Raw genomic sequence first — 70,099 nt, 5'->3', positions numbered from 1 at the left:
GGCAATGCCAATTGACGATTTTGAAGCACGAATTTTTTCAAGAACATGACAATTCACTTTAAAGAATCAGATATTTAGATTGAATGTAAATGTCAGCTTAAATATGCAAATTACTGAGTAAAACTAACCGTACAGATAATCTATCAAAAGAATACAAGCAAGAAGTATCTGATCTGTGATCGGTAAAAATTACAAGTGTGGAATGTCTGTCCGAAAGGAAGCGACCAGGAGCTGCAGTAACAACAATGACGAACTTGCTGCATGTTTAACAGGGAGGAACATCGAACTCCGGAAAATCACCACTCAATAAAGACTCCAACTCCAAGTCATCTAACATGTCATCCTGCGATGCCGATTCATTGCCAAGCGGCAGATGCTTCGCAGACGCTGGCGTTCATCTTCAACTCTTCCGCAACACGATTCTCGGCTTTCTCGACCTCGATCTGACGCTGGAGATCGAAAATATTCGTCATAATTACTTCAGATTCTTCATCACAGCAGCGAGTAGTACCAGAGATGCTCCCCGTCGATCCTCCAAGATAGGCGTCAACAACGGCATCAACGGAGGGCTGGCCGAAGGTGAAAATCTTTCCGCCGGGTGAAAACGCGAAGATGGCCACCTGAGCACCGGTCAGAACGGAAAGCTCTGCTACCTTCTTGAACAAACCCTTGCGTCGCTTCAAGAATGTCACCTGCCTGCGATCCTTCTCCTGGATCTCCTTTCTTGAACAAACCCTTGCGTCGCTTCAAGAATGTCACCTGCCTGCTATCCTTCTCCTGGATCTCCTTTATCTCCGTCCTTCTCTTCCCCATCCTTCACTCTTTAGTTTCCCGCGGTCGCACTAGGCAGTTCTTCTGATGCACTGCGTTTGGTCCTCTTAAATAGAAGCGCAATGCGAAAGCGCGCGGAGCTTTCCTATCTTAATCTTGAACCCGCCTCGGATCCGATACCCAGAGCCCGATCCGGATGTCCGACCCGATTAATAAAATTCCTGCGTTAAGGAATATATTGCTTTGAAAAGTATAACTAAGTTTTTTAAAAAAGAGATTCTTCACGTCTCTCTAGAAAATTTAAACGGAAAGTAAATATAAATAAAAAATAGAAAAAAACAATTTAATATATTAAATAAAAAATCAAATCAGAAAACATGGAATAAAAAATTTAAATAATAAAATACTTAACTTAGAAAAATAAAAATTTAGCAAAGAAAATTTTAGAAAAAAAAACTAATTATTAAAACTAAAAGTCAATAAAAATAATTTTAAACATAAAATTAATTTTAGTCGTGTAAGATTTTGACCTCCACATTTTATTAGTTGGTAAAAAGGTTTCCTAAGTTGGCTAGTCATTTTGGGATAGGCTTTGGACCCAACTTCACAAAATATAACTAACATAAATTAGAAAATTAAATAATAAAAATATATAAAGTAAATAATTTAATCTAGTAATTCCATTTTATAACCATGAGCCTAGAGTTCGACACTTCAAGATCCTGCTTAGTCTCTATGTCTTTGAGGCACACATCCAGCCACTGCAATACAACCACAGTGTTCAGTCCATGGTTCAAGGCAAAAATCTCTAGTCAGAGTAGCAAGAAGTCTCTGCCCATCATCGACCAAACCCATGTGATCACATTAGAATTCTATGAAAGAATGGACACACAAAGACCCAAGTACAAAAAATAAAAAATTAGCAATAAAATGATTGATCGATGAATCATGTGTAATGGCTATTTTTTGGTAAGGATGTGACTTATTGATCCATATCTTCCTTGTGGGTTTTAAGTTGATCAATTAATTTGCATAGTATGATCGATCAATCAAAAATTACTGCTGACAGTATATAACAAGTATGATCAATCAATGTACATGGTATGATTGATCATGCTTTATGTCCCTGATTGACAAAGTTCCGTATGATCAACCAGTCACTGAATTTAATCGATCAATCAACATGAAAATGTTTTGCCTGGACAATATTGATTGATCAATCCAAATGGGTTGATCGATCATGTTTTATAACACATATTGGGCATGTTTTGAATGATCGATCACTCAACTTTGATTGATCGGTTATGCTTTATTTTTTTGGCCTATTTTATTTTGGTTCACCAATCATTGGCAAATGTTGATAGATCGTTTCAGTGCTAGTTCACTATATAGATTTTTAAAGCGTGAGATTTTTATCATAACTGATAGTAACATGTTGAAATATATGTATGCATTTGTAAAAACATGTTTGAATACAAAATATGTCCTAAAGCTTCAAATTTGCATTGTACCTCAAGTTTTGGAAGAAATGAAACTACTCTCTTACATAGACTGAGTTTTTTTTTTCTTAACTCAATAATTTTTGAACTATAGTATTCAATTTTTCTTCTTTTTCTTTTGAGGGTGCTTCTTCAAGAGTTCTTTGACATTCCATGGAACTTGAGGTATTTGAAAAGCTTGTGAAAATTCAATGCTTTAGACCTTGAATTTGGTCTCTCTTTAAGAAAATGTATATGAAATATTAAATTTATAATTGTTAGTTCAATTAAGTTTTGTTATCATCAAAATCAAGAAGGGAGTTAATACTCGATCAACAGGGATCAGGGTGGTTACCATCAGATCAAGTATAAGGGTAACTTTGTCTTGGAAAAAAAATCCAAATTGTTCCTCCCCAAGGATTTTCTCTTGCCATCTCTTCTTCCTCCAACTACTTTTGTGTTGCTTCTACACCAAACTTTTTCTATATTTTGTGCTCACTCACTCACTCACAAAACTCTTTCTCTCTCTCTCTCTCTCTCTCTCTCTCTCTCTCTCTCTCTCTCTCTCTCTCTCTCTCTCTCTCTCTCTCTCTCTCATTTTCCCAATTTTCGATGAGTTTGAGGGTTTTTGGAAGCTAAACACACTAGATTTGCATAGTCGAGTTTAAGGATTCTTGGAGGCTAAACTCACTAGATTTGCATAGTCAGAGAGACCTTGGACATCATGGGTGCTAAGGAAGAGGACCGCCAAGGTGCTAAGGAAGAGCACCACAACAATCAATTTCTCAACCATTCTTCCTCTTTCCTTTCAAGTTTGAAAAAGATTCATAACCTAAGCTTAAACTGAGGTATTCCTCATATGTTAAGTATCAAGTATTAACTTATTAATCAACAGAGTTTAGGTCATGGTCTATTGTTATATATTTATCACTCTAGTGGTATTATGTGAAGACTAATATCCTTGATTAAATTAATTTTTTTATATTTACATATTTTTTAAACCAACACGGTGATGCTTTAGACCTAGTTAAGAAACCATTCATCTGAAAAACCATTAAGCTTGATGATAAATTAAAAACAGCTACAACCATTAACAAAGGAGGGAGGACTTCAAACCCCCTCCCAAGGATTTAAAGGGTCCATTTGGTATTATTTTAAAAAAATGAACTTATAATGACCAATAACATCACGTTTATAAAACCTTGTTCCACTCCAACTGTTAGAAAGTTTTGTGAAGATAATTGTGCATTTTTTGAATTTCACTCTTCTTTTTTTCTATGTAAAGGATTCCCACACCAAGAAAATCCTTCTCCAAGGCCATACTAAAGATGGCATGTATGCCTTTCCATGTTTCAGCTTTCCAATGGTACATTTGGCTAGGTTATCCGTCCATGCAAGTCGTTCATAAAATAGTTTCTCAAGTCAGTCTTCCTATTAAATCATCATCTCCACTTGGTCTATGCTCCTCCCGTTGCAAACCCAAAATCCACCAACTTCCTTATGGTCAGTCTTCATCACGATTAGAAACTCCTCTTTAGCATATGTATTCAGACGTATGGGGCCTGCACCAATGTTATCCCATGGTGGTTTTAGATTTTATCTTTGCTTTGTAGATGACTACAGTTGATTTACTTGGATTTTTCCATTAAAGTGTAAATCCGATGTAGTCACAATCTTTCTTTCCTTTAAAAGTAATGTAGAACTTTTTTTTAATACAAAAATTCGAGCACTACAATCTGATTGGGGTGGAGAATTTAGAGCTCTTAATAATGTGTTGCAATCCTTTGGTATTTCCCATAGAATTTCCTATCTATATGCACATCACAAAATGGTTTGGTGGAAAGAAAGCATCGTCATATTGTCGAGACCGGACTTCCACTCCTTGCACATTCCTCAATACCTCATTCATATTGGTCAGATGCCTTTGTCACAGCTGTTTTTCTAATTAATAGACTTCCAACTCCAGTTTTAAGTAATAAGTCACCTTTTGAAGTTCTATTTCATCAAAAGCCAGATTACATGTTTCTAAAGATGTTTGGGTATCAATGTTGGCCTAATCTTCGGCCATATAATAAACACGATCTCTTTCGTGTGTATTTCTTGGTTATAGCTCCTCTCATCATGGTTATCTTTGTTTTCATGTTCCCACTATCAGAATGTATGTTTCCAGGGACGTATTATTTGATGAAAACACGTTCCCCTTCTCTGTGTCCTCCACAAACCCGTCCACTCAAAATCAGTCCACTCCATTGCACATATTTTTACCATTTCCTTGCCTGTTGCCAACTCAAGTCTACATACAATTAATTCTTCACCTCACGGCCTAGGCCCAATTAATTCTTTCCCTTCTACTCATATCCCTCCCACCTTATCAGCCTTAGAAACAAGCCCATTATCCGAAGCTCTATCCTTCGAATCCAGTCATCCCTCTGCTTGTCCTAGGGCACAAACTCACTCATCTTCTCCAGCCATGTCTCTACGCATCGAGCAACCATTTCCAAACACTCACCCCATGCAAACCAGAGTCAAATCAAATACAACCTGTCCCAAAATACGAACGAACGACACCATTTCTTGGCCTCTACCTCGAGCTCATGTGACCATCATCCTAGATGAACCAAAATCTGTCACCGAAACTTCAAAATTTTTAGAATGGAGTCACGCAATGCAGCTTGAATTCGATGCCCTCATGTCCACCAACAGATGGTCCTTGGTTGCCCCTGCTTCAAATCAGAAACTTGTTGGTTGTAGATGGATATTCAAAACCAAGCTCCTGTCAAATGATTCTATTGAAAGGAGAAAAGCCAGACTGATAGCCAAGGGCTACAATCAACTTGAAGGCTTGAATTACAACGAAACCTTCAGTCATGTGGTGAAACCCACTTCAATCAGGTTAGTTCTATCAATTGCAACTTTTTCTCGCTAGCCGATACAACAATTAAACGTCCAAAATGCAGTTTTTCATGGGACACTTGATGAACAAGTCTTTATGACTCAGCCACCTGGGTTTGTACACCCTCAATTTCCTCATTATGTCGGCAAGCTCAACAAAGCTTTATATGGCCTTAAACAGGATCCACGAGCTTGGTATGCACGATTGAGTTTTCGGTTACTTGAATTGGGCTTTATTGTTTCCAAATCTGATTCGTCGTTGTTTATCTATCACCATAACTCTATGATTGTATATTTTTTGGTATATGTGGATGATATAGTGTTTACTGGCTCTAATTCGGATGTTCTAAAACACATCATTTCAGTTTTAAGTACTGATTTTCCTCTTAAAGACCTGGGGTCTTTACATTATTTTTTGGGAATTGAATATAATCGTACCAGCACTGGACTGAAGTTATCTCAAAATAAATACATTTCGGAATTACTCAAAAGGACAAACATGTTGAATATCAAGCATGCCGGCAGTCCTATGTCCCCTTCCACCAAGTTATCTGCCTTCGATTCAACCTCTGTAGAAAACCCTTTTTTTTATAGAAGTATTGTGGGAAGCTTGCAGTACTTATTGTTTACAAGGCCAGATCTTGCATTCTCTGTCAATCGTGTGCATCAATTTATGCATGCTCCATGTTTATCTCATTGGCAAAGTGCTAAAAAAATTTTACGGTATCTAAAACACACATTGGACTATGGTCTCTGGATTACACCTTCTCCCATTTCTTCTCTTTCTTTGGCTACTTACATGGATGCAGACTAGGTTGGCTGTCTAGACGACAGAAAAGCAACTAGTGGCTATTGTGTTTTTTCACGGCAAGAACTTGGTTTAATAGAGTTCAAAGAATCAATCAACCATATCTAGATCAAGTATGAAGGAGGAATATAAGGTACTAGCTCATGCTACTTATGAATTATTGTGGCTACAATCACTCCTCTCTGAGTTACGAATATTTTTAACTCCACCCCCTACTCTTTACTGTGACAATTTTGGGGCCACTTACCTCTCCATGAATCCAGTAATGCACTCCCGTACCAAACATGTTGACATTGACTATCACTTTTTTCGGGATTGTATTCAAGCAAAAGCACTTCAAGTTTCACTTCTATCAAGCAAAAATCAACTTGCTGATATATTTACAAAACCATTGTCCACTACCAAATTTTCAACATTGAGATCGAGCATCACTATTCTTCCAGATATGCTTGGTTCGCAGGGGCGTATCGACAATACAAAGAAAGGCTCCTCATCTGCACATACAAAGGATGTGCCAAGCCTGAATCTTCTAGAATAAAATCTGTTGTATACGTGTCACTTTATTACTTGTAATTCTTACATATTGTTACAGAGAATATTCTCACTTGATGTATATAAATACCCACTCTTTATACAATACAAATCACAGAAAGAAAGAAACATTTCTTTACAATTCTACACAAAGAGACCCTAACCATCAAACAGTGCCCATTCAGACCCCCTTTTGTTAATGATTCAGTCTCCCTACAACCAGACACTTCAAGAGGGCCTGAGAAGGCTAGAGGAATTTGGCTGTCATGGCCCTACCTCCCCATACCAGGCCAGTGGGACCAAGATTTCCAAAGAGCTCCTGCCAGAGTAACTAATTTATCAAACCTTCCGACAAGGGTCATTAAAAATAATAACAATAAAAATAATCAATTAGACAAACACTAACCGTGCATCCAATTTTGGCCACTGCTAAGCCATTTGCAAATGTTACAGGCCCTAGAGACAAGTAAAATTAAACAGCTTCAGTATTATAGCTAAAGAAATGAAAGATAGCACAACAAAAAAATCAAGTAAAATAGATCTAGACCAAGTGCAACAGAAGTATCTCTGCATTTGGTGAGAGGCCTAGCATCTGGACGTAAAGACTCAAGAAGATAGCGTTCGTAAAAGCGAAGTAAGAAGAGACGCCTATAAGCATCAACCTCCATCTCCCCGGCTAACCCCCCTTCAGCGGAAGGGGTCTCCATCTCCGTTCTCCCTAACACAACAAGACTCAAGGATCATTACCTTCAGCACCAGACAAACACCGGAAGCTTTCTGAGCACTCCCTCTTGAATTATGCTGATTGCTGAAGGCTGCAACATAGTAAACCCAGCTATTCCATTAACTCAGACAACATCAGATAGGTTGGTCAAAATCTCTAAAATCGTTGGTGCTAATTAGTAACAAAGCTAACGAGTAATACTATTGGTTGATTACTTAGAAGACAACTCACAGACTCTCAAGGACGTGTATAGCATCACGTTTATAAAACCTTGTTCCACTCCAACTGGACACCCTTTTTGTTAATGTAAATATGTATATGTAAAGGGGCATACTTGTCTTTTTCTTTGGTCCAAGAGCATACTTGTAAATTCTGGTCCAAGGGCATACTTGTAAATTCGGTCTTCCTCTTCCTTTTTGAATAGGGTTTCTAAAACCCGACAGATTTTGTAAAATTGTTGTGAGTGTTTTGAATATACAGAAAAACCTCTCTGAAATCAGGGAGATTTACATGGTATCAGAGCGGGAAATCGAGCGATTTCGCTTCGATTTTTCAGTCTAAGGTGTTTTGGTTGCTCTCGCACTCGAAATTTTTTATTTTGCTCGGTTTGTGCTCGTTCTGTTCGTCTGATGCTTTCGCACCGGTCATCTGCTCCTCGCCCGGTGATCCCTGGTGCTTAAAGACGTCTCGCCGCCCCGAACAAGCTTTGTCGTGGGTTGAATCCTCGTTTCGGCGCCCTCAAATATTTGCAGCTTGTTTGCTCTGTCTCGTCGACCTCTGGTATTCACCTGTGCAATTTCTGTCCGTGGAAGGCATTACGGACTCGTGGAATTTTTAAAAATTCCTGTAGTAGGTTTAACATTGAAATTGGTTGATTTTGGTGTCTTAGAGTGGGTTTCGGACATACCTCTATTGGTGGTTGCTTGAAGTCCTAATAATATTATTTTTTGAGAAACTGTGATATAGATTTGTGTTTGTGAGGGAAATTGATTATAGTGGCTGGGCTAAGAGCTCGTTTCAGTTTGGAATTACCTATCTATGGATTCAATTAGTCAGGATATGAAGGTCATTTCTGTCCGATTAAATGGGAGTAATTACTCACTCTAGAAGTTTGTGATGCGAAATTTTCTAGTTGGAAAAGACCTACGAGATTACATTGATGGAAGTATTACTGCTCCAAAACCTACATCCATTGACTTCATCAAAGAAAATAAGAAGTGGTTGACTGATAATGCAAAGATTATCACTTGGATCAACAACTCAGTGGATCAGTCTATCAGTTTGCAACTGTTGAAGTATGAGACTGCAAAAGAAATATGGGACTATTTGGAAACTCTGTATGAACAGACAAACTTTGCCAAAAGGTATCAAATTGAGACAGAACTTCGGTCTGCTAAGCAAGGTGATCGTACAATTCAAGAATTCTACTCGTTTATGACACCTCTGTGGGATCAACTATATATGATGGATCCACCCTCCTTTCGGAAGCTCCCTGAATATACCCGAGCATGTGATGATCGCAAGCTTACCGACTTTCTTATGGCTCTTCGCAATGATTTTGAACTGATACGAGGATCTATGATCCACAGTGTCTGCAGCTGTATCTGAATTGTTGGTTGAAGAAACACGATTGAGGTCTTTAGGTGGGATTTCTTCCAGTAAGACATCATCACCAGATATGTCACACGTACTGGTCTCTGGAACACACTCTCATACTCAGTCATCAGGGGGCATACTTGGTTCTGGAACACACTTTCATACTCATCAGTCATCAGGGAAGCCAAAAGTGCTAGTTCCACAAGATGAATGTTCCTACTGTCATGGTAAAGGTCATTGGAAACACCAGTGTCCCTCACTGCAAAGCAACAATAAAACTCAAGGCAATTTCAAACCTTCACAACATCATGCCTCTAGTCGTCACAATCAAGGCCATTTCAAATCTGCACCACATCATGCTTTCAGTCGTCCACCTCCGCATAGAGGTTTTCGTCCATCTGCTACCATTGGATCTTTGGATTGTTCAGATGCCTCTTCTGCCCCAGCTCCCACCAGCAGTGATTCTACGTCTGATCTCTCATCATTAGCTTCCGAGCTCACTCGCATTCTTGGCAAGTCGTCTGCTCTCAGTATTCAATTTGCATCTCATACAGGTATGTCTTGTTTGGCTGGCTCCGGTGACACTCATAAATGGATCTTAGATTCTGGAGCCACACACCATATGACACCCCACTTGTCTCTTTTACATGATTGTGTTAAGCCTTCTCACCCAGTTAACATCCAAGCAGCTAATGGCTCTCTCATGCCACTAGCCTCGGTTGGAACTGTCACTCACCCTACTTGGTCTTTATCTAATGTTTTCTATGTTCCCCATCTAGCTGTTAACCTTCTTTCAATTAGCAAACTTACTGATTTGGGTCTCACCATTACCTTTGCTTCTAATCATTGTCTTATACAGGATCGCCAGTCCGGGAGGCGGATTGGGATAGGCCATAGAGAAGGTGGTCTTTACTTGCTTGATGATTTGAAATTACCAGTATCTCTACAGGTGTCTAGTTTTTCAGTTCAATCCATGTTGCAAGATTTACTTTCTGTAGATAACTCTTTTTACTTATGGCATACTCGTTTAGGACATGTCTCTGTTCCTCGTTTACAGTTTATGATCAAACACAATATGTTAGATTCTATTATTAAATCTTCCCCTCTTCGTGATTGTGTTGGTTGTAATCTTGGCAAACAATGTCATTTACCCTTTACATTGAGTCACTCAGTTATTTCCTCTCCCTTTGATCTTGTTCACTCTGATGTTTGGGGACCCACACCTGTATCCACAAAAGGTGGGGCTCGCTATTATGCATTGCTTGTCGATGATTTTACTCGTTTCTCTTGGATATTTCTTATGCATCGAAAATCAAACTTCTATTCTACTTATGTTCAATTTTGTGCTATGGTGCGAACCCATTTTTCCACTCACATAAAAAAATTTATCTCTGATTCGGGTAGTGAATATATGTCATCTTTATTGAATGATTTTCTGAAGTCTGAGGGCACTATTTATCAGTTGTCTTGTCTTTATACACCTCAATAGAATGGTGTTGCAGAACGTAAACATCGTCATCTTATTGAAACTGCTCGCTCTTTACTGCTCCATGCCTCTGTCACCTCTGAATTTTGGGGGGAAGCCCTTCATACTGCCACTTATTTGATTAATCGAATTCCGTCATTTTTTTCTGGCAGTATCTCTCCTTTTGAATGGTTGTATGGTATCGTCCTACCTATGATCACTTGCGAGTCTTTGGTTGTGCCTGCTTTGTTTTATTACCCCCTTCTTGTCGCACTAAATTGTCTGCCACATCTGCATTGTGTGTGTTTCTAGGTTATGGTTTTGGTCAAAAAGGATACCGATGTTATCATCCTGAGTCTGGTAGACTTTTTGTTTATCACAATGTTAAGTTTTTGGAACAGTTCTGTTACTTTCGGATTCCGTTGTCTACTCCTGGTTTGCATGATACAGAATTGTTACACATTGATCCATTTGTGCCTGATGAGCCCCATGATGACCAGTTACTCATTCACCATCCGTCCACTGACTCACCCCTCCCTCCGGAGGTCTCCTCTACTATGCCTTCACAACAGTCACATGCAGGTACTGACTTACCTTCTCCTATGACGCCTCTCCCTCTCGACTCTCTAGACTCTGGTGATCCGCATCTTGCCACCCCTCGCGTTTCCACTTGTGTTTGTCGTCCCCCTCAGAGGTATGGTCCCTCTTCCTATGTGCTCTCTTCCCCCTATCTAACCTTTCTGTCTAAGATTCATTCTTTTGCTGAGCCTAAGTCATACAAGGAAGTTGTATCCGATGCAAATTGGCGTCAAGCTATTAATGATGAGCTCACCGCCTTGCACCAAACAGGTACCTGGGAGTTGGTTCAACTTCCTCCCGGTAAGCATGCTATTGGTTGTAAATGGATTTTCAAAATCAAAACTCAATCTGATGGTGCACTTGAGCGCTACAAAGCTCGGTTAGTTGCAAAAGGATTTTCCCAAACAGAAGGACTTGATTATGATGAGACTTTTGCTCCAGTTGCTCAAATGAAGACCATTCGCACCTTGATTTCTATTGCAGCGGTTCAAAAATGGCATCTTCATCAAATGGATGTTAAAAATGTCTTTTTAAATGGTGATTTGACCGAGGAGGTATATATGCGGCCACCACCAGGTCTTCCTCATCCTGCTAGTTATGTTTGTCGCCTTCGACGGGCTTTATATGCTCTCAAACAAGCTCCCCGTGTTTGGTTTGTGAAGTTCAGTTCCTCTTTGTTCCGCCTTGGCTTTGTTGTTTCCAACTATGATTCTGCCATGTTCATTCGTAAAACTGTTGTGGGGCATATTGTGGTCCTTCTATATGTTGATGATATGATTGTGACTGGTGATGATGAAGCTGACATTGCAGACCTTAAACGAAAACTTCACTCTCTCTTTGAAATGAAGGATCTTGGGTATTTACGGTATTTTTTGGGTATTGAGGTTGCCTATTCTCTTGAAGGTTATATTTTGTCTCAATCCAAATACATCTCTGAAGTGATCAGTCGAGCAGGATTGACAGATGATCGAATTGTGGATTCTCCTATTGAACTCAATCATCGCCTTAGCCCTACAGATGGTGACTTGTTGTCAGATGTTACTCGATACAGAGAGGTAGTTGGGTCCCTAGTTTACTTGACAGTAACCCATCGTGATATTACCTATGTTGTTCATGTGGTTAGTCAGTTTGCTTCCGCCCCTCGTACTACTCATTGGACAGCAGTTCTCCGTATCTTACGCTACTAACGTGGCACTGTGCATCATGGCTTACTTTTGTCTTCCACCTCTGATTTGGTTCTCTCTGGTTATTCTGATGCTGATTGGGCTGGTGATCCGACAGATCGCAAATCTACTACTGGGTATTGTATCTTCCTTGGGAATTCTTTGGTGGCTTGGAAAAGTAAGAAACAATCTGTTGTTTCTCGTTCTTCTGCCGAGGCAGAATATCAGGCTATGGCCACCACTGCTGCTGAGTTAATTTGTTTTCGCCGCTTACTTGAAGAACTTGGTTTTCCTCAACTGTCTGCTACCCCTATGTTTTGTGATAATCAAAGTGCCATTCAGATTGCCAAGAATCTGGTTTTTCATGAGCGTACGAAACATATTGAGATTGATTGTCACTTTATGCGGTATCACTACTTACAAGGCTCTCTCACCTTGCCCCATGTTTCCTCCACATTTCAACTTGCGGACGTCTTCACCAAATCGTATCCAGCTCCTCGTTTTCATCATCTCATAGGCAAACTTATGTTACTTGCCCTTTCAAGTTTGAGGGGGGGGGGGGGGGGGGGGGGGGGTGTTAATGTAAATATGTATATGTAAAGTGGCATACTTGTCTTTTTCTTTGGTCCAAGGGCATACTTGTCTTTTTCTTTGGTCCAAGGGCATACTTGTAAATTCGGTCTTCCTCTTCCTTTTCGAATAGGGTTTCTAAATCCCGACGGATTCCGTAAAATTGCTGTGAGAGTTTTGAATATATAGAAAAGCCTCTCTGAAATAAGGGAGATTTACACTTTTCACCTTTAAGCAAGTGACCTGGTCGAATTTAACACCACTAATTGGTCGAATTTAACATCATTACTTGATAAGAAAGACAGAGCAGAGAAGCAACTAAACAAAATCTCGCGTCCGACTTGATAAGAAAGACAGAGCAGAGAAGCAACTAAACAAAATCTCGCGTCCGAATCTGTTTCGACTGGAGATTTCCTGGTCGTTAGCTGGACAAGAGGGTTTCCGGTGTGAACGGAAAGAGAAAAGTAATTAACCCACGGAAAGGATTCAGGTTTTGAAAGAAGGACAGCCAATCAAATCTCTAAAAAATAAAATCTCTGCCTATCAAATCTCCCAGTATCTCTTTTTCACTTACCGTTTTTCGATTGAAGATTACTGATCTGGGACGAAGCAAAGGTTAGAAACAGACAATTCCCACCCGCCGACTCTGAGCATAATTTTGATGACGGAGTTGTTTCCGGCAATGCCAATTGACGATTTGGAAGCACAAAATTTTTCAAGAACATGAAATTTCACTTTAAAGAATCAGATATTTATATTGAATGTAAAGCAGCTTAAATATGCAAATAACTGAGTAAAACTAACCGTACAGATAATCCATCAAAAGAATACAAGCAAGAAGTATCTGATCTGTGATCGGTAAAAATTACAAGTGTGGAATGTCTGTCCGAAAGGAAGCGACCAGGAGCTGCAGTAACAACAATTGCGAACTTGCTGCCTGTTTAACAAGGAGGAACATCGAACTACGGAAAATCTCCACTCAATAAAGACTCCAACTCCAAGTCATCAAACATGTCATCCTGGGATGCCGATTTGTTGACAAGCGGCAGATGCTTCGCAGACGCTGGCGTTCATCTTCAACTCTTCCACAATACGATTCTTGGATTTCTCGACATCGATCTGACGCTGGAGATCGCAAACCTTCGTCATAATTACTTCAGCTTCTTCATCAGAGCAGCGATTAGTACCGGAGATGCTCCCCGTCGATCCTCCAAGATAGGCGTCAACAACGGCATCAACGGGGCCGAAGGTGAAAATCTTTCCGCCGGGTGAAAACGCGAACATGGCCACCTGAGCACCGGTCAGAACAGAAAGCTCTGCTGCCTTCTTGAACAAACCCTTGCTTCGCTTCGAGAATGTCACCTCCCTGCGATCCTTCTCCTGGATCTCCTTTATCTCCGTCTTTCTCTTCCCCATCCTTCACTCTTTTAGTTTCCCACGGTCGGACTTGGCAGTTCTTCTGGTGCAGTGCGTTGGGTCCTCTTAAATAGAAGCGCAATGCGAAAGCGCGCGGTGCTTTCCTATCTTAATCTCGAACCCACCTCGGATCCGATACCCAGAGCCCAATCCGGATGTCCGACCCGATTAATAAGTTTTATCTCCTGGCGTAAGGAATACACTGCTTTGAAAAGTATAACTAAGTTTTTTTTTAAAAGAGATTCCCCCCTTTTTACCAAATTAAGCTAAATCATCACTTTGATTGGCTATAACTCCGTTCTCTTTATTGTAATTATGTTGTCCAAATCAAGGAGAGGTGAAGATGATTTTCATTTGAAGTGAAGTATGAAGTAGAGGAGTTTTTTTTATAAAACTGTTTTTCTTGCAAACTTCGGTTGCAACTTGGAAACTAAGTGATTGGCATGAGAGGCACAAGAAGCTAGTGAGCTGGTTGAAGAGAGTTATTGTGCATCGGGTTTCATGGAGTTAGGTCTGTCTATGTTCATGGCTTGAGGCTTCATTTTGATCAATTGTACATATAGAGGGGGAGTTGTGGGAAACTAAAGAGGTATTTCCTAAATTTAGGAGTAGCTGAGAAATATGTAGACTGAGAGGCAACCACTCCTAGATCCTCCTATAGATGGTGTATAGTTTTTTTTATAAAATTAATAAATTTTTATATTTTGACAAAAAAATATATTGCTTATAAAATTTTTTTGATTTTATTATACATATTTTTTGTTATGTGTTCTTTATTTTATATTTTAATAAAAAAATTAATGAATATATTTATTAAACAAGAAAAATATTTTAACAAAAAATAAAAATTATAGTAGAAATGATTCACCCTCTACCGGCGAAACTCACAATTTGCTAATAGGCAGCTCTGCCAATGAATTTAAGAAATTAGTTACTTGGGGTTTCACCTGAGAAGGGCTCGTCTACCAGCAAATCATAGAAATTTGCTAGCATTGTGTGCCTCTATGTCACCTATTAAATTTTTAGAAAAGATAAATACTTCATTAACTCGTTATAATTTGAATACTGTTAAATTTATGGAATAGTGAAATACTTCATTGACATCAATAACTTGTTGTAATCAGAGTACATGAACCTCTATTTATAATTGAGGAAGGTAGTAGAGTCCAATTACAATAAAACTACTCTTGTCCCAATTACACCCAAACTCTAACACTTAAGGTAAGTCCTAACATAATTAGGTAACTCAATATTGATAAAAGACAAATACAACTTAAACTAAAACTCTTCTTGGTCATGAACCTAAGATAAAGATACTTTTGTGAGTTCTTCTTGATCTTCCAACTGATGTGATAAGGATGCCAGGTCTTGGTAATCATTGTGGGTGATACTTCTTATGAGCTTGGGCCCATCTTGTGGGCCTTCCTTGGTTATGTGGCCCATCTTATAATAATCTTACATATGTAGGCCTTCCTTGGTCGTTTGGGCTTGATTTTATCTTCCAACAAGTACAATGAGTGTCTATTTATAATACAAGAAAGAAGTACTACCCTTATCTAAGTTACACCCAAATTAAATACTAAAAGATAAGTCTTAGAATAATTAAACAAGGGAATTTTACCAAAATACCGGTTTGAAACAACTTATTTATGAAAATAACGAAGATCTCAAATTATTTACAAAACTACCAAACTTTGACCGGTCCGCAGTATATGTCGACAGTCAAAGGTGACCTGTCATCAAAGCAATGCTGTAGATGAACACAGAGGCTACCATGTCATTATTATTGATACGTCATCTGCCACGAAACTTACCATGTCAATATAAATTACTTTCTTTTTGCCCTGTCATCTGGGGGCCACATAAGCACCCGCCACGTCAGCCCTCACATATGTTTTTAATTCTAATCTCTTCCACGATCTTTCTCCTCGCCTCTCGTGTCGGCTGCTCTTTCCTCTCATCGCTCCCCTGCTGCCTCCTCCCCTGTTGCCGCTTGCTCCCCTGTTGTCGCTGCTCCGCCTCGGCCGCTCCCTGCTGTCGCTTCTTTGCCTCGGCCATTCCCCTGCTGCCGCCGCTCGGCCACGACCGCCCCCCTGTTGCCGCTGCTCTGCCTCGGCCTCGCCCCTGCTGCCGCCGCTCGGCCTCGCCCTCAACGCCCCCCTCTCAACCGCTCTCTCTTCTTCTTAGCCTCATCTCTTGTTCTTCTTCTCCGTTCCCCTCTGTTCATCCTCTCGCTGCCCTTTCTCTCAAAACCTAGGAGGGTGATTTTTTAGGGTTTTTGTTAATTGAATCGAATTATTGTATTTAATTATAATATTTATTTGAATTTAGGTGTTTAATGACTGTATTGATTTTTTTGTGATTTACTGTTTAATTTCTGATTTTATGTTAATGAAATTTTTGCCAAATAAAAATTAATGTAAATTTTTTAAAGATTTTTAATTAAATAATATATTTTTTAATAATTTTTTATTTTTTAAAAAAGGTGATAAAAAGTATACAAATAAATTATATTTTTAAACACTAAAACAACTTTTTTGTATATATTTTTAAATTTATAAATATTTTAAATGGATAATATATGAGTAAGACTTAAGAGTAAATTTTTTTCTATTTATAAATATTTTAAATGGATAATATATGGGTAAGACTTAAGAGTAAATTTTTTTCTATTCATAAATATTTTAAATAGATAATATATGGGTAAGACTTAAAAGTAATTTTTTTATTTTTAAATATTTTAAATCCATAGTAAATGGGTAAGAGTTAGATTATTTCTATTTATGAATATTTAAAATTTTAAATTTATTTTATTTTTTAAATAAGTTGATAAAAATATACAAATAAATTGTATTTTTAAACTCTAAAATTATTTTTTTTGTATATTATTTTAAAATTTTAAATATTTTAAATCGATAATATATGGGCAAGACTTAAGAGTAAGATTTTTTAAATTTATAAATATTTTAAATCCATAATAAATGGGTAAGAGTTAGATTTTTCTATTTATAAATATTTAAAATTTGTAAATATTATTATTTTTTAAATAAGGTGGTAAAAAGTATACAAATAAATTGTATTTTTAAACTCTAAAATATTTTTTTTAATTTATAAATATTTTAAATCTAATTATTTTACTTATTTTATTTTTATTTTTTAAAATATGAAGAAATAAAAAGTGTAACGATATTTTTTTTAATTACTAAATATTTTAATTGATATTAAATGGTGTTAAATAAGTAAGAGTTAATTTTTTAATTGTTTATTAAAAATTTTAAAATAATTTTTTTATTTTAGATATAAGGTTATAAAAAGTGTATTCGATTTTTTAATTTTTTTTAAATTTATTCAAAATTTATCATATAATGACGTGGTAGATGACGTGTCAATAATAATGACGTGGCAGCCTATGTGTTCATCTATAATATCGCTCTGATGACGGGGTGACGCATAAGCAATCAAAGCTTATGTGTTGCCTTTGACTGTCCACATATACAGTGGACCGGTCAAAGTTCGGTAGTATTGTAAATAATTTGAGATCTTCGTTAGTTTCATAAATAAGTTGTTTCAAACCGGTAGTTTGGTAAAATTTCCATTAAACAACTAAATATAAATAGAATTATTATAACTAAAACACCTTTAACAGTGACTCTTATGTAAGACCTCCTTTCATGAGACTCTTCTTAGACTCCACCATATTAATGATGTCTTTGTGAGAGTCATGTAAGACTCTTCCAAACTTGCTCTTTAACCTCCCCCCTCAACCTAAAGTTTATACCTTCAACTTGCAATGAAAAAGATTTTTGGTCTTCAATTTTTTTTTCATAAATGTAAAAACTTCATCTTGGTGCTCCCCATTTCTTGAATATTTTGGTCATATAAAAATTACCACAACATGTGGAATGAAAAACCTCTTTCTTGTACTTCTTTTTCTACTTCTCCCCCAGGGATAAAAAGGAAATAGACACATAGCTTGGAAAAACACAATGTAAGAGAAGAAAATTACTCCTAGCTATACAAAAAAGCTCCATACACCAGTTGGTCATAATCTAAAAAATACTCTGCTTGATTTGAAAGGCAGAAAAACAACCCAACTTTTGGGTTTTACAAAGAGACTACTCACTTTTTAAGGGTGACTCAAACACATAATACCACTTGGGGTGAAGAATAAAAGACTTGACTCAAGTTGGACATTAGGGACACTCTTGGTCAAGTCTTGGTCAAGTGTCTGTATGGTTCTTCCACTATGCTCATAGGCAGTGTGTAAAAAAATGATATTTTATCCCCGAGGTTACCCATATCTCCATCATAATTTCGTATGTCCCATTAAATCTTATTTCAACCCCATCTAAGTACATATAGTAGAATATTAAAGCTCCATTCTCAATATACACCTAAATGATGTTTTTAACTTTAGAAGAAAGTTTTCGAGATGTTGTGTTGGACCACAAAGTAATGCTTCATGAGGTAGATGAATTACGAGCTGACTTGGCATTGAGATCCAACGGATGGTCTCCGTCTTTATAGCATAGAGAATGCTACCCTTCACCTCCATTCTGCTCGTGTTTATCGCCTTCTTCGTCTTCCCTTAGTCCCGAAATAGAGATGGGTTCAGCTGTGCACGGAGCACTCTCGTTATGTTCTCAAAGATTGGGGATTCCCCAAGCCCAAATCGATCGAGAGCCCAAGAGGAGATCCTCTACAAATACGGCGAGGGTATGCTTCGAAAATAACACCAATGATAGAAAAAATTAGGAAAATTAATTGATCAGAGTAATTAATATTGAATTCTATGATCCAAAGATACTAAATTGACGATTTTTAAGTTTAGGATAAAAATAACTCACTTTTAGTTTGACATATTACTCTGATTTGACCATATAATCCAACCATCCTCTTTGAACCAAGGCATACAAGAGAGAATACGATTATCCAATCCTTCAAGTTTCCAAATAGAGTATCCTTTGTTCTTCTTTTGTATCAAGACTTAAAAGATTGAGATGGGTTGATGGATTAAAACAAGCTTGCTTTTAGTTTAAAATGGATGTTGGATCAACTTGAAATTAGAGATATTTTCATTCCAAAGTCGAGGAAACATCAATTTGGCATCTTTAATCTAAGAATCGTGAATTTAGTATCAATAAAACTATAATCAGTTAATTTTCCAAAAAATTATAATCCTATACAACCGAGTGTCCTCGTTGAGTTTTCTCCTAAATTCTCTCATTGGTTTCTAATTACTTGTTGACATTTTCACAAAGTCTCTCAAATATGAAAGTTTTTAGAAGTTGAGAATATTGATCGGTGTAACAAAGATGTCAAATTTAAGAGGAGGTGTTGGATATTAAACTTGATTGGAATCAAAGAAACATTTGAAGGGTCTATTTTCATTTAAATGGTGCAAATAATATGTCATTCGAAAGCTATACCTGTCTCGGTTCCAGTGAATCAGACCATTCATGAATTGATGTTTTCTAGAAGAGGTTATTGTCAATTTATTACAGGTTGTTCAACAAAACCGAAAATAAGATACATCCATTGATTAATGTCTTTTGATGTGAAAAGATGCATCCGTTGATTAATGTCTTTTGATGTGAAAAGATGCATCCATTGACTAATGTCTTTTGATATGAAAAGATGCATCCATTAACTAATGTCTTTAGATGTGATAAGATACATGTATTGATTAGTGACTATTGGAGTGATAAGACGCATCTATTGATTAGTATTGAGTAGTATAAATACCCATGTACTCGTGCTTTATAGATAGAGAAAATAATTATATTAAAGAAATTCCTTCTTCTTTTGTCTCTCCTATAGTTTTTTCTTCGTACTTTGTCTTTATTTAAGTTCTTTGCCAAACATAGCCTCGATTCTGCTCGTGTCTATCGCCTCTTTCGTCCTCTCTTAGTTCCCTCTGGAGAATTCTCAACAGTCAACATGGAAAGAGGAGAAGACGAAGAGGTAACCTTCGAATTCATGGAAGCCATCCGCGTGTACAAGTCCGGTCGTATAGAGCGCCTCCTTGGCAACGACATCGTCCCCGCTTCCATTGAATCTCCATCCGGCGTCTCATCCAAGGACATAACCATTTCGCCGGACGTCTCCGCCCGTCTTTTTCTTCCCAATATTATCGAACCTGCCAAGAAAGTAGCCGTCCTCGTCTACTTCCACGGCGGGGGTTTCTTCTTTGAGACACCCTTCTCGCCGCTCTACCACAACTACGTCAGTTCTCTCGCGTCCGCTGCCAACGTCGTCGCCGTCTCCATCCACTACCGCCGCGCACCTGAGCACCCTCTTCCCGCCGCGTACGATGACTGCTGGGCCGCCTTCCAGTGGGTGGTCTCCCACGCCGACGGCGGGGGGTCGGAGCCCTGGCTCGCCAACCATGGTGATTTCAAGAGGATCGTCATCGCCGGTGACAGTGCCGGCGGGAACATAACGCACCAAATGGCGCTGCGTGCTGGGGAGGAGGGAGCCTTGAAGACCGGAACCAAATTGGAGGGAGCAATGATAGTGAACCCATACTTCTGGGGGTCCGAGGGACCCCCTAATGTGGAGCCGGAAATGTCGGCCAAAATGGATAAGTTTTGGAAGTTCGTTTGTCCCGGCACGACGGGGATCGACGACCCGAGGAGCAACCCGCTGGCGACGGGGAGTCCCGCTTTGACGGGGCTGGGCTGCGGACGGGTGCTAGTGTGCCTGGCGGAGAAGGATTTCTTGCGGGAGTGGGGGTTGTTTTACTATCAAGGGCTGGCATCGAGCGGGTACGAAGGGACGGTGGAGATATTAGAGATGAAGGGCGAGGAGCACGTGTTTCATCTGTTCAAACCGGAATGTGAAAATGCCAAAGAGCTGATGAAGAGAATGGTGGATTTCATTAATCAGGGTAATTAGTCGCATTGACCTTGGTTAGCGTGGTCATGAGGTGTGTGATTTATGATTTATAATGGGCCAGGTTTAAGTGGTGTGGTCATGTATGTTGTTGATACATGGGAATGGATTAATCTTGATTTTGAGATTTCAGATGTAGTTCCTAAAAATTTTGAATCTTGATATAATAAAATTTGGCACTCTACTAATATTTTATTTTTTTAGGTTTCTTCTTTCTTAGTTCATGCACTATCTTACTATAATTTTAATTTTTTGTAGAAAATTATATATTTTTAGAAAATTTTAATTTAAGTTTTTTAAAGAGAAATCAACATTTAAAGCAGCAAAGAAAGGGCAATCGATTGATTGTGTTTTTGGTGAAGAAATTCATTGGGAAGGAGGGATAAGACGAGAGGCCCCCTCTTACATACGGTGACAATAAGCCCGATGAGGAGTTAACGGAGATGGAAGTAGAACCGGACAAAGTGCTTCAGACCACAACCAAATGGAAGGCCTTTCAAATCTGTCTTATGTGAGTGCTTAAGTATGAAAATTTAATCATTAAACTCGATCAATGGTTTAGTCATCAACACTAATCAACTCAAGATTGAAGGAACCTAATTGCCTACCCATGGACAAATGAGGTTGCATATGTGTGAGCGTGACATTGTAATTAAGTTCCACCCAATCAAAAGAGTTGACAAATGGGTGGCATGTGGATGAGATAACATTTCAAATTGGAGGGATATCCTGCTCTCGTCAAAAGAGGAATGAGTCTTGTCATGTGTCTCTCTCCGTATGCGTGTGGAGTTAACTAGTAAAGGGGAGAGGGAGAAGATCTAAGGAGAGAAAATGGTGGGGTCACTACAAGGAAGAATACTTTTGCCGAATGGAGAGGATGTGGAGTAATCTATATACGCTCGAAAGTTATACACAAAGTAAATAGACAAACTAAAAATAATTTATGATAAATAAAAATAAATTTTGAGTAGTTTTTATTACCCTGGGTCTTTGGGACTTCACTGTCCTCCCCACGTGACTCCACGTCATGCATCTTCGAACCCGTCGGACCATCCTCAGATGGTGCAAGACGAAGGAGTAGTAGCCAAGGTGGACGATGAGGAATAATGTCAGATGATCTAAAAATTATTTTTTCAAATATTTATAGTTCTACAAATAAAAATGACATCAAAGACTTAAAAATAAAGACATTGAATCTCTTTCTAATCATATTTAAATCAAACATAATATGACATTTTAGAACCCAAATTAACCTTAATCCAACTCAAGAACTACAATTTCAAAATTTCAAACTCAATGTCTCTAATCAAGCTTAAATCGAGACAAACATGAAATTTCATAACTCATTTACCCTAAATCTAAACTGAAAACATCAATTTCAGATGCTTAACCTAGTCTACACTTCTTTTCATACTTAATCAAATCCAAATTACGACATTTAAGAACCCAATTAGTTTTAGTTCAAATTAGAATGATCAATTCAGAAATTCAAAACTCGACACACCACTGAACACAAATCAAACTTTTAGAACCCTGACGGTATAAAATCTGAACTCAAAAACACTTCAACTCAAGTTAAAACTCTATGCGTTTATGTGGCAAACTATGAGAACAGATAATAAAACCGAAATTAGGAAAATCAGCAAGAGAAATGAAGAAATGAGAAGGGGCAACTCAATTTCAAACTAAACTGACGCAAAATTTTCAAATTTCCAAATCCAACAAAAGAACAAGCATCATCTAACCTACGGGGGTAGGGATTTCCAAATCCGGGGGGGGTTTGTCATTCTCGCCCATTGCATAGTTCATTTGATTAGGCCGTTAGTGGTGAATGAGTGTCAACATCATCTAAAAAATGCAGGTAATCATCTCAGGCTAAAATAGTGAAATCGTGATTCAGCCCAATTTTGTGAATCATCCACTTGAAGCGTCTCTCGGGACGCATCGTTCCCTCCCCCGACGATTTTTTTTCTCATTTGTGTTATCTTCTCCCTCTCGGCCTTCCTCTCCCGAATTTTTTTTTCTCCCGCTCTCTGCTTCCTCTCGTCTTCGCACTCCATTTGGCTTATTCTGCCTATGTCGTCTTCTTATCTCTTCCCTCTCTTTCTCTCTAAGTCTCTCCCATCTCTGCGTCTCGAGGTTCCCTCTTGCCTCCGGTGGTCTCTCTACGTCTTGGAACAATCTCTCGGCTCTCGGCCCTCTCTACTGTCCTTGCGCCCCTTGCTTCTCGGCCCTCTCACTCACCTCTCACCAAGACGCCTCTCGCCCTCTATTTCCCCCTCTCTCACCTCTCTTGTATCAAATTTCTTCCGATTTCCCAATTTAGGGTTCAAATGTCTTAACTTCTACCTATTTCCCTCATTTTTGGCTTTGATTTTCCTCAATTTCTCCCATTTGGCTTCGATTTCCCCAAAATTTTACTTAATAAACCTAATTCTATTTTTTTAGTTTAATGTACTGTTTGATATTGTTTTATTTAGTTTATGTGTGGTTTATTTGTATTGATTGTTCGCTTCCAGTATAATTTCGGGATTTAGGGTTATGGTTTAGGGGATTTAGGTATAATTTTGGGTTTTAGGGTATAATTTTTATGGTTTAAGGGATTTAGGGTTTAGGGTTTAATTTTGGATTTTAGGGTTAGGGTTTAATTTTAGGTTTTAGGATTAGTGTTTCGGGGATTTAGGGTTTAGGGTTAGGGTTTTATGCTGTAAATTGTGGACTATTATGAGTAACTCAGTTCATTTTCAAGCATGTTTTTTTAAGTTTTAGTTATATATTTTATTAATAATATATCCTAGTTTATTAATAAAATAATATACTTATTTATTTATTATATGTTATTTATAATCTATCATGGTAAATAAAATATTGTTAAAGAGAGCATTTGATCAATTATTTAGTTTAATTATCCCATATTTTAATTAATTAAACTACTCATTTTTAATTTTATAAAAATTTATTATTAATTAATAGTACATAAAAAATCCATCTTCTATTATTAATAAAATAAGTGTTTTTATGTATTCAGTATATTCATTTTTTAATTAATGTATTAAATTAGTGATTTAATAGTCATAATTAAAATATTGTTAAAGTAAATATTTGATCAATTATTGTGGTTTAATTATCCCATTGTTATAATTAATTAAATCAATGGTTTTAAAATTTGTGGCAATATATAATTAATTAATAATATATAAAATATATATTATGTTATTGGTAAAAATAATATATTTATTTATTTTATTACTGTATTAAATTTGTGATTTTTAATGTTAAAATATATCTTATGTTATTAATAAATAAATTTATTTATTATTATATTCGTTTCTGTTATTTTTTACATTTTAATTTATTTTTTATATTTATTAGTGTCATATGTAATTATTATATTATTTTATAATAAACTATAATCATTAATTAATATGATATAGTATATCATTAATTAGTATATTAATATATTTTAATACTACATTAAATCACTTATTAGTATTGTAACCATGCTTATTTTAGTTAATTATCTGTTTAGGTATATGTTCTATTTAAGTATATTATAAAAAGTTACTCATTCTCTTGTTTACATCATATTTTTCATTTTGGGGCACTAACACTAGAATTTGTTTTTCAGTGCACTTGAACTCATGTATACTAACACCCAAAAAAGAGTTCATCTCCCCCCACCCCCCCTCATTTTGAAAAATCAAAAGAGGAGGGAAAGTGGGATCACTCGGTTTCGGACTTACCTTTCTTTCTCCTCTACTTCTTCTCTTGACTTTTCATTTTGAAAAATCAAAAGAGGAGGGAAAGGGGGATCACTCAGTTTAGGACTTACCTTTCTTTCTCCTCTACTTCTTCTCTTTCCCTATTCGTTTTTTTAAACCCTTTCTTTGTATTTACCACAATGCCCCTCTCTTTCTCTCTTATTCAACTATTGCCCTTAGAGCAATGTAACAGATAATCTATCCAATTAAATATTGGGGGACAGTTGGCAAATTGTCCTTTGGCAAGAAGTAAACTATTTTGATATGCCATTTGAAATTAAATTATGAAAATCAAATAGATTTTGATGTCAAAGAATGACCTGTTTTAATACCAATTGTTGGACTAGGTAGCTTCTCAAGGAGTGAATTGATAATTTACCTTTAAAAATTAGGTTCCTTAAAAAGTAAGTAAGCCAAATAACAAACAACAGTACAAACGGAAACAAATTTTTTTGTTATCAATTTTCTTCTATTGGTAGTAACTGCTCAAGAACTATTGCTTGAGAAAATTTCACTAATTGGTCTATTAGCATAAATCACACAAGAGATTTTGGCTCTCTTTTAAGCCATGTGTTTACTCAAATACATGATTACAAATATATCCTGGAGTTTGATCAGCTAGATTTTAGCTCTAGCAAGCTCTCCTATTGAGATTAACCGGCTTTAGTTCAACTGTGTAAAAAAAAAAACAATGAAAATACAAAATAAATTAGAACTTACATCCTTGAAATTTGGAAAGACAACTTTCTCCTTGAGATATCCAGGTCTCCAACATTCGATTTACAAGAGGAAAAGTTTGTGGAGTTTGAATTGCTATAATGATCATAAAAGTTGAGAGATAATGGGAGTTTTTACAACCTGATGATTCTTTTCCCTAAAAAAAAGATTGAAAATAAATTTCAAGTAAAACTAGTACATAAATACAACGATTGCCAATATATACTCTCATTACTGTTCATACAATATTTGGAGAGGAATTTATACGTTTCGCCATTAAACTAGCCATTTTTTTTGCCTATTTTCCAAAAACTACAAAAAATGTTCACTAGAAAGGTATGTTGAAATACACAATTACAAATCTCTCCTCTAGATTGATTAGCTAGATTCTACCTCTAGCAAACTCCCCTATCTAGATTAACTGGTTCTACATAAGGGGTTAAAGGTTACCCGTTTGGTTGTGGTCCGAAGCACCTCGTCTAGTTCCACTTCCGTCTCTATTCAATCTTCTTCCCCAACCATCCTCATATCATGACCTCCTATTTGAAAGGGAATGGAGGGGCCAACTTCCCAATGAATTTCTTCGACAAAATCATAATCAACCAAATTGCTTCAGATGTCGATTTCTCTTGTAAAAAACTTTAATTAATTTTTTTTGTTTTGTTTAAGAAACTAGACTCAAATATCTTTTTGGAAATATATAATTTTCTACATGAAAATTATAGTAAGATAGCAAAATCCAATAAAAATGCAAAGAAAGCTAAAAAAAATAAATTATTGATAGAGTGCCAAATTTTATCATATCAAGATTCAAAATTATTAGGAACTACATTTGAAATCTCAAAATCGAGATTAATTCATTCCCATGTATCAACAACATGTATGACCACAACACTTAAACGAGGCTCATTATAAATCATAAATCACACACCTCATGACCACACTAACCAAGGTAAATGTCACTAATTACCCTGATTAATGAAATCCACCATTCTCTTCATCATCTCTTTGGCATTTTCACATTCCGGTTTGAACAGGTGAAACACATGCTCCTCGCCCTTCATCTCTAATATCTCCACCGTCCCTTCGTACCCGCTCGATGCCAGCCCTTGATAATAAAACCACCCCCACTCCCTCAAGAAATCCTTCTCCTCCAGGCACACTAGCACCCGCCCGCATCCCAGCCCGGTCAACGCGGGACTCCCCGTCGCCAGCGGGTTGCTCCACGGGTCATCGATTCCCGTCGTGCCGGGACAAACGAACTTCCAAAATTTATCCATTTCCGGCCGCACATTAGGGGGTCCGAGAAGTATGGGTTCACTATCATTGCTCCCTCCACTTTGGTTCCGGTCTTCAAGGCTCCCTCCTCCCCAGCACGCAGCGCCATTTGGTGCGTTATGTTCCCGCCGGCACTGTCGCCGACGATGATGATCCTCTTGAAATCACCACGGTCGGCGAGCCAGGGCTCCGACCCCCCGCCGTCGGCGTGGGAGGCTACCCACTGGAGGGCGGCCCAGCAGTCATCGTACGCGGCGGGAAGAGGGTGTTCAGGTGCGCGACGGTAGTGGATGGAGACGGCGACGACGTTGGCGGCGGACGCGAGAGAACTGACGTAGTTGTGGTAGAGTGGCGAGAAGGGTGTCTCAATGAAGAAACCCCCGCCGTGGAAGTAGACGAGGACGGCTACTTTCTTGGCAGGTTCGATGATGTTGGGAAGAAAAAGACGGGCGGAGACGTCCGGCGAAATGGTTATGTCCTTGGAGGAGATGCCGGACGGAGATTCAATGGAGGCGGGGACAATGTCATTGCCAAGGAGGCGCTCTATACGACCGGACTTGTACACGCGGATGGCTTCCATGAATTCTAAGGCGACCTCTTCGTCTTCTCCTCTTTCCATCTTGACTGTTGAGAAATCTCGAGAGGGAACTAAGGGAGGACGAAGGAGGCGATAGACACAAGCAGAATGGAGGTGAAGGGTAGCATTCTTTATGTTTTTGACGATACCGACAATGACGGAAACCATCCATTGGATCCCAAAACATTTCTTCAGCCAAATAGGGTTCACGCCGCAAATACTAACCAGCTACTGTGCTTTTGAAAGACATCTGTCAAGTCTCCTGAAAGATTTTTCTTTTAATAAGAACAACCAAAATTTAATTAAGTACTTTGAACGGGAAACATTAGAGATGTTCACGGGTCTTCACACATCCATATGAACTAAAGAAAACAAGACCTGTGGTTTCACCTTGAGGAGAATAAGTATTGCACATGTGTTTACTTATGTGATAATCTTCACAGTTCAAACCGGAAATGGAATGCAATGAATGAATCATTTGTTTAAGAGACTACAGGGATGGATGGCCTAACCTATTGTGCAAAAGTGAAAGTTAACCACACCTCTTCTTCCTAAGTATCTAGCTAAATTGAAGGCCTAAATATTGTCTAAAATCATATAATAAAAGATTTCTTGGTTTCTAAAATTACAAGTAAAAAAGAAAAGTAGAAACAGATTGCAAGTTCAACCATTACCAAAGATAACACAATATGGATGCACTAAAATGACTCCCACAATCTAAGGAAGAAGAAGGTAAAAATTCCTCCAAGTATCCAGAATTTGATGCTAAGAAACATAAAAATTTGATTAATTTGATTTTTAGTGTGAACAGGTTGGTTTTGAGCTAAAAATGTATGACAATAAAAAGAATTTGAAAAATTGTTATAGAAAATAATTGGAAAGAAAAGGAGTCGAACACATGCACATACGAAGTTGAGTACATGCCCTAGGGATTGAGCACAAAAGCAAATGGACAAGTCCAAAAAAAAAAAAAAAAATCAAATCAAACTCATACTGAAACACAAAAAGAAATTGACCCCATGGGGAAAAAGTTGACCTCGTATGTCTAACAGGAAACAACAACAAGTAGAACCCGAGATATAGTAAGCTTTGAATTATTTAAGGAGTTGACCATTGTAGGAAAGATTAAGGGGTCGACTACATCAAGAGGATTCAGTTCAAGTTGAAGATTCTAAACATGGAGGATTAGATCCCTACAAAAGGAGTCGACCCTTGTAGAAAATAAAAGTCAAAGGATTCGAGTCACACAAAGGATTCAACCTCCAAAATATTCGTTGGCATATAAATAATTCAACCTTGCCAAAGGATTTGACGTCATACTATAAATATAGAAATCGAAGACTTTGAAAGGCCATAACTTTGTCTCTAGGTCATCAATCTCTGTAAGCGACCTACCAAAATGACAAGTAACACTAGTAACATTTATTAAGTTTTTTTTTTTACAAATTTGGATTATGTTTTCACTATTTTTATAAGAGATCTTGACCGATTTTAAACAATGGTTAATTTTTTGAATTGGGATTTGTCCTATAAATACCCCAAGTTATTTATAACTTTGACCAAAACTTGATCCACAAAATTTTTGAAGCTTCCTTGTCATATTTAGTGAGTTCTAGAGCCTAGAATTTTGAAATCTAAGACTGAAGTCTCCTACACAAGATTATCTTCAAACAGCTACTTGTTCCAATATTTATTTTTATATATCTTGAATACTTTCTCAAAGTGATTGAAGTGTTGATTATACTCTCCGTTTGAGATTTTGTTTTTCAAATCAAAACTTCTAATTTAGTTAGCAACTTTGTACTATTCCAATATTGTTGATCAAATGAATACGGAGAGGATGAAGGCATTGGCGGTGTCGGCGAGGAACTTAAAAGTAATTTTGGTACGTGGAGAAGAAGTGTTGAAATGTATAGTTGTATAGCGTGATCAAAGGAAACTATATAGCGTGATTGTTTCCTTCGATCCCGTGATTGTATTCTTGATTTTATTCCTTGATTTTAGGATCTAAATTGATCCTAAAATCGACTTGTAATGTATTATAAATAGCCTCTTAACGGAGAAGAATAAACTCATCAAAAAATCATTCTTTCAGTCTCTGTTATTATTTTCGGTTTGTTCTATTTTACACGGTATCAGAGCAGGAGAATTATCCTCTCTTTTCCATCGCAGAAAGTGGGAGCTAAGTGCTCCTGTAATCGCCGAAGGAAGGAAAAAAAAAAATCCGTCGGAGTTGCAGAACTCTATTTTTTCTGCAACTCTGTATTCCGGCTGTCCCGACGCCAAAAGAACGTCGCCGACGCCCGAAGACGATCGCTGAAGACCAAAGACAACCGCCAACGACAGTTCCACCTTCCCGTTATTACCGCCGATCACCACTGTCGTCGAGGGAAGCCGAATTGCCGAAAGAGAACAGAGTTCTCTTACGACGGTCCTGTAGTCAAAATCACGTCGCCGACGAGTGCCGACGAGCGCCGACGACGGCACCACCACCCTGTTCCGACTGAAGCCGACGCTCCGCTGCCGTTGCCGAAGACGAAGACGAAGGTATTTTTTAACTTAGGAACTACTGTTCCTTTATTTTTCCTGTCGACCCAGATCGACGGGTCAACCGAATCGGACCGAACCGGATCGGACCAGCACTGGAGCGGACCAGAATTGAATCCGCCCAGATCATACCGAATCGGACCGGACTGAACCAAACCGGACCGGATTAGAAAAAAAAAAAATTCGGATCGATGGCCACCACTACAGGCGCATCCACCGAACTTATCCCATCACCACAGATTATAGTCCACCAAGATAATTCTGCGTTTCCAACTGGAATTATCCTCGATGAGACCAATTATTCATTATAGTCCCAACTCATAGAGATGCGAATTGGCGCACGCAACAAAGCTGGATACCTCACCGGCGAAACAAAAAAACCAACATCTGGTGATGCTAATCTTGGAGCATGGATTACTGAAAATCAAAGAGTCAAAAGTTGACTTATTGACTCTATGAGTCCATTGCTCATGCAACGATTTATTCGCCTCTCCACTGCCAAGGAGATATGGGAAGCAGTATCAAAAACATTCTATGATGGATCCGATGAAACTTGTATATTTGAGCTGAACCAGAGATCTTTTCTACCAAACAAAATGGTAGACCGTTATCCACATACTACAATGAACTGGTTGCTATTTTCCAGGAGATTGATCATAGAACTATATCTCAAGAAGGAACAGTCGAAGGGCTAATCCAGTTACACTCTGCAATGGCTAGGCTTCGGGTTCATATTTTTCTCAGTGGGCTTGACTCCGAGTTTGATCAAGTTCGTGGAGAAATTTTGCGAAAAGATCCCAAACTTGATTTGGAGAGTACATATGCATATGTCAGACGCGAATATCAACAGAGACAGACAATGGGGAGCTATTGCCCAGTCTCCGAGAACTCGGCGATGTTGGTCAACCAAAATCGACAAGGATCATCAAGCAGTCGGAACCCTCAATCCTCTGGCAAAGGTAACAATCGTGTATGTATTCACTGCAGGAAAAAAAGACATTCACAACACCGGTGTTATGAGATTATTGGCTATCGGGAGTGGTGGGATTTCTCGAAAAATCCTCGTAACAAGATTGCTAGGAAAGCTATGGTGACATCCATGGAAGAGAATCAGGAGCTACCTACTGCAAATGTTGCCCATTCAGGTATTCTCGATAATGCATTAGTATTTTCTGTACATTCTAAGAATAGACCTTGGATTATTGATACAGGTGCATTCGATCACATGACAAGGGATCCCAGTCAGTTACAATCCATCCTACCTTCTCCACATTCTGTTATTTCAACAGCCAATGGTAGTACCTCTCCTATTACTGGGGAAGGATCTGTTATATTATCCAATAATCTAACATTAGATACTGTCCTTGTGGTTCCCTCTCTTGAATATAACCTTTTGTCTGTTAGCCAAATTACTTCCACTCTTGCTTGTACTGTAACTTTTTGGCCCTCATTTTGTTTCTTTCAGGACATTCTAACCCGGAAGATTTTTGGTTATGGTGTTAGACGGGGCAAACTCTACTATTTGGAGTTGACAAAGAACGGGGGATCAAAAATCAGTCAGACAAATCAAGCTCGTAGTGAAGATAATGCTCAAACAACTGTATGGTTATGGCACCGACGATTAGGTCACCTTTCCTTTGGTTATCTTAAGAAATTGCGACCTCAACTTTTTTCAGGTTGGACTGATGTGCATTTTCATTGTGACACATGTGAATTGGCTAAAAGCCATCGTATTGCTTATTTCCCGAGTTTGAATAAAAGTTTCGAACCTTTTGCGGTTATTCATTCTGATGTTTGGGGTCCAGCCAAGATTCCCTCTATTTCTAGAGCTCGTTACTTTGTGACATTTATTGATTAATGCACTAGAATGACTTGGGTATCTCTGCTTATCCACAAAAGTGATGTGTGTCTAGCATTTCAAAAATTCCATACAATGATACATACTCAATACCAAAAGCAGATTCGTGTTTTGCAATCTGACAATGGTACTGAGTTTGTTAATGCTTCTCTCGAAACTTTTCTGACCACTCATGGAATTCGTCACCAGACTTCTTGCACCTATACTCCCCAACAGAATGGATTGGCAAAAAGAAAGAATAGACAACTTTTGGAAGTAGTGCGTGCCTCTCTCTTTGGCATGAACATGCCTCGATTTTATTGGGGCGAAGCTATCACATCTGCTGCCTACCTCATCAATTGAACACCTTCTAGAATACTTGATTTTCAAACTCCTCTACATAAGCTGCAATCCCTGATTTCAATTCCCTATTTTTTGAATCTTGAACCCCGAATTTTTGGGTGTATCGCTTATGTTCATATCCCAAAGATCTTGCGAAATAAACTTGATCCATGTGCCAAGTGATGTGTATTTGTTGGTTACTCTGATTTTCAAAAAGGATATCGGTGTTATGATCCACACACCAACAAGCTCCATGTGACTTTAGATGTCTCCTTCCATGAATCAGTCCCTTATTATTCAGGGGAAGTTTCTTGGACATCTCTTCAGGGGGAGAGTTCAAATGAAGAGAATGTTCCACATGAAACTAACAAAGATGTTGAAAGAGGTGCCGAATTTATTGAGTTAGAAGCGGTGAATGAATTTTTTAAGTGTCATGATGTGCAACAAGACTGTGATTCAGTAATTTCACTTGAAGAACCCCCAAAGTTGCCCCTGTCTGCACCAACAACTGAAGAATCAACCCAGAATGTTCCTCCTCAGGTAAATACGAATCATGTGTTTGATGAGTCTAATGAAACATGTCTTCCTACAGAAAACATAACCTCTAAATATCCACAAAGATTGAATAGAGGAGTTCCAAAAAAACAGTATGAACCTGATCTTGAAGCCAAGGCCAAATACTCAATCAATAACTATGTGTCCTCCCATAGGATGACTAAATCGTATGCATTTACTGTTGATCAATTATCCAGGGTTTCTATTCCTAGTAATGTGCAGGATGCATTAGCTGATCCAAAATGGAAAAAAGCGATGAACGAAGAGATGGAGGCTCTACAAAAAAATGCCACTTGGGAACTTGTTCCCCAACCTAAAGGAGTAAAAACAATTGGATGTCGATGGGTGTTCACATTGAAACTCAAACTGGATGGAAGCATTGACAGATATAAAGCTCGGCTAGTTGCAAAAGGATATACGCAAAGGTATGGGATAGACTATCAGGATACTTTTGCACCAGTAACTAAGATCAATACAATTCGTATTCTTATATCTATAACAGCAAATCGAGACTGGCCTCTGCAACAATTTGACGTTAAAAATGCCTTCCTCAATGAAGACTTAGAAGAAGAAGTCTACATGGAACTACCACCAGGTGTAAAAAGTGGTTCTTTGTCTCAAGGTAAAGTTTGTAAATTGAAGAAGTCATTGTATGGGCTGAAACAGTCACCTAGAGCATGGTTTGGGAGATTCTCGGCTACAATGAAGGAGTTTGGTTATAAACAAAGTAACTCAGATCATACTTTGTTTATAAAACACAAAGAAAGAAAGGTAACAACATTAATTGTATATGTTGATGATATGGTCGTGACAAGAGATGACCCAGGTGAAATGCAAGCTTTACAGGAGTATTTAGCTACTAAATTCGAAATGAAGAATCTCGGACAACTTAAATATTTTTTGGGGATTGAAGTTGCAAGATCGAAACATGGAGTCTTCCTTTCACAGCGAAAATATGTGTTGGATCTTCTAGCCGAAACCAGAATGCTTGACTATAAACCAATAGAGACGCCCATGGAAATGCATCATAAACTCGGAATTCTTCCATATCAAATTCCAGCAGACAAAGGGTGTTATCAACGATTAGTTGGAAGATTAATCTACCTATCCCACACAAGGCCCGATGTAGCATATGCAGTAAGCGTTGTAAGCCAGTTCATGCATGCACCAAGTAAAGAACATATGGAAGCAGTCTATCGGATCTTGAGATACTTAAAGAGTGCTCCAGGAAAAGGTTTGTTATTCTCAAAAAATGGTATCTCTAGTATTGAAGGGTATACAGATTTGATTGGGCAGGTGATCAGACAACCAGAAGATCCACGTCGGGTTACTTTACTTTTGTGGAAGGGAATCTTGTCACTTGGAAAAGCAAAAAACAGAAGGTAGTATCAAGATCAAGTGATAAAGCTGAATTTTGAGGTATGACTCATGGTGTATGCGAGTTGTTATGGATACAGAATATACTGAGAGACTTAAGGATTGAATACGACAAACCTATGAATCTTCACTGTGATAACAAGGCAACTATCGTAATTGCACAAAATCTAGTTCAACATGATCGCACTAAACATGTTGAAGTTGATCGTTATTTCATCAAAGAGAACCTCGATGCAAAGATTATACAATTCCCCTTTATTCAATCTGTGAGTCAGATGGCTGATATGCTCACGAAGGCAGTATCAGGAAAAACATTTCATGGTATAATTGACAAGTTGGCCTTGACCGATATCTATGCACCAACTTGAGGGGGAGTGTTGAAATGTATAGCTGTATAGCGTGATTGTTTCCTCCGATCCCGTGATTGTATTCTTGATTTTATTCCTTGATTTTAGGATCTAAATTGATCCTAAAATTGACTTGTAATGTATTATAAATAACCTCTTAACGGAGAAGAATAAACTTATCGGAAAATCATTCTTTCAGTCTCTGTTATTATTTTCGGTTTGTTCTGTTTTACAAGAAGGGCGATTGGATGACAAAGTCTGCATACAGCATCTCCATGGGATGAACGTTGCCCCCCTGCAACAATTTTTAGAGGGTGATCTTGGTGACGGTGCTTTCACGGGTGACAAATATCCTTGCAAAGTTGTTGTGAACGATGAGCCAACTCTCCGGTTCGTCTCTGTCAGTGTGGGAAGCAACACACTGGATGGTCATCCGAGAGCCCTCATATGCGATGGGAAGGCCATGTTCTAGGGCCCGACAATAGTGGATGAAGACGATGAAGCCATTGGTGGTGGCGATGAGGAGGTTGAGGTAATTGTGGTACATGGAGGAGAAGGAAGGATGACAAAGGCGCCGACATAGTAGTGAACGACGATGGGAAGATTTTCAGTGGACTCGAGGATCTTGGGGAGGAAGAAGGGCGCAGAGATGTCTAGGAGAACTGTGACATCCTTGGAGGATCACAGATCAGAGAAAAAGGGGGTTCAAGAAATACACCAAAACTTTAAAAGAGAGAAGATTGGCACACAGAGGCGCAAAATACGGCCTCTCCCACCAAACTTCTCTCCTATTGCATATTATATAAAAAAATTGGAAAAATTATTTCGTCGCGGTCTCACTTTTTTATAGCTTAAACAGTTACAGTCGTAAATATGTAAATATCAACCAATGAAAGACATTATTTGAGGGTTAACCGTATTGGATTTCTATGTCTGATACGTATCAGAGAGCTGAAAATTCTATACATTTCTGCTTGTATAGGATGCTAAGGAGTGTATTGGGTATGTAAATCCGATACGCATCGGTGATACGGGCACGTAAGCGTCCGCAGGTTCAAGTCTAGAAGTGACTTCCTGTTATCTCCCTGAGGTTTTCAGGAGTCTGCAATTGAGACCAAGAATTCGGAAAGATGATTTACCGGAAATGGAGTCTTCTGATGACACCTCCTCTTATTGTTGGGACCCTTTTCTCAGGAACCCTCGTATACAATTTCTTCCTTGGCGGAAATGTAAGTCTCCATGCTTCCTCAAATTCACTGTCGCGCTTTTATTTTATTTTTTTGGAATGATGATTTACCTGCTAGCTGTTGATGATAATTGGTGTATTTTATCAACCCTGTTTCTTTAGATGTCCTTGGATGGTGAATTGTTTCTTCGAGGACACCTTTGTTGTTCTATTTTGGAGTTTTGGTTACCTTTTCTCTTCTAGTGGATTTAAGTAGACATTGAATTTTCAGATCCCGCTTGCTTGCTGAAAATCTTTCAGAAAGCATAGATCTTTTTTTTTGTTTTTGATTGAGGGACATGGGCAACAATTTTACAAAGCCAAGATAAGATAATTGTGTGTCCAATTAGGAGTCTGCAATCTGCGTAGTTCTTGAGCAGCACCTTGAAACGAGTTACTTTCTGTAGATGAGTTATCCAAATGCTAACTAGCTCGAACCCAAAAATTTGGTATCTTTTACCCCAAACCTTTGATGGGATTTTTCATCCCATTCAGTCTTTGTGGTCAGCTTTGGTAAATGATGTTGCGTGAATTGATGAGGAACTTAATGAGGAGATAATGAAATAAGGAGATCTTATTTGAGCTTGAAACTTACAGGTAATGGATTATATTGTTGCAGTAATTGCTTGGGGTTATTTCTAGCTTGACAGATTATTAAAGAACCATGTCCCTGAGGAAAGTTAAGGAGATGTAAGATCCTCAGCTCTCAAATAAGAGAAACTTCCTCTTGTAATGCCCTGAAGCTGTCACTGATACCTTTCATGCCTTCATGCATAGAAGACCATGCCATTGCTTTTTGGAAAGAAAAGGGGGAAAAAGTTCTGGTCGAAGATTAGGTATGGCCAGTATGTGATAATTGGGAAACTTTACGAAACTTGAAATTTCAACAAACGGTGACAAAAAGAGTCTTCAACATTTTATTATGAAATAGTAAAAAATACCCTTCTGAGCCTCTTTTGAAAAAAAAAAAAAAACTTTCTGAGCCATTCTGTGTGTACAATACTAGATTGGAGTTGGGCATCTACACTCCCTTATTGACTCAAATGACTTAGGCAAAAGTGGATAAGAATTAGACTAATCCAGAAGTACAGATGAAAATTCAAAATCTGGCTGATACCATACTCTCGATGTCATTTGCTCTTCTTTCTTCTTACTGAATCTTCTTGATTCTCAAAGTTGCTAATATTGAAAATTATTCTTCTCCACTTTTCCACTTTCTCATGTTTTCTTAGAGGTGTTTATGATTTGGATTCACAGTATCATCATCTACTGCTGCATCTATGATCCTAGCTGGACTTTCATACTTTTTATTAACAGATTCCTGTCACATCCATGCAATTCATCCAAGGTTGTCATCGTTATGTGCTTAATGACAAATTCGCTTCCCCTGATGCATGGGATAGTTAAATTATTAGTAATCTTTTGGGGGTTGTACATCTTTCTATTGTGGTTTGGTGGCTGGTCAAGAATCCTTTTTAAATCCTTGTTGGCCAATGATGTAAACATTGTAGCGAACGAACTCTATTTTGAGTGGCTGAATATTTTTTTCTGTTCCACTAGTAAAGATTTCCCATCTTTTTTCTTCATTACCCCTTCAATCACTGTTTTGTCTATGTATATGATTATAGCTTTGAAGCATCTGAAATTTCTGAGTTTTTCTTTGGGTAAATAGAAATTTAGCATCTTTGCATTCATGTTTCCTGATCAAGAATAAACTTTTCTTTGTATTGTATTCTGAATTCAAGATTTATGTGTTTTCTCAGTTACCCACTTTGTAATTTTTTTTTATTTTTTATTGTTGAAACTTACGAGATATATCTGATAATTGCTCGTTTTGTTTAGATGATTTACTGTTAGCATATTGTATGCCTTTCTCTCAATTTTAATTTTTCTTGGCTTAAGATTGAAGAGTGATTATCTTTCCTATCAGGGAAAGAAATGGAACCCATTCTTGATATCCTTCTAACAAACTTATCATATCGACATGCAGGAGCGATTTTTTAAGAAGATAAGGGAGACAGAAGAGAGATCACTTAACAAGGCAGCTTAGGATGAAAACCCTGGTTTTGCAAGCTATTTCATGGTCTTACAAATGTTGTGTGCTTGAGCATGTCAAAACTCATTTTTGAATAACTTAAACACATGTTGAATAAAGTAGAAAAATGGAGCTTGTCATTGAGAATGGAAACATGAAAGAGATGGGTTTCCTTGTATTACTTCTCATGGATTAATGAACTTGGACACCAGTGTCCCTATTTTTTTTTCTTCTGTAAGTAGAAGAAATGTTCATTTGGATACGTCTTCTGTCTTTCCTTGTGATTGAAGTTTCTCAAGAACTATAGGTTGTTGCTTTTGACATTCGTGGAGTTTATGTCCCAAGCAGAAGGATATATGAGCAGCTTACCCTAAACCCTTTTTTGAAATAAACGGGCAAAACTTGGACATTCAAGTGGTATATCATGTAATTAAGAGAATGAGTGACATATATTGTAATTAATTATAAGTCAAGAGTTATTTTATGACTTGCTATTGCAATAGGGCATTCAAGCCCACCTATCTAAGTAATATAGTGAGGGTCATTGAGCTCTTCAAAATAAACCCTAATCTTCATCCCAAATCGTGCCTCCCACGAACTCTCTTCTTTTATTTCTTCCTTCTTCTCAAGTCTAGTTCTTATGGATTAAACCTTAGAATTTAATATCAAAGCTGGAATTTTAGGATTTAAATCAAAGTTAACCAAGTCATGCCAGTGTAAAGAAAAAGAGTCTCAAAATCATCTTTTAAGCAAAATCTGTGAAACGGTTCTTGATTACTAGAGACCACCTACTCAACCACCATTGTATATAGATAACCCTCTCATCACAAATGGTCGAGGGAACGCACTCTAGTTCTTTCCGTATATTTTTATCTACAATCGCGTGTCGTCTCCGAACTTCTCTCTCCAAGTCTGAATCCTTCATTCCTGCCTCTTTTGCCGCCAAATAGGCAACGAACAGAAAGGAGCAGGACACATGAAACGGGTCTCCAATGAAAATATGCTTCGTCTCTGTCTCCGAGCCTCTCACGGTCGATTCTTTTCCTCCTCCGCCGCTGCGGCTAACCGTCGCTTCTTCTCCCATGTTTCCCCCGTAACCTCCCTTACATCGTCAAACAGTGAGCATAATTCCCAGGATCTCCCTTCCTCGGTTCTTCTCCCCCACCGCAAGTCCTCCCTCTCCCCTCTCCCCGTTTCCAAATCCCTCCGCCTTCCCGCCTTCCTCGTCTCTGTCTCCCTTCTCTGCGCCGGCGCCGTGGCTGGCGCCGCGGCACTTATCTCCTCCGACGATCCCAACGAGCTCAAGCGGAAATCCCAGGAGTTCTACGCCGAACTAGAGCAGTCCCTTGAGAAGTCTAATGATTCGGTACAGAGGGTGTTTAATAGGGTGAGACACACCGGGGCAGCCGCGGCTGTGCTTTGGAGGTCGCTGAGGTCGGTTCTGTCCGCGGCGAATCAGGAGGTGAGGTCCGGTTTCGAGCTTAGAGTTGCGGCGTTGGTGGCGGATATTGTTTCGGCCAGTGAAAGTCGTAGGGCGGCGATTGTTGGGGCGGGCGGTGGCGCCGTGGTGGACTGGCTTTTGGAGACGGTGGCTTCGTCCAGGAACGGGACGCAGGCGGAGTCAGCAAGGGCGCTTGCGTGTTTGATTGCGGATCCCAACGTGTGTCAGGCCGTGCTTGGGAGACCTCGTGCTGTGCCAAATCTTCTCAGGTTTATTTTCTCTTTCCAGCCCCACCGTAACCAAAAGGTAGTTCTTTTTCCTTTTTCTTCTTTACATAAATGCAGATATTTCTATCTTTTGACAATTGCTAGCTGCATGAAGATCATGTGGAGGTGTATCGTAAAGAATTTCTTGGGCTTCATGTTGCTCCTATCACCGAGAAAAAAAATGTTTATTTTTAAGAGTGTAGCTCGGTACAATTCAAATTACTAAAAGTACAAACTTCTCAATTTCATTAAAGAAAAGTACAAAAAGACATTTATTTGAATAACAGTCTAACTGTATGTAAACACTGAGAAATGCTTGCTAGAACAAGGGCATGCTGTAACTTTGTTTGTAACCGGGAGCAGATATTTGACTGATCCGCTGGACCCCCAAATTCCAAAAAAAAAACGTGAGCAGATATAAGGCATAGAAGAATGGAATACAGATACTTCTGAAAAAAAGGGTTCTTGTTAACCTCACATTTTTATTAAGTCAGTGTTCCTTTTGTTAAATGTGTCATGACGTTGGATGGATTAACCGCTGCCACTTTTCGCGTATTAGAGTTTTCACTGGAGATTTTCTTTTGAGATACATGTTCAGCAATGCAAGCTGCAAAAACTTTAGTTGCACTGTTATTTGTGGCACAATTTATTCTGCAATCGAAGTAACTATTTTACCTATCTCAGTAATATGAAATGGCTTACATTAATATGTACAGTGGATGGCATGTTTCTGGTAACCTAAATTGAGTACATGTGAAATGCTGCACTAGCCACAATTGATTTCTAATTTATTAAAGTTAAATGAGGCTCTACATCTTATTTTACCTGTCCTCCGTGCCAAAAGAGGCCAATCTAATCAGTTGCTGATGCTCTTTAACATACCAATTTTACTTGGATAACCTTCAATTAATATCTGATTATGGGCAGCTGTGATTTTATGATCTTCTCCACGTCCTTGACCTTGCCTTTTTCTTGTTACAGCAAGTGAAACAAAAATCTTTGGGTGGGAATGACAGTTACAAAGGTCAAAGCATGCTAGTTGCTGCAATCATGGATGTCATTACATCAAAGTGTGACATCATGGACTTGGCTTCATTTCAGCCAAAGTTACCGGGGCAAGCTGATATAGCAGACATTGCAGCTGTTCTCCAAGTCATAGAAGAAGGTGGTATACATTTGGAGGATCAAGATGAAAATAACAAAGAAGATGGAGATGAAGGGTTGCGGGGTATTGGAATGAAACTACTTGGAGGTACAACAGTTGTAGGCTTCTCAAGAACAAATGGTCTCCTAAGGTTGGATCAATCACCTGAGCATCTTCCTAGTACTCTTGTTTGGCGAAAGAACCATTATAGATCTCCATTAGAAGGCAACTTGGCTTTGCTTACAACTCCAGGGCTCTGGGATGATTTGCAGAGGGAACATGTGGCAGTTCCATTTGCAACTTGGGCCCTGGCAAACTGGGCCTTGGCTTCAGATGTTAACCGGTCTCATATTCAAGAGCTTGATAGAGATGGAAATGCTATAATGACAGCTTTGATGGCTCCAGAGAGATCCGTAAAATGGCATGCGAGTATTGTGGCTCGAGTTCTTTTACAAGACGAGAATTTACCATTAACAGATTCAGTTCCTGAATGGACTTCCATTCTTCTTTCTACCATTTCCCAGGCAAGTTTAACTGAAGATGTTGCCTTAGCCCATATGGCTCTTTCAGCCTTTCTTATTTCCTTGGAAAGGTGTGAAGAGGCACAAAAAATTGTGAGAGAAAAGGGACTTAGTTTGATGAGAAGAATTGCAAAACAAAACACCAAGCATAAAAATCTGCAAGCAGGATTAGCGAAGGCCTTAGAATTGCTTTCTACAGGGGATTGCTGTTTATCTCTGGAAGAAAGTCATCATTGGTGTGGTATTCTTCTGCACTGGATTTTTGGAAAATATTCAACAGACAGTACTCGTTTTTCAGCTACAAAAATCCTTTCTTGTATTCTTGAAGGCCATGGCTCTGCATCAGTGGTGATCTCCCAGGGTTGGCTGACTATTATGCTGACCGACATCCTGAGTAGTAGTAAAACAGCAATGCCTAAAGGAAATACTATGCCTAAGACTGAAGTGAAGGTCTAAAACATCCTTTTTTGCCATCTCCATCTTTTCTTCCTCAACAGTTTTAAAGAGTATCCATTTCAACTGTTTTCATTCTTCACTTTTCATGTTATCTAGAATTAACTCTTCTTTGTCATATTTTCAAAGGAATAGTTTCTTCTGCTTGCAGACTCAAATCTATCAATCCTATGCTCTTTCAGCAGCGCAGACTGTCCATGAGTTGGCTAATGCTGTTATCAACCTAGCTGCCAACTGGTTTGGACCCACCACCATTTATGATGTTGAAAACCCTCTGTCAGATTTTCTGTCTCTGGAACCATTTTCTGGGATTTTGAAGAACATTAAAAAGGATAATTTGCCAAAGTTTGATGCAGCCGATTCTGCAGTGGCTACCCTTAAGGGTATTAAAGCATTAACGGAAATATGTGCCGAAGATTCTACCTCCCAAAATAAGATAGTTGATTTTGGAGTCTTACATATACTGAGACAGTACCTTTTGCGGGATGATTACGAAAAACTAGCAGCAACTGAAGCATATGATGCGTCAAGGATCCCAGACAACAGAGGTCAGACCCTGTCTGCATCTGATCACATGCTAATGCACATGATGCTACACAAGTTCGAGTCCCTCCTGCAGCACATATCCGGAAGCATGCAGCACGGCTCTTAGCTATACTTTCTCTTGTGCCTAAGGTCCAAGAAGCCATCATAAGTGATGCTATTTTGTGCAAATGGCTTGAAGATTGTGCTAATGGTTCAATCCCTGGATATAATGATCCAAAAGTTAAAAGTTATGCTAAGGTTACACTCTTAAATGTTCTCTGTCACCAGCAAGAAGATGGGAATGTTGAAAATGCTGATAAGTATGACACAGAGAGCAGGAACCAACGAAGAGCATGCCCTAGATACAGTGATATGATATTCTTGATGAATCCAGAACTGCCACATTGGAGATGCCCTGATGAGACTGGTTCTGTTTCTCCCAAAGAGTCCTCTTCTTCCATTAGTAAGTCTGAGATGCAGTCACACTCAGTGGACCCACCATTAGACATAGTTTTTGTTCATGGCCTACGTGGGGGGCCCTTTAAGACTTGGCGCATTACAGAAGACAAAGCTTCTACTACCAGTAAATCAGGTCTGGTTGAGAAGATAGATCAGGAGGCTGGGAAAGAAGGGACTTGCTGGCCTCGGGAGTGGCTTGCATCTGATTTCCCTCATGGTCGAATCTTTACTGTGAAGTATAAGGTTTGTGCTATATTCTCTGGCTTTTGTTTTATGCATGCTTTAACGTCATTACAAGCATTGCGTGTGCATCATCCATATTAGTAGCGCTAGTTGATTTTTTTGAGGCCATCTCCAGGAGGGTTCCTCTGATGAACTCGTAGGCATCTAATTGAATGATTCATGCAGACAAATCTGACTCAATGGTCCGGAGCTGGCTTGCCTCTTCAGGTACATCCTTTATGTTCTTTTATATTTCTGAAGCTTTGCACTTTCACCTTCGTGAGAAATTTATCATTATTGTTGCAGAGGTGACTTTGTGGTTTCAGTTGTAGTTCAAAACTCATCTTAAAAAAGTAAAACAATGAAGAGATTAGAATAAAGGACAAAAAGAGCTTGAAAGGAGCTTGTGAAGATCAGGATTTTGGATAAGATTTAACCTTTATCCAATTTTTCTTTCTGGTGGAAAATGACCTATTTCTAATTGCCTCTGACCAATCATATGTGTGGAACAAAGAGACAGCTTACCCTTCAATTACAGACCCGCAGATCTGTGTACTCTTAGTGTTTTCTTATTCAACTTTTTTTGCTGGAAATTGTTTCTCCCTCACCATTGGCCAAGATTCAAAATTGCAGGAGGTTAGTTCTATGCTGCTGAAGAAGTTGGATGCTGCAGGTATTGGTAGCCGACCAGTTGTGTTTGTGACCCATAGGTTGTCTTTTTGTCTTATTCTCTTGTTCTCAATTTTTTTCATTTTTCTTGTACTCTAGATTATGTATATATATATATTTTATTTTATTTTGGGGGGGGGGGGGGGGGGGGGGGGGGAGGGCAGAGATTAACCTTTGCGTATTCTTGTTTAATTGCCGTAGCTTTTCTAGCCCTTTAAATTATTGAATAACTTTTGGTTGGTGTCAGTCATCTATTTCTGCTGTTTGTGCCCATACACCATCTTCTATTCAAACTTGTATTAGGTCTATAATTAGCATTTTTTTAGATTTATTTGTTTTTGTACGATGTTTCTCCTAAGCAACATTTTATTCTTTTTTATCTCATTTATTTATTTTAAAATTAAAAAGGTCTCATTTATTTACTCATAAAGATATTAAGTATTTAAATTCTTTTCATTACTGTATATTTATTGTGTGAATTATTTTTGTGCAGCTTGGGAGGGCTGGTCGTTAAGCAGATGTTATATCAAGCAAAGACAGAGAACTTGAAAGAGTTTTTGAACAACACCCTTGGAGTTGTATGTGTTTTTGTTTCTTTCTTAGTTGAGGAGATGTCTGCTATTGTTCATTTAATATTTTAGTAATGACAGTTTGCCCTGATTTTAGGTGTTCTATAGCTGTCCACACTTTGGCAGCAGATTAGCAGATATGCCTTGGCACATGGGCCTTGTATTTCGGCCAGCTCCTACAGTTAGTATTTCTCAAAACCTCTTTTGTTTCTTCTGAGCTCTGTGGCTGCATGGCTAGTTTTGCTAACCATGCAGGAAGTAGCAAATAAAATTCCTTTTTGTTTCCGCAGCTTCTTCTTATCAATGGGGTCATGGAATAAATGAACTGTTATCCAAGGATAAGCCCCAATTTGTTAGTCTATACAAGTGCTGAGCTCATGCAGCCAGATTCTGGTTTTCGGGTTTCCCAATCTAACTCCTATCATCATCTAGGTCGGGGACCTGAGGAGTGGATCTCCTAGATTGGTGGATCTTAATGACTTCCTTCGCCATCGTCATAATAAAGGACTAATCGATGTTCTCAGCTTCAGTGAGGTAATGCTATGGATCTGTCTTGCCAAAAATATGATAAATGTTGATTTTCACTTAAAACATTTGTACCTACTGTTGATTTGCTTAATGGGAGGAAAATTGTTGTATAGACAAAGGTTACCCCCATTGTTGAAGGTTACGGGGGTTGGGCTTTGCGGCTCGAAATCGTGCCAATTGAATCAGCATATCCTGGCTTTGGAGAACTTGTTGTAAGTTTCAGAGTGTGATTTATAAGTTAAACTTTATGATCGATTCTAAAGTTTACCTGTATTTAGTTATTGTTGGTTTTTCATAACTCAATTGCCTAGTGAGCTACCAGATATGGTTTATATTCGTTCTGTTTGATAAACAGGTATTGGAAGCCACTGATCATATAAATTCTTGCAAGCCTGTTAACCGCACTGATCTTTCATATTCAGAAACGTTGGCCTTCTTGGAGAAGCTCAAGGCCTGTCACACGATGAAACAACATTCCACAACAACGTAATTTATCCTCACAAAATTCTTTAAACTTTTGCCAATAACTTATCTTCATCTTTCCTTGAAGAGAGGTAGTGCTAGTTATCTTTGGAGAAAGGAGGGCAGAAGCAACTAGGTGAGATAGTCGTTAGAGAGCTTTTTTTATTTTTTATTTATTTTTAGGTATTATTAATTTATCGGCTATGTCGACAGGTTCTGATCTTTCTGTTGCCGTATGTAAATGTATGTTGTAAAGATTGAAACTCGAGGCCGAATGCTGGTTATATATAACTAAGATACAAACTTCATTGGTCAGTGAATTTTGCAATTTGATAAATCGCGTTTTATTCAAGTATAATGTTTGTTCTCTTGTAGAATGAATTGCAAGAGAATTAAAAAATCTGTTAAGGTTCCAAGAAAATTGGGAAAGAAGATATTCGATCCTGTGAATTTAATAATTTTTTTATGTTCAAACTGCGTGAGTTCAATCTCTCAAGGGAGAAAGTGAGAAGTAGCCTTTTATATTTTTTTTACAGAAAAAAAAAAAAAACCCAATCCAAAGATTGCAGGTTGTCCTGCATTTCCTTATGTATCAAAATCAACCTCACCCACTGGCCCTTACCTCTGTTGAAACTTGATGGTGTAAGAACCTCGGAGAGGAGAATGCTGCTGCGCTCTTCACTCGTCTCTTCCTCATCTCCTTCGTGGGAAAATCTACAATTTTCCGCTCGATTCAAATGTACGTCTAATTTTATACATTTGCCTCGAAATCCCCCTAACCGCAATTTTATTTCCACGGCCAGTCTCCGACGTTGCTTCATTTCTTACTGCTCTCCGCCCAACGATGGCGATTGCAGCGGAACCACCACCGTTACCCCTCCGCCCGTGGTGAGGAAGAGAAAGCGGTACAGGAAACAGTACCCTGGAGAGAACAAGGGCATCGTCGAAGAAATGAGGTTCGTGGCTATGAGGCTTCGGCCAGACCCATCTGACCGAGAAGGGCTCTCTGGTGAGGAGGCGTGGGAGCCCGCTTTGGAAGGATTCCTCAAGTTCTTGGTCGACAGCAAGCTCGTCTTCGACACCCTTGACCGCGTTGTCAATGAATCAGACCATGTCGCCTGTACGTGTCAAAAGGGAAATTCCCTTTATTTTTGTTTGTTAATGGCTGATTGTTCTGCAATAACAGTTTATTCTGTAATTTCATTGTTCTTGTTCAGATGCCTACTTTAGGAAAACTGGGATGGAAAGAACCGTAGGACTTTCTAAGGATTTGGAGTGGTTTAGAGAACAAGGCCACGCCATTCCCGAGCCAGGGCCTCCCGGAGTAAATTATTCCAAGTATTTGGAGGAAATTGCAGAGAAGTGCGCGCCATCGTTTCTGTGCCATTTCTACAACGTCTATTTTGCACATATAACCGGTGGACAGGTTATTGTGAAACAGGTACTCTGAAATGCTTATTGAAACTTTTACTCGTATGCAGCCCAGTTTGTCTCACTTCAGTAACACTCATGTAGATGATGATAATTAGCTGGAAAGAGGTTAGTATTTGCTTCAACTAGTCATTTAAGGAGGAAGCTCAACTTTAACCAAAGATATAAAATCTATCTAAATGCATTAATTTTCATTCTTAGACAGGGATCCTTTGCTAAAATGGGAGAGCATTGAACATCCTTCTCATCAGTTTTCATTGTGGTTATTACATGTTTCACTATGATGAAAGACAAATAGCAATTTATTGAATCTAAATAGCTAGTATTTTCTGCAAAGTAGAGTAAGCAAATGGTGAGAATAGCAGAACAGCCTAGTAAGCTGAACTCAAGAGTCTAGTTTGAGTTAACGTACGCCGTCCAAGGATAATGAAGTTAGAATTGAATGTAAATCTCTCTATTCTAGATAGCTAATATTTTGATTTCTCCAGTCTTCCTTTGGGCCTTGTGAGGACATTATGATTAAATTCTAGCTGAACAGTAATAAATTTTTGGTTGCAATCACCATTGTATCAAGTACCTCAGGCGAGGTGCTTTAAGAGGAAAGATTAGGTCTGTAGCTATTGTTCTGGTTGATAATTTTAGGCCATGGAACTGCGGGTTGGACAATTTCATGAGAAAACCATGAACGCAAGCGACTTTGTTACAGCAATTACAGGTGACTTTTGCTTGAGAAGTGCTGCTCATGCAGAGAGAATGACATCCTCCTTGGATCTTAGAATTTCTTGCATGCCCCCTTTTGTGAAACTATAGCAGCTGCCAACTTTTTTTTTGCTTCATAGCCCATTGCTGGCACTATGTTTATTTATATATTTTTATCTTTTATATTACTACCAGAGAAAGCCTTTGAGAAAATTCTTGAAGAAAGGATACTTTCAATTGGTCATGCTGGTTTATCATGCGAGTCTAAACTTGAGTTTCTAATTTCACTTCTCAAACCATACAAGCAAAGTGACAAACCTGTTGTTCTCCTACATCTGATGTAGTATGATGGCGATTGGCAAATAGGAACTTTTCTTAAGAAGCATCGTGTTACCTGTCTAATTTGGCTCTTCGGGTCTTCTTTACGAAATTCATTATTGCCTTTCATTTCTCTTTTCTACTGGTTGATTGCTGACATCTTCATGTACATCTTGTAAGCTTTAATGAGCTTATAGTATAGTGTAGCCACTATTTCTCTGTATAGACGTTGTGCAAAGATGGGACAGCAACAGGGTGCTTATAACGAAAAGCACTTAACTGGGTCGGACTATTGCCCCTAAATGCCTAATTTGTAACCAATGGAATTCCCATGGTAATACAGGATGTGTAGGATGTGGAAGGTGCATAAGAGATCGTATAGGTCACGTTGTGGTCAATTTCCAAGGACATTAGTCACTGGTCCAGATATTTATGGAAGCCGTGACCATGCTGAGGTCTTTATCCCTTCATCCATACTTTGCAGGCAAGTCCAAAAACGTGCTCTCTGGCTGCAAAAAGGAAGAAGCTAAGTGACCCTTTTTGTAGTGAGGCCTCCCCTGATATTGTTCATGTTTTATGAGGCAAAATAAGGGTCTGCAAGTGAGGGGAATGTATAGAATAACACCATATCTATTCTGAAAAGATTCACAAGGTTAACAGAAGAGTTTTGACTGGGCCCTTTTGAGTTGAATGCCATTCTTCTTGAACTTTTAAAAGTTATTTGTTGTCTTATATAATCTTTTCTCATCGCTCGTAGATTTTCCGATGGAGTTGAAGGCTGATCTTTTATATGTGTGTGTGAATTTTCAGGTGATTCAGCTTTAGTGTGAATTCCTGTTCTTTTTACCAAAAAAGATTCTACTCATTTGCGAAATAAAAATAATAATAATAATACTATACTTAACAGTAATAAATTTGTAAACCTATATAAAGGATAGTCTACTCCAAATAGTACTTGGGGTTGTGTTTTATTTAGTAGTTAAAACTTTTTTATGGCTGTTGTGTTTGAATTATTGAGTTTTTCTGAACCTTGGATATTACTTCATTAATGCTTTTCTTGAATTCATTATACACAGGTTTCAGAGAATATCTTGGAAGGGAGGGAACTGGAATTCTCTAAGTGGGACGGAGATGTGTCAGAAATGTTGAAGGACATGAGAGAAAAGCTTAACAAACTTGGAGATGTGAGACTCTCTTATCATACCTTCAAACTGCAACACAGATTGAAAGAACTTTGTTTCAACATTTTTTGCTTCTATTAACTGTGGAGATTTTGTTGATCCAGCATTGGTCTAGAGATGAGAAGAACAAATGCTTGAGAGAAGCAGCAAAGTCCTTCAAGTTTTCCGGGCAGATTGTTCGTTTGATAGTCGTATAGTGCTGTTAATCAATTTCGATTCCTCATTGAATCTTTAAGAAGAGATTCTGGTCTCAAAGGTTGAACATCTCTGCCATTCATGAAGGGAATTTGCTGATGATGGTCAGTAGCTGAGATCACTGTACTCCTATGTCTTGTTGTGTAAACTACTACATGTGAAGGTTAAAGTAGTTGTGTTAAAGATTCTTGTGATGCTCCGATTAATTTGACATGACAGTTTTATGTAAAAGTGGGTGATCCAAGAATTACAGAAAACTGTTCTTTTGAGGAAAAAGTGATCACTCTTTCAGAAATGATCTCAAATTTCTAATAACTAGAAGTAGCCATAAAAAATTGAGAATTTGAAAGGGGAAAGAGGATGAAATTGGATTCAAGTAGGTACTGGTCCCCTCCCTCTCTCTCTCTCTCTCTCTCTTCCTGTCATCATTCTTTACCTAAGCTTTCATGATTTTGAAGGCCATCTCATTCCCTTCCAGAATGAATATAAAACTATCCCAACCAACCCACAAAAGCAAACCTTTTTGAAATTATAAGCTTATACTATAACACCCCAGACATAAAGCCTTTAATCAAGTTATTCCCTTCCTTTCATGGACCCATCTCTTCTTCCTAACTCACCACCTCATTTATTGAACTCAGAGCTAGTCAAATCTACACATTAAATCACTTTTCCACGTTGAGATAAGGAATGAAAGATCTTCGAGACTGTACAGTTTTATTCATATATTTGAGACTCGGTCAATTGACTCACCGAATCCGAGTCAGTTTTTGAGTAGGGAAACCACATAACGATCCTGGCCAAGAAAATTCAGATGGTTTTGTTTCGCTTTGCCCACGTCACGTCCCAAAAATTGGGAAACCCGCCGCTTTGTAAGCATCCGGCAGGTAGATCAGCGGCTGAGATTTAGATTCGGAAAAATCTGTGGGACCCACTTTTACGATGAGGCCGGAGTTATAAAGTTAATTAATTAAAGAAGCGAAGAGAAAATCAGGAAAGTCATCAAAGTCAACTGTAGTTTGACTTTTGACTTTTTAAACGTAAAAATCGCCGACGGACGGCTAAATTACGCGAAAGACGATGACAGGCATGGGCCCACAAGACCGCATGCTTCACTGGCACGTGTCACTCATGATGCCTTCTTCTTTTGCTTGCTTTGGTTTTACTCGTAGTAGGTCTCGGTTTTTCTGTGCTACTGACATGAATACACCGGGCCCACACAGCTCTCTGTGGGCCCTTCTCGTCCGGTTGGACGTTCTCTCTTGCCAGTCGGCTTGGATGGCTTGAAGCCGTCTAGAACAAAGAAAGGTAAATTTTGACTTTAATACTATTTTTTATTAATATTAAAATATTAAAAAATTAAAACATGAGATATTATATATCATAGATATGGTATCAACACCTGCAAAATTACTTATTTGGGATTATTTTTATTTTATTCGATTTTTAAAAAAAATAAAAAAGGAAGCTTCATGAATCATGAAGACTGATCCAGTAGTGCAGTTGAGAATCTTTAATGAAGCACCGCTGCTCAGGTATTAAAAACAAGGGAAAAGAAGAATTAGGCCGAGAGGGATAGTTGGAAAGGGTAGTGGAGCGCATGCGTGATGCTTCTTCGTTAACAAACCTTACAACGATTAAACAAGTACCTGATATCCCTTTTTTTCCTGTTTTCAAATGTTTGCTGTGGGCACTGGAGAAGCCATGGCTGTCTTTTTCCATGCTCAACGGAAGAAAAGAAAAAAAATCATTATTAAAGAGTGTTGGAGACGAGATCTCCTTAAATTTACCCCTTCACTCCATTAATAGGTATCGAGAGATGCGTCTCAAGCACGTCTCATTAGGCGACTGCCCAGATTCTGACTTAAATTTCATGTTTTGTTTATGGGTGTGAGAGACCCATAATCTGATTGTTTCAAATTTCGTATAAAATATATGTTTTCGTTGTTTTTAAATCGCTTGGACTTGGTACCAGAATACAACAATTTTTAAAGAGAGTCGATACTTAATCAAAAAAATGGAAGACTCTAATCCTTCTTTAATCTAACCCATCTAGTCGACTAGGTCAAGAATGGGTTACCATTTCAGAAAGTGATATTATCGTACAGGTCATCTTCTAGATACATTTTGAAAATATACCCAATGGAGCTGAAGGTGGCCATTTGACATCAAAGTGTAGCCTGAAAGATTACCATTTCCCAAGTCAATCATGCTGATAATATGGCTGGTTTTTACCTCAATCTTGTTTCCATGTTTTTCCCTTTTTTTTTATTTGAAATCAGAGAAATGGCCAAGGAGCTAGCTGGCTTGGCTGGGTGGCAGCAGCGTCGAGGAGGAAGACTGTACAAATGGGACTCCTGGTGAATGGAGAGTCGAGGACGCCCGATTCAATTCACAGATGCCATCGTGAGTACAGACATGTAGCAAGGAAACAAAACGCCGTACGCTTCCCGGACTCTTCAAGCGATGACCACCGTTTTCCCTCCTCCGTAGTATCCACGGGAGTTGGTTTCTGTTATGACAAGGATATATCTTGGTAGTGTGACACATCAGATAATCCGGAAACTGGGTTTCTTTTTCCGTCATTTTCGGCTCTCGAAGTCGTCCAAGAGAGACGGAGGGGGAGCGGAGACAACGAAACAAGGCGGCGAGAAAAGGGAGAGAGGTTGGCGAGGGTGACGAGTGAGGAGCCTGGTGGTGAGCATTTATGGTATCGTGTGTCACGAGAGAATAAACCCAGAAATCAAAACTGGGTTTTTGGTCTTGAGCGTGGAGCGTCTACTTTCTGCAGAAAGGCTGAAGAGCGAGGTGGTGGAGGTGGAAAAAGCCGTTCTTTTGGTTACGTTTTGGCAAAAAATGGCGGAAGACTTCTGTGTTTTCAGCAAGGTGCTCAATGCGTTTCTGCCTTCTTTTTGTTTTTCCTCCAGAGACTTGATTAAGCTGTGTTGACAGTGTTTTTTTTTTTTTTTTTTTTTTTTTTTTTTTTTTGCGTGTGTGATATTTCCCATTGGAAAGGCTTTTTTTTTTTTTTTCCTGTCCAATTTGGTGTCGGCGGGAACGGTAATTTCGATTTGGGTTCTCTTTGAACGGTTTTTAGTCCGCTCTGCCTTTTGGTGTACTGGGGTATTTGGTTTGATGTGGGTATTGTTCAAACTTGGGTTGTGAAGATCAGCTGTTGCAAATCGTTTTTGGCCAGCTCCGGCTTCTGGTTCGGGAGATATGTATTACGTTCTTTTTTATCTGGTTGGTGGTTAACTTAGTTCAGTATTTCCAGGCGTTGCCATTATTTTCATCCAGGTTGGTGGTAATGTAGTACAGGTGATCTTGGTTTAGATTTTTCTTTTTGAGTTTTATTTAATACATAAAAGTGTTATTTCATTGTCTTGTAGGATTTTTTTGGTTGCAGAACTGCGGTTTACTTTTTGTTGTGGTTCTTCCAAAGGTTTATTAGACGGTTATGGTGAAGCGTTAGCAATGTATGCTAGCTCTTGTTCAATTTGTCTGTTATTTGAAAGTAAAAAACCAATATCCGATCTTCTTTTTGGGTATTATATTTGAATGGTCGATTGCCCTATTCGTAGAACTTCTTCTTTCGATTCCTTCCTACTTTGCATGTCATGATTAGTAGATGAATCTTTCCCAGCTCTCGGGTTGGAATGTCTTAGTCTAAGTTCTTGAATTAACCAGTGTTTTGAATCGGTAATTTTGGTTGGAAAAAAATTGTCTCAAAATGTCTCCGGTTTGTATGAGTGGAAGATTCCATTTTCCCTTTTCTTACTCTGGATAAGTTTCTCTGGTAAATCAGTTGCCTTGTGAAACTTTTAAGGATCTTACTACTGTTTGTTTTCTGAACTTCACTTTATGTTTGTTTCCATTTGATTTGGTTGAAAAAGGACGAAATTTTTAACGAAAATTTTTGGGTTTTGGTGCTTCAATTGAACTAAGTTTTGTCACTTAATCTAGAACGCTCTTTAATCATTGAAAGTAGCTCTTTTATTCCAGATTTGTTGGTTGTGGGTGTTCAGTGCTTTCTTTGGTCTGTGTTACTTGTGGCGATATGTGTGCATGCTGAAAACTAATCTTCTTTGATGGTTATAAAAGTTAACTATTATGTCTTTTTGCTTCTTAGTTCTTAATTTAATTTTCTTTTTCATCACTTCTTGCATTACTAATTAGTAATCCTGGTTGGATTTGGTAGATCCATCATAAGTTGTCCTTTTTTTATTTTATGCTTTCCTTTTCAGGCTGTATTTATGGTTGGTTTTTAATATTCCTGACATATTGGCATGGTAATTTGTTTTTCAGAAAAAAAAATGTATCCATTAGAGCCAGAGGCAGCTTATTTCGATTTTCAGATTTGGAAAAATCTCACTGTAGTTTCATTTATGGAGTCCATGCTTCCAAAACTTGATTGTATCTCCATCTTGCTTTTTTTATTTTTTCCCATGATGGGTTCTCTGCTTGAGTTTTGATTCCCTTTTTATCCTATTTTATGCCATCATCTGTTTTCTGATAGCAGTATCTGGTTCTGTTTCTCCACTCACATCTGCGAATCCATATTGCAGGATCAGATAATCATAAAGCCTCCCAAAAAATCTTTAGTTGCTACGAGAATGGTGTTATTACTGTTTGCCACAGTCTTTGGCATATACATCTTCTCTATTTGTCTAAAGCAGATAGGAACTCCTATCAATCCCAACTACGTTGATCACAATTACTCTGAGGTCCCATTAGTTAGACGGCCTTGCCATACATCTTTTATCCCACCTGGGGAGGACTCATATGTGCATTTTCCAAAACCTCTAACTTACAGCAGGTGATTCATAGTAACATTGCTCTGAATTGCATTAAAGTGAAATAATATTTGATGGAAAAGACGATAGCTGAATTGTTAGGTTTGAATACAGAAACGAATGTTCGTGCCATCCAGTTCGCTTCTTTGCAATTTTATCGACACAGAGGTCGGGTAGCGGGTGGTTTGAGACATTGTTGAATAGCCACATTAATGTGAGCTCAAATGGAGAGATTTTCTCAGCTAAAGAGAGAAGGAGTAATGCTACAACTATTGTAGAGACATTGGATGAAGTCTATAACCTTGACTGGTACAGTAGTGCTTCCAAAAATGAATGCTCTGCGGCTGTTGGTTTCAAGTGGATGCTTAATCAGGTAAAGTCATTTTCATATTTGTTTGATGTAAAATTAATTCATAAGGCATATATGGTTTATGCTATATTTTTTGCTGTTAAATTATCCATTTCTTTCTCTCTCTTAATGATGTATTCATATTGTCCTTGCGGAAATATTGATTCTTGTGATTGATACCTTTCTTTTCTCTGGTTGACAAGTATTTTTTTTTTCCTTCTGGTATTATTTTTGAGTTAGTAAAGAAAAACCTCAGTTGCTAGTTTTGTATGTCTATATCTTCTATGATTTTGTGGGAATGAATTCTCCGGCTATCAGGTTTTCGGACTGAAAGAGTTTGCTAGTATTGTCACATGTAGTATGTGGTTAATGCCAAGTATGGTACCATCCCCAGAAAGCCAAAAATAATGTTGCATACGGAAAGGAGGTTCCTTAATACTTCCTCCTCTTACTAAGACTACAGAATGTTCTTGTGAATTATGGCCAATACCAGGTATATAAGCAGTGATTTCAAATCCAGAGGTTAATCGTACCCTGGCAAATTTACGTAAGGCCGAGTTTGGTCTTTTGGGGGTGATAGTGGAAAAGTTGACAGATAAGTCACCCTTTCTATTACTCTACAGAACCGTACATGAGATTTTCACCTCATACGGCTCCTTGTTCAATTCTTTCGAAGTAATTGGGTCCTTTTCTCCGTTCGGGAATCTCCTTCCTTCTTCCACTCCATTCCGAAGAGTAACTAGGGCCAATTCAGTCACGTTTTCATGCTCCTATCAATGGTCCCATTACTGAAAAATAATGAACTGAAGTGATTCTAACATAGTGTTAAACTCTTATTTTTCATGTTGTAAATAATTGTATATAGTTGTTTGCCTGTCTAACACACTCAAGGACTATTTTAACAGGATTTTTTATTCTTCAGATTTTTTTTTTTATAAGGTGGGATAGGGTTATTTTTGGAACTCTTCAGATATTGGAATGAAGATTGCCTTTTTTTGTTTTTGTTTTTTCAGAAGGCATACATCATGGAATATGCTGTTTATTTCCTTCCGTATGCAGTTAAAAACCGTTACTGTATTCTGGTTATGGTCTTTAATAGCCAAAAGTTCATATTCGAATTTTGTTGATCAAATCTTCACTATGTTCTGTAAATATTGATTCTTAACTGAGAGGAAGCATGGAGAGGTCCTTTGACTTTTTAGGATAAGAAATAAAGGCCAAAAATTTCAGGAGAAAACTATATGAACTCCTGTTTTCAGTTTTTAAAAAGTCTAGGAAAGAGGTTCTTGTCTCAGCTTTAACTTGAACAAGAATTTGCAACTTCAGCCTTGTCTATCCTACTCTTATATTTCTGCAAAGATTTTTAATGGTTTGAAGTAGAAGGTGAAAGAAGCCTCATGCTTCAAAAGCAAACCATCTTCTTTCTTTTGTCTGTGTAGTAGTTTGCACCTGAAACCTGAAACCAATTTCACACTGCTGATGTAGGGTCTCATGGCATATCATAAAGAAATAGTTGAGTATTTCAACAGGAGAGATGTCTCTGCAATATTCCTTTTTCGAAGAAACCATTTGCGCCGGCTAGTTTCAGTTCTTGCAAATTCTTTCGATCGTAGTGCTAAACTACTGAATGGAACTCACAAGTCTCACGTGCATTCGCCAAGCGAGGTCCCTCTCTCCTTCTCTCCCTCTCTCCCTATCTCAATTGCATATATGTCCTTGTTGCTCAATTCAGGACTACGTTGGATTGCAGGCTGAGGTTCTTGCTAAATACAAGCCTAAGATCAATACAACAGTCTTGTTGGAAGATTTGAAGAATTTAGAGGAGTGGAGAGCCAAGGCTCTAGATTATTTCAATAGCACCCGGCACATCATTCTGTACTATGAAGACCTTATTAATAACCAAACTGTGAGTTCTGAAAGAACTGTGTGTTCTTCGCAATGTTTCCATTATCTATCGTGGCTCATTTGATCTTTCTGACCCCATTAATTTACTTTTCTGCAGAAGCTGGTGGATATCCTGAATTTTCTGAAGTTACCTCAAAGGAAACTAGAGAGCCGTCAGGTGAAAATCCACACCAAACCTTTGTCAGCACAAGTTGACAACTGGGATGATGTATATAAAACACTGAATGGAACACAGTATGAAATCTTTCTTCATTCGGATTATCATTTCTGAAAGAGGTTACGCTGTAAATATATTTCATTTGTTCTTTTTTTTTGTTTTCAAAAGAAATTTTGGTAATGGCAGAAGCAAAAATGCCCTTACCTGTGTTTTTTGGTCTCTGCTATAGGCATCTCATGTCTTGTCTTTTTAATCAAGGCTAGTTATCAGTTGATGTCCTGCACCTAATCCCATCTCAGGCTTTATATGCAATACATCAAAATCACTTTATTCACTTTCTGAATACCATTTCAGGTCAAGTAAATTCTCCTCTTGCAGAGCATCTTGTATCAGTTATCAGGAAAATTAAGAGATTGTTTTTTGCAGTATACGATAGGTAGGTCAGGTAACCCATTTGCCCATGCAAGGTCTATTACAGAAGAGGTGGTGGAAGCCCTTCGTTTACAAGAGGTTGGAGGCTTCCAAAGTGATACAAGAAAAGGCTTTTTCTTCGTTTTGGGTGAATTCTCACAATGAAGAACCAATATAGCTTCTGGAGTTCACTGGATGGCCGTCAACTTGGGGCATGAAGTGACTATTTAGATACTCTTTTAACATTATAATCACCGAAAATAGTCTCCGAATCGAATTTTCTCCTTTATGTCAGAATCGTGATGCTCCTCCATGAGTGAGACGCAGAATATGATTCGCAAGGTTCTGAAAATCGGTCTGTACGGTACGAAAACTGTTCAAGTCCGGATCGGTCTGGCCTGCTGTTCTTTCATCATAATGTTCTAGTGAAAATAAATGAAAGGATTGACTTGAGAGAGCCTACTTCGTCTGAGTAGTTCAGAGCCTGGACGTTGACCCAAACCAACTCTCCGAATCAGTTGAGTCCTTGTCAAAACACCATGCTCAAGAGTTGATTATCAGACCAAATCAATAGAGGTTCAGGAAATCTGTTCCAGTTGAACACATTCTGAACCACTGGCAAAAAAATCAGGTATTTGAAATTTCTAAAGTTTCTGCAAATTTATCTGTTTTAAACATTGAAAAGTTTACAATACTGAATTAGTATCCTGATTCTCACTCTGCTTTGGCAAATTACACTTCTCATCATTTCCCACTACTTGATTCGCGTCCTGATTTCCCCCCTGGTTTGTCAAACTACTTTGCACATCATTTCCCAATACTGAATTTGCACCATGATTTTCCCTCTGGTTTACCAAACTACAATTCACATCATTTCCCTTATCTGCCGCACTTCCATTAATGACAAAATGATCAACAATTCGAACAGTGTTAACTGGGTCCTGCTGAGATGTGGCTGCGCTCCACTTGCTGGGGAACTTCCTATGGTGGTTCAACTGATTCGGCACTTTCTGTTCGCTTTCCCAATCAGGATCCAACTTCCATTCCTTCGGTACCTGCTTAGACAAGGAGATTTTAGCAATAACACATTGAGTCAATTTTTTTGCATATGAATCAGTTGGGTTGATCCTAGGTGGTCGGAGGATCCAAAACCGGTGGAAAAGACCTCAATAGGATCGATCAAGCTTCACCCATCTCCCTAACTAGATGGAGTGTCATCAAATACATGATGGGTGGGATATGGAGAGCGGTCAAAGATCAAACAAATTGCCTACATGAAATCTTCAAAAGGACTTCAGCAGAAACCATACCTTATCAACTGCAAGAGTGAAGACTTCAAGATCCCCATGGCTGGTAAGGTGGAACCGCGTGAATGATTTATAATTTGCAATCCGGAGGGAGGAGAATGCTTCATCAAAATGTATGTGCAGCCAATTGATGCAAATATATAAGTAGCTCCCAAACACTAGGGAGACAACGGGGGTCGAGAAAAGCCAGAAATAAAGAAATACTGATGCATAGTAGATAATGGCTGCACTTCGAGGAAGTGATTCCATACCATTCTTGCAAATACGGTTTCTTGTCACAGCCATGACCTAAAATTGCATAGATCATTTTGTGAGGACAAGAATATAAAAGTAAAATTTCAGAGTGTGGAGGTGGAAATAACCTCTGGGACATCAAATGCAGACATAAGATACTTTATACAAGCTGGGTAGAGGCCAAACGTCCATTGCTCTATTCGGGCCCGAAGTCCTGTTGGATCTGGGAAATGCTCACTTTCTACTGAACGATACCACTCATATAGAGTATGATAACCTGTACACAAGAGTCTCTTTTGAGTACATATCATGCATGGTTGAAATACTAGCCAACTGTTGAATAAATCAAATTCAAGAAATCGACTGTAAGGAAGGCTCCACCTGATGTTGCTAGTAGTTGATGACGAATACAAGTCTCTATAGCTAGTTCTAACAAAAACATAAGGATAAGTGCTGAAGTCATGTGAGCAGAAACATGAATTATTCCAATTATGGCTCGCCTCTTTCTTGACATTTTGGAGGGGACAAATGAATACGATGTCAACAGCAATATCATGGTTCCCGCCAATGACACATATGAGTGCTCTATAATATAAAGAAATGAGTCCCAAATTGTACTAAAGAAGCTCTTCAGATGACCAGACCAAGAATCATCCTGTAAAATGTGGTCAAGTTTACACTGGAAAATAGAGGAAATGGAAAAAGAAAATCAGTATCTTCCTAGTAAATATTAACGATCAATTTGATACTAGTTTCTTTATTATAGTATCACATTCAATGAGGTAAAAAAATATACTTAATGATGTTTAATGAAGTCATATAGTCATGAAAAGATTCCAAAGGAGTTCTGGGTAACAACAAAGAGATAAAACAGCAATGTATATTATATATGATTAAATTGAAACAAGAATTTCGTGCATTTTTTTTTTTTGAAAGGGGCGTGGCGCAATTTGAACTCGCGACTTGACACACCCAATGTAAACAGAATACCATTAGACCAAACAGCCTTAGGTAGAATTTTGTGCATCTTACTCCAAATAAACTCCAAAGATTGCTTAAATTCAACAATTAACATAAGTGTATTATATGTGTTTGAAAAGATGTGATACCGATAAGACACAAAAGCAAGTGAATGCTCCTTAGTTGCTTATGGTTGAAATTTTTAAAAAAAAATACATTGTTAAAGTTGGGTTCAGGTCCATCCAAAAATAATTAGCTGAGGTACAGAGGCATTTTTCCAAGTAATAAAACATAAGATATTTTTAATCATGGCTCTATGTGGAATTATTTCAACAGTCCTCACATGTAGGACTTTTTGTGGCTCGGACTCTTGGATACCTCAGGTGGAGGTCCATGTACAGGTACTAGTTCTATACCATACCATCTTGACTCAGAATATTGTCATACTGCAAAGGCACAACTGAATGGAAGAGGATTCATATAGCTGATCCTAACATCATGGGGACCAAATAATGATGATACCAATGAATATGAACTATTTTGAGTGCCAGTTATTTTCACTTTAGTCTTTTTTTTTTTCTCTTGCTTTTCATGAAAGTGAAAAATTTCTTTAAGATGAAAGCATAGACTGGTAAAACTCAATAGATAACTTCACCTGCGGGAACATGGAGAAAACCAAAATAAAGTAAATGATGCCACCAATGAAGTCAAACTGCCAGTTCTTCTTTCGGAACTTCAAAATGTTGCCCAATGCAATCTGGAACCAAGTTTACATGAATCACATTAAACTAAGAGACTTTCCTTTCACCAAATGACTAATATAAAATGCGAGAAGTAAAAGCTAACAATAGGATGGTCTCAAATGTAAACCTGAACACCCTAATGTACATGCCATTTAACAGTTGTTCCCCAGTTTCTCACATATAATGCACCCATCCGTGCAACAAAAAACAGACTGCCACAAGGCAAACCAAACCTTATAGCAGATTATAAATAAATCAGGTATATTCTGGTCAGTAGGCCAAAAGCATTGCTTCCATAGGAAATCCTAAACATGGTAACAGATATAATTGTCAGGCAGGATTTCAAGCTTCCTGCCTTGATCAGTAAGGCCGCTACAATACCCAAAGAATATGCCAAAAGAGATAATTGTAAAAGGGAAGCATCCTATTTATTTCTTAGATATTTCTTTGTCAAACCTGGTGGGCTTCAGGCTCTGAAATATTTTCAGTTCATGTTTTGTCCTCAGGCCGCCATTAAAAAACATATAATGTAGATATTCCGAGCTTACCCTGGTGGAATCTTCATAAGAGGGATATGCAGCTTTGCTTTCATATGAACTGCCATAAAATTTGTTGAAGTTGCTAAAGACATGAGTAGGGTGTAAAAAAGCCCCTCCACAACCATTTACTAGTAGGTGTTGAACATAAACTGGCTTGTCATTGGGTACAAAAGAATGCCGCATGTAATGATGTAAGTCACCAGCCATTCGAAGCTTACATCGCCCCTTAAGATAATCCCTGATCAGGTGAGCAACATTTGTGCCGGTTATCTCATCCCAGTACCAGTCAAGAAGCCAATTTGGTTCATGGGTCATTATAATCACTGAATCGTTCTCCCCAACCTGCAGAAGCCTTCAAATATATTAATTTATCCTGTCAGAAACACAGCTATCTGTTAAAGTTTAAGAGTATTTTGGTAATTTACTGTGGTGTGTACATAAGGCTATTAGAGATACTCTGAACACTATTTTCTCACAAGAAACCAATCTATCCAGGATTTATGAGCTATATGTAAGTTCTTTGAAATGTCTCTATGGCTGATTTATAATGTTGATGCCTATTAGAGATACTCTAAACTCTATTTTCTCACAAGAAACCAATCTATTCAGGATCTATAAGCTATATGCTAAGTTCTTCGGAATGTCTCTATGACCGATTTATAATGTTGATGCTACTGTAGAATATTGTAAAGCCAGATTTGTTTTTTTTTTTTTTTTTGAAATGATGCTGAATTTTATTATGAGAGCTCAAACGAGCAGATTAAAAAAGGGGAAGCCTTCCCAAACAATGAGAGATTGCTGGGAGGTTCCGAATTTTGCCAATTTATTAGCCAAAGAATTGGCTGATCTAGGAACGAAGTTCCAATTACAATGAAGTAAAGCCAGATTTGTTGGTAAGGGCGTTTTGACACTTTTTCTCCGGTTGCTCGGCTTAGTATTTTTTCGGATTTTAATATTAATTGCAGTCAATAAGGGCTGGTCCTTGTACCAGCATGATATTAAAAATGGTTTTATATGGAAATTTGCATGAAGAGGTGTATATGGAGTAACCACCTAGCTATAATGCTCAAGGGGAAACCAGTAAAGTGTGCAAGCTCCATAAAGCTATATATGGTATAAAACAAAATCCATGAGGATGGTTTGAGAAATTTTGTAAGTTGCTTATGTCATTTGGATTATCATAAGCCATTGTGATCATTCTCTATTTATCTTACGTCAGTAGACTGGTATTATTGTGTTAGTGGTGTATGTTGATGATGTTGTGTTTACTAGGAATGGGGTTGAAGGTATTTAGGATGTCAAGAACCGTTTCAAGCAGCATTTCAAACCAAGGATTTTGGTAAACTGAAATATTTTTTGAGAATAGAAGTGGCCAAAAGCTAAAAAGGGAATGACTTTGTATCAGAGAAAAATGTGTGGATATGTCAAGCGAACATGGATTGTGGGGCGCAAGACCTACAGATACACCTGTGGAGCTGCACTTTAACTTGCATGATGATGGTAGTCCATTACTCGGTGATACAACAATATATTGAAGATTGGTTGGATAATTAATTTAGGTTGCCGTTACTGAACCAAATATATCATTTGTAGTTAGAGTTTGTGAGTTAGTTTATAGAAACTCCTAGAAAAGTACATCTTGAGGTAGTATAGAGAGTTTTGTGGTACTTAAATGGAGCTCCTGGAAAAAAATTGCAATATGAACCTCATGGGCACTCAACCATTGTTGGTTTTTCTTATGCTGACTATGTTGGATCGAAGTTAGACAGAAAATCAACTACAGGTTATTTTGTGTTTATTGGGGGTTGTTAAGAAATAGTCTCACATGGATTAGTGAGTACAAAGATCTTGAGTTTATTAGTTGGGAAAAAGGTTTCCTAAGTTAACTAGTCATTTTGGGATAGGCCTTGGACCCAACTTCACATGGTATTAGAGCAGGTACTCATATGTAGGCCTACACCTAAACTATCTATTTATAGAGCTACAAAAGAGGGCCTACACCTAAAATTATCTACTTGTAAAATCACAAAAGAGGGCTTACACCTAAAATTATCCACTTATAAAACCACAAAAAAGGGCCTACACCTAAATTATCTACTTGTAGAGCCACAAAAGAGGGTCTACATCTAAATTATCTACTTGTAGAACCACAAAAGAGGGTCTACACATTAGGAAGAGTGTTAAGGAATAGTCCCACATGTATTAGTGAGTACAAAGATTTTGAGTTTATTAGTTGGAAAAGAGGTTTCCTAAGTTGACTAGTCATTTTGGGATAGACCTTGGACCCAACTTCACAGGGGTAATCTTATTAGCTAAAAAAGCAAAAGAAAAAACTGTAACTGCTCATTCAAGTGCAGAAGCTAAATATCGAGCAATGGCACACACTATAAGTGAACTCATGCGGGTAAAATCCGTTTCAGAATAATTTGGTCTAGGAGGAAGTGGTCCCATGGAACTGAAATGCGATAAAAACAGAGGTATTGCTAGAAATTAATATTCCATGAGCAGACTAAACACATAAAAGTGGATTGCCATTTTATTCAAGATGCTATGTTAAGAGGTAAAGTGACCACCCCATATATAAGGACAATCGACCAAGTTGGAGGCTTGTTTACCAAGGCCCTTGGAAAGGTTTATTTGTTGAATTTTGTTCCATGCTGGGATTGGTGGATATATGCTCTCCAGCTTAAGGGGGAGCATTAAAGTTCAAGGGTGTTTTGGTAACTTACTGTGGTGTGTTGTGTACTGAAATCATTAGAAAGTGACTACTTAGACATGTTCGTTGATGTAATTTTATCCTTTTTTCTGGTGTTGTTTTATGACTGTAATTGATTAAGATGAATTTTTATTTTTTTTGAGGAAGTTAAAAGTTGTCATTGTAGTTCCTTTGCTTGAATTAAAGAGGGTGGTGGTTGCCATCAGTTGAAATGGCAAGTAAAAGTCAAATTCTTTTGCCGGGATGTACTTGATTAAGATGTAGTAGGGGCCTTTTAGACATTTTATAATGTAAATCACTTATAAGTTAGTGAATAAAGAGAGTTAGGGGTTAAACTGACACCCTAACATGACTGCTCCTCAACACAGTCTTTCTCCTCTCTCTATCTTCTTCTTCCTTTTCACTCTCTCCTTCGTAGCCATCTCTTCTTCAATTATTTCACTATTTTCATCTGAGATCCTAACAAAAAGTAAATTATACTTGTAAACAAACAGCAGAATGAGGTCTTGGCAAAAAGTGTTATGACAATACCTTCTTTCTTATCAATTCTGCAAAGAATTTGAATTGGTACTCATCAATATCACCATGAAGAGCTTGATCAAGACCAAAAACCCACCATCTTTTTGGAAGTTGCAGAGCAAAGTAGCTCTTCTTCTGGGGCAGAAGCCACCCACCTAACCAACTTTTGTGGCATATGTACCTCATGAAAGTGTTTAATCCATCGAACCAATCTGCCCAAAACAGATCAGCATTTCAGAGGATGTTTTGGTAAAATTAGCTTTTTCTTTTCCTTATAGGAACCGATATAAAATTGCTACACTGCCTTCTTGATAATATGAGACAAGGATAGCACTAACCATGGTTGCCTGGAATAACAAAGCACTGAGGCCCATCGTAATGTTTCAAATGTGGCAGTGCATTAGGAATCTCAGGCTTGTTTACTGCAATATGCTCAAGTTTATACCAAGGTGGAGGTTGAAGGGCATGTTGAAAAGGGCCAAAAAGACGTTTCTCATAGGTAAATGTTGAAGGATTAGGGTATCTGCACAAATTATTGAATATTTTAGTTTGTGTAGAAGAGAACATATAAACAATCAGAGCACTTCATACCTTAGACATATCTAATTATTTTTCAATCTAAATTTCATTCCTCCACATTATCCTTCTTCTGTCTAATTATCTATACAGTCAAAACTTGGGTCCCCTTTCTTACAAAATACAATCAATATTTTTTAAGCTTTGCAGATAAAAGACTTGTTTTACATTTTATGATATCTAAAAAAATAAGTCTCATGATATGCACTACTGGAGCAGGCTCCTTACGACTTTCCTCACGAGAAATTCACAGGAAAAATATACCCATTTTAAACAGGTTGAAAAGGCTATAGCATATGGACAACGTCTGTGCATTTATAAATTAGCCCAGGAATAATCAAACCGAGATTCACCCATTTGAATTGAAAATAACCAAAAAGGATATGAGAGACCATAACAGTTTCACCTGTAATCTACAAACTATCATGTGTTAAACATTTAGTTATTTTATAGTTAGTATTTAAAAGATATATCAGAAAATCTATCTTACGCAAGATCCCCTCCAATAAGAAGTAAGTCGCCACGAGGCAAAGAACAAGGCAAATCACCAACTTTGAGCTGAAGAGAAGGTTGAGCAAGTAAGCGAGCCACAGAATAGGAAGAGTTTCCACCGTCTCCAGTGTCGGCCATGAAATCAAACCACAGATCTTCTTTATCACTTAAGTGGTCAAACAAAAGATCACCTCTTTGAGCTTCATCTTTGACCTTAGTCATGGCTGCCTAGTTGCAGGAAACAAAGAAGGAAGCAAAGGAAGTATCAAGCCCCAAAAAGTCAGCTCCAACTTTTCTTTAAATAAAAAGTTGCAAGTATAACTGGATTAAAAAGTGTTAAATAAAGAAAGGAATGAAAAGAAAAAACAGAAGTATGAGCTTTTCTTTCTTTATCAAATAAATCAAGAAAAGAAATTCTCAACGACTATAGCAAAAAATTAATCTCAATGAAGCTGAAATAAGGTTTATTCTTCATGATGGAAACAGTGAAAAAACCCAGCTTTGATGGCCCACAAATGGAAAATGAAGTAGATGGTAAATACCTGCATCATGCGCATATCAAATCGACCAAGAAATAGAGTTACAGAGACTAAAAGATCAAACACCGTTTTAAACAAATCAGCTGATGTCCTGTAACATGCAGGAACCAATTGCATGAAAACTTTTCCTTTCTGAAATAATATTTCTTCATCAGAATGTTAAAGGTGATTGACTCTAACACATACCCCGAATACCATGGAACCATGTCCAAGAAATCAGGCTTCATATGTTCCTTTAACTTTTCATATTCCGATACAGAGAGAGGGTGGGTTAGAGCCCATCTGTGCATGAGAAATAAACATTGTATTTATAAACCAAAAGTAAGATGAGTCTGGAAAGGAAATCTACATCCATATATTCTTTAATGCTGGTACCAACATGGTTGTGACATGGTCTGATGATGATGGTTCAATATACGTTTCAATCCATAGATACCTAGAAGTTTATGCATACCCTGTGGATCGCTCTACCACATAGTTAGCCATGTAGAGACCAATGAAAGTTGCCCACAAGGAATATATAGGAGAGATTTCATCTGAGGGACCTGAACACGATCCACTGCAAACTAACTGGAAGAAAACTGATCAAAACAAGAGAGACCAAGTGATCCAACAGAAAAAGTAAAGAATTGACAAAGTGAGACAAAAAGCCAACTTGAGTGTTAGACTTTCTGTACTGAGATCACAGACATACCTCTCCATAGATGACCCATTTTGATAAAAGTGGGTAGTCACTGGCAGATCCCACTGGGGCAAACCAAGATGAGCAAACTTGATCTTTCCACTCATTTATATGCAAAAGCTTTGACAGCCATGTATGTGTTTCTTCCTTCTTCCAAAAGGAGAAAGAGAATGAAAATCTTGCTGAATTTCTTCGATCAAGTGGTTTCTCTCTTAAAATAGCGCGGTTACCACAGTGGCTGTAAAATACACAACAAGCCATACTTAAAACCTACATTTCCAAGAAAAAGGAAAAAGAGTTAAGGATGTCACAGAAAGCTTAAAAAAGGAGAGCAAATTATAAGGCAGACAGGAAGAACATCTTACAGCACAATTTTGAAGAATGGTAAGGACTTCTGGCCGTTTGCCAGCTACACGAGCTACCAGCCCAACATACCAGAGGCCAAGAAATATGATATGAAAAACAAGAAGAAAAAGTACTGAAGAGAAATATATAGTTAAAAATAAAGAGAGATTCATCTTCATATCCACTCCCATTGACAGAAAACTAGGAAGATGGTATACAGCAGCTATCACAATCCATGCAACATACCTGTAGAATAAAGACAAAAAGAACCATTTCAGACATGATTTCTGTTGAAAAGTTGAGCTAATAAAAAAATTAGGCACAGCAAAACTAATAGCTTCTCATGCAACTCCAAACACAGCATATGCCATTGGTGATCCAACCAGCTTATCTAGTGGATCACACCAAATCGACCAGTGCCTCAGAATCAAACAGGAAGATTTTATATGCACAGTGGGAGTGAGGAATATAAAGAGGAGCAGAAGAACTACATACCAGCGACTAAAATTTGAATAGCTTGGTTTGATAGTCTTCCGTATGAAAGGGGAAGAAAAGAAATAGAAGAATCCAAATAAGCAGGCATACATAGACCACCACTTGATATTGTTGTCCAGTTTCATAATAAGGGTGTGCATGTTGTCAGAAGAGATGAAGAACAGACAGGCCAAAATTACTGCAGTCATGGCATGCCGTGAATGTTCATGTGGATATGGATATTTATGGGTCAAAATAGTCCGTACACTCTCCATTTTGAAGTTATCCAACAATGGACCAATAGATTGTTTATCCGATCCTATTTTCTTCAATTATAACCCAGCAGTTGATGACACTTCCTTTGCTTGGGATAGCTGCAGCACATCTAACACAGGCAGTAATTTCCAAGCTCGAATTCGAGTGCAGAGAGGCAATCTGCAGTATTTAACAGTGATTCTCAGCAGGAAAACTGCAGGTGATTCGCAAGGAAGAAAAAAAAAAAGAAAAAGAAAAAGAAAAAGAAAGAAAAGCAAAGGAAAAGGATAATACTTATCATGTTGATAGATATATAGTCTGCTTATTCTTTTGATAGAAGTTACTTACCCAAAATGGAAAAAGTGTACAACTTGGCACTGGCTGTAGAAGAGATCACCAACATTGTGCTTCCAAATATTTAGAACCACAAAATTGCTTAGAGTTTGTGTTTTCTGGTCTCTGTTTTTTCCTTGTTTAAATTGGTTTACAGATGCAATCGCAATAAGCTTCTGACACTTGTGGCACTTGAAGCCAAGACTTCACATTAAGAACCCATAGCTTGTGGGTAATAACCAATTTTTAGCTTTCTTGTTCTCTCACCATTGAGAAAACATTTCAGAAGATATAACAGTACCCGGTAGGATTTGATCCAATAAGGAATCACAGAACTATAAACAATGTTGAATGAAGAGGAATGTGTACAGGAAATAGAAAGTTGGGGATACTTGGTTACTATATTAGTCTAATTCTAACACTTGTATGTCTTCCAATTTTTGGAATATGCATGAGCAAGCTACTTCCGACTATTTTGTTTTAAGCATCAACTATAGTCGTATATTTACTCGAAAAAGACAAAGGTTATGGTGTCACTCCAATTTGACACTGGACCATGATCTTATCCTTCTTTTTCCCATTTAATTTAATAACAGTAATTGGTTGTCCAATCAACTGCAAACCAAGACAATTTCAACAGGCCTTGTGTGCTAGTTTCCATTTGTTAATTGATGAATGCATCCTTCTAAGATTCAGCAACGTGTGGCAACCCTCATAGTGGTTAACGAAGTTAGAGCCCAACAATTCATAAAAAAAAAAGTTAGAGCACAAGTTACAAGTTTGCTGCTCATGATACACCATTCTAACCGATTAAAATATGTTATCCCTAAAAACAAATCTAATGTTTTCTGCATGGCAACCTAAAGAAAGTTGGTTGAGCCAGAATTCACAGGAATGGCTTCTGTTTTTAGTTTAGGTCACTCTGTAAGTAAAGAAGCTTTTGTGGTTCACTTCAAGGACCGAGGTTGTTCAGTAGTAAAACATACTTTAAATACATATAAAAAGAAAACGAACATAAGTAAAAAGGTCTAGTAAAACATAACAGTTTTGGTGAAATCATCAGATACTCATTTATAAGAGTCTTGTCATTTAAAGTTGCTTGCATCTTCTCCTTGGTAAAGCTTCAGCTTTTCCAATGTTATGAAGACGACAAAGCCTATATTAACTTGATCACATGCATTTAACAATAAAATAAAAGGGTTAAAGAATAAACTTTCCCCTATTTTTTAGTTTCTGATATATCCTTCCGCCTGAGAACCAGTTAAGTAATTACAATTACTGTCCAGAAGCATTGCCATTAACCCCAACTAATATTGTATTCTTTGGCAAAATAAAGCATCGTCATACAACCCAAGGAAGCATCCTCCTTCATGGAGTAAAGATCAAACTAGCAAATCTATGCACAGGACACATAATTTTTTCTTTGTTCAGGATTTCAGAGTTATCTTCTCTCAAACAAACAATTAAATTCCTATGGTCCTACTGACACGCCAGGGAACATCCTCCACAACAGAAAATGTAATCAAGAGTGACCCATGAAAGAATCGTAATAAATGATCGTATTAAAGCACTCAATCCAACAAATGAAACAGCAAATGAACCTTTTAACAGGTGAAAAAATAAATAATACGAAAACCCCTTTAACGCGCGAAACAAGTGTTGAGCCAGATAACCACCGGAAAATAAAAACTTATGCCCCTCCCCACGAACATTTTGAATTCCAAAAGATACCCAGAAGCTCGCTCCCCTTACAAAGTATGAACAGAATTAAAAAAAAAAATTTTGAGATTACAAAGAGAAAGAGAAAGAATTACCTGAAGGTGGGCTGACGAATGGAGACGAAATAGGTGCCTGTGGTAGTTTTAAAAGACTGGCATCTATGTAGAGAAGGAACAGAAAACGGTATATTCTCCTGAACCCAGAAAGAATGGATGGCTTGCATGACACAAATTCCTTCACGCTTTCACCTTTGCATTTATGTTTTCCAAAATTCAAGTTTTCCGTCCCGGTCGATATTTTATTTTTTTCATCTTTCTCAGCTACTCAAAATCGTTTCTCACGTTTCGTTGCTTCCTTCAATCAGCAAATGTGACTCTCGTCAGATGAATTAAAGAAAACGCGACGCTTTGGTCGACATCATTGTAGACCACGACGGCTTGTACCTGGGTTCACACCACTCTCACCAAATGCTTGATTTATTGTTTTCTGACGAGCCTTTGTGTCGCTTTTTGTTCGGAGGAGCTCCTGTGAACAAAACACAAATTTATTTAATCCATTTGTTTATACAATGTAGTATGTACCTTCTTGCATTTACGTATCCTGTATCTCATTTTTCTATGAGGGAAAATGTGGAGAAGTATCATAATAGAATCGATTATATGATATTCAAATATATCGCTCGGGTTTTCAATTTTGACCTTCTAAAATAATTGATGTATGAAAAGTGGAAAAGTCAGTTCCATCCCATTTAGTTGCAAAGACCAAGCTTTTTCTCAAAGAACACAAGCAAACCCATTTCACGATTTCCATAAATTTGTCTCCCTGCTAGGTTTCCTTCACAGGATTCTTATGTACTGTCACCTAAAGATTGCCTGCCTCCTTTGCCTCCTTTGGACCACAATATCACTGCAAGTCAGAAAGAGAAGAAAGAAGAAAAGGAGGAAGTCCAATGGAATGGTGACATGAGGCCTACAGTGGAGGAATTAGGTTGTCTTGCATTAATTTTATCGCAACAAGTCAGAGAGTCTCACGAAACATATCCCTCAGGAGGCATTGCTTCCAGAGAAAGGAAACGTGAGGTAGATAAACAGCAGTTACTTTTGATTGAATTTGACTGAAATCGGTGCTAGAGAGTCTTCGATTTCTGGAAGACGGATAAGAGTTGCAGCAGGCCTTTTCCTAAGCATTTATTCTTCTTCACCGCCTTGCCTTTTTTTGCAGCTTTTCCATTTATTCTCTTTTGAAATACATAGGCTAGAAATGAAAATGGCCAGTTTAGTGCAAGGATTAAAACTGAATATCTTATAAGAAAGTTAGTGATATTTGTGACTGAGTTCATATTAAAAAACTATCCTTTCTAGAATGCTTCCTAATATTAAATGTGTCTTTTATTTTTAGAATTATGATTTCAAATGTATGGATGAGTAGACTTTTCTAAGAAAAAAATAATAATATATTATCTTTATTTAATATTTGATTAACT

The 70,099-nt window shown here is 38.1% G+C and overlaps 8 protein-coding genes and 1 long non-coding RNA gene across 10 annotated transcripts; 5 read left to right on the top strand and 4 right to left on the bottom strand.

Moving 5' to 3' along the window:
- Window positions 1-356: 356 nt before the first annotated feature.
- On the bottom strand, window positions 357-813 carry LOC137936255 (agamous-like MADS-box protein AGL29). Its single transcript, XM_068780832.1, has 2 exons — window positions 760-813; window positions 357-653 (listed from the first exon to the last, which is right to left on the bottom strand). The coding sequence occupies exons 1-2, from the start codon at window positions 811-813 to the stop codon at window positions 357-359; spliced, it is 351 nt and encodes a 116-aa protein (XP_068636933.1).
- Window positions 814-13,591: 12,778 nt separating this feature from the next.
- LOC137936251 (agamous-like MADS-box protein AGL29) lies at window positions 13,592-13,993 on the bottom strand. The gene has a single exon (XM_068780827.1). It carries the CDS (start codon window positions 13,991-13,993, stop codon window positions 13,592-13,594), a length of 402 nt encoding a protein of 133 aa, XP_068636928.1.
- A 5,934-nt stretch (window positions 13,994-19,927) lies between these two features.
- On the top strand, window positions 19,928-21,077 carry LOC137935865 (probable carboxylesterase 12). Its single transcript, XM_068780251.1, has one exon. It carries the CDS (start codon window positions 19,934-19,936, stop codon window positions 20,888-20,890), a length of 957 nt encoding a protein of 318 aa, XP_068636352.1. The 5' UTR covers window positions 19,928-19,933; the 3' UTR covers window positions 20,891-21,077.
- A 5,081-nt stretch (window positions 21,078-26,158) lies between these two features.
- LOC137937651 (probable carboxylesterase 12) lies at window positions 26,159-27,374 on the bottom strand. Its single transcript, XM_068782762.1, is given in 2 exon segments — window positions 26,159-26,671; window positions 26,674-27,374. Coding segments are annotated over 2 exon segments (933 nt in total). The 5' UTR covers window positions 27,263-27,374; the 3' UTR covers window positions 26,159-26,327.
- A 7,799-nt stretch (window positions 27,375-35,173) lies between these two features.
- On the top strand, window positions 35,174-37,969 carry LOC137937824 (uncharacterized). Its single transcript, XR_011109663.1, has 2 exons — window positions 35,174-35,454; window positions 37,441-37,969. It is a non-coding gene; the product is annotated as an uncharacterized lncRNA (long non-coding RNA).
- A 392-nt stretch (window positions 37,970-38,361) lies between these two features.
- LOC137936675 (uncharacterized) lies at window positions 38,362-45,599 on the top strand. The gene is given in 13 exon segments (XM_068781493.1): window positions 38,362-39,232; window positions 40,174-41,307; window positions 41,462-41,876; window positions 41,879-42,537; window positions 42,703-42,744; window positions 43,150-43,226; window positions 43,679-43,763; window positions 43,852-43,935; window positions 44,187-44,288; window positions 44,396-44,494; window positions 44,638-44,880; window positions 44,958-45,055; window positions 45,548-45,599. Coding segments are annotated over 11 exon segments (3,603 nt in total). The 5' UTR covers window positions 38,362-38,461; the 3' UTR covers window positions 44,773-44,880; window positions 44,958-45,055; window positions 45,548-45,599.
- On the top strand, window positions 45,346-48,832 carry LOC137936676 (probable inactive heme oxygenase 2, chloroplastic). The gene is made up of 4 exons (XM_068781494.1): window positions 45,346-45,864; window positions 45,962-46,185; window positions 48,269-48,376; window positions 48,478-48,832. The coding sequence occupies exons 1-4, from the start codon at window positions 45,408-45,410 to the stop codon at window positions 48,568-48,570; spliced, it is 882 nt and encodes a 293-aa protein (XP_068637595.1). The 5' UTR covers window positions 45,346-45,407; the 3' UTR covers window positions 48,571-48,832.
- Window positions 48,833-50,920: 2,088 nt separating this feature from the next.
- On the top strand, window positions 50,921-56,207 carry LOC137936876 (uncharacterized). The gene is made up of 6 exons (XM_068781817.1): window positions 50,921-51,454; window positions 53,134-53,384; window positions 53,476-53,734; window positions 55,196-55,375; window positions 55,461-55,616; window positions 55,713-56,207. The coding sequence occupies exons 1-6, from the start codon at window positions 51,425-51,427 to the stop codon at window positions 55,884-55,886; spliced, it is 1,050 nt and encodes a 349-aa protein (XP_068637918.1). The 5' UTR covers window positions 50,921-51,424; the 3' UTR covers window positions 55,887-56,207.
- Window positions 56,208-56,750: 543 nt separating this feature from the next.
- LOC137936426 (uncharacterized) lies at window positions 56,751-69,046 on the bottom strand. Of its 2 annotated transcripts, none has more exons than XM_068781080.1 (16): window positions 68,712-69,046; window positions 66,331-66,744; window positions 65,856-66,081; window positions 65,503-65,760; window positions 65,263-65,378; window positions 64,995-65,090; window positions 64,812-64,899; window positions 64,268-64,497; window positions 63,540-63,724; window positions 63,214-63,413; window positions 59,976-60,308; window positions 59,340-59,441; window positions 58,106-58,403; window positions 57,853-58,001; window positions 57,494-57,778; window positions 56,751-57,238 (listed from the first exon to the last, which is right to left on the bottom strand). In XM_068781080.1, the coding sequence occupies exons 2-16, from the start codon at window positions 66,582-66,584 to the stop codon at window positions 56,870-56,872; spliced, it is 3,189 nt and encodes a 1,062-aa protein (XP_068637181.1). In that variant the 5' UTR covers window positions 66,585-66,744; window positions 68,712-69,046; the 3' UTR covers window positions 56,751-56,869. The 2 variants fall into 2 exon arrangements, with proteins under 2 accessions (XP_068637181.1, XP_068637182.1); XM_068781081.1 differs by having other exon boundaries at window positions 58,106-58,379.
- Between the last annotated feature and the right edge of the window lie 1,053 nt (window positions 69,047-70,099).

This window comes from Aristolochia californica, unplaced genomic scaffold (assembly GCF_029961685.1).
Source record: "Aristolochia californica isolate CCGP_79_NKW_82.1479 unplaced genomic scaffold, dmAriCali1.0.hap1 SCAF_7, whole genome shotgun sequence".
Classification (NCBI taxonomy): domain Eukaryota; kingdom Viridiplantae; phylum Streptophyta; class Magnoliopsida; order Piperales; family Aristolochiaceae; genus Aristolochia; species Aristolochia californica.
Note: the sequence above shows the minus strand (reverse complement) of the source record. Positions and strands in the feature narration are given on the sequence as shown.

Excerpts from the sequence above, each read along its gene's own strand:
- LOC137936255 (XM_068780832.1), bottom strand. The coding sequence starts at position 813 with ATGGGGAAGAGAAGGACGGAGATAAAGGAGATCCAGGAGAAGGATAGC. Across the intron at positions 654-759 it reads AGGAGAAGGATAGCAGGCAG|GTAGCAGAGCTTTCCGTTCT; the intron begins GTGACATTCTTG and ends TTGTTCAAGAAG.
- LOC137936251 (XM_068780827.1), bottom strand. The coding sequence starts at position 13,993 with ATGGGGAAGAGAAAGACGGAGATAAAGGAGATCCAGGAGAAGGATCGC.
- LOC137935865 (XM_068780251.1), top strand. The coding sequence starts at position 19,934 with ATGGAAAGAGGAGAAGACGAAGAGGTAACCTTCGAATTCATGGAAGCC.
- LOC137936676 (XM_068781494.1), top strand. The coding sequence starts at position 45,408 with ATGCTGCTGCGCTCTTCACTCGTCTCTTCCTCATCTCCTTCGTGGGAA. Across the intron at positions 46,186-48,268 it reads GACAGGTTATTGTGAAACAG|GTTTCAGAGAATATCTTGGA; the intron begins GTACTCTGAAAT and ends CATTATACACAG. Across the intron at positions 48,377-48,477 it reads AGCTTAACAAACTTGGAGAT|CATTGGTCTAGAGATGAGAA; the intron begins GTGAGACTCTCT and ends TTGTTGATCCAG.
- LOC137936876 (XM_068781817.1), top strand. The coding sequence starts at position 51,425 with ATGGCGGAAGACTTCTGTGTTTTCAGCAAG. Across the intron at positions 51,455-53,133 it reads ACTTCTGTGTTTTCAGCAAG|GATCAGATAATCATAAAGCC; the intron begins GTGCTCAATGCG and ends TCCATATTGCAG. Across the intron at positions 53,385-53,475 it reads AAACCTCTAACTTACAGCAG|AAACGAATGTTCGTGCCATC; the intron begins GTGATTCATAGT and ends GTTTGAATACAG.
- LOC137936426 (XM_068781080.1), bottom strand. The coding sequence starts at position 66,584 with ATGGAGAGTGTACGGACTATTTTGACCCATAAATATCCATATCCACAT. Across the intron at positions 63,725-64,267 it reads CTTATTGGAGGGGATCTTGC|ATACCCTAATCCTTCAACAT; the intron begins GTAAGATAGATT and ends TAATTTGTGCAG. Across the intron at positions 60,309-63,213 it reads CAGAATTGATAAGAAAGAAG|GTTGGGGAGAACGATTCAGT; the intron begins GTATTGTCATAA and ends AGGCTTCTGCAG.